This window comes from Arvicola amphibius, chromosome 2 (genome assembly GCF_903992535.2).
Source record: "Arvicola amphibius chromosome 2, mArvAmp1.2, whole genome shotgun sequence".
Classification (NCBI taxonomy): Eukaryota; Metazoa; Chordata; class Mammalia; order Rodentia; family Cricetidae; genus Arvicola; species Arvicola amphibius.
Genome location: NC_052048.2, coordinates 141,392,882 through 141,464,970, shown reverse-complemented (window position 1 = coordinate 141,464,970; position 72,089 = coordinate 141,392,882).

Below are 72,089 nucleotides of genomic sequence, written 5' to 3'. Positions count from 1 at the left end.
GGGAGGGGAGCAGGGGGTTAGAGTGGCTTAATCTTTTGGGTTCTCTGACTTCTTTCTTACATCGTACACAATCACTCAAAAGTCATTTTTATTCCATTAAAGACTTTGATTTGATAAAGTTTTTCACCCAGAAATCTATCATAACCTGAATCACTCTTTGCCACAGGATGAGGATGCCTAGGGATCACACCCTCCCACTGAGGACCACGGTGTCAGTCACTATGCTGAAATGTCACATGCCATCCACATACCTTGTCACCAAGCCACAGAGCTTGTCACACTTTTTGGGCATGCATGATCCTTAGGCATCTTCAGCCTGCGGTGGTTTTTACCTGCCTAGTCTGTTCTTTGGCAAGATATTCTCTGTAGCAGTTTAATGCACTGAGGGCCTGGGGAGCAGAAACAGTGAGGGAATAAGGGGTGAGAGCGACTGCCCAGTGGCCTGTGGGAATGGTTGAAATAGGATCCTTGGAAATAGGCTTTGTGATGGCCTGAGTAGAATGGGCCTGGAAACCATGGGAGCTATACTTTCTCAAATGTGAAGAGCCCTGGGGTGTTGAGACAGGAATCCCCGAGAAGGTGTATTCTGTCTGGATTCCTCACAGCTTAGCCCATGCTGTAAACACTAAAGATACCAAGACTGGATGCTGCATTTGCTCAGCATCTGCTGCCCCTATCGGCCCATCTACCCAAACGGAGACTTTTCTTTTTCTCTCTGCTGTTCTATTTCTTCAGGCAGGATGAAGCCCCTTATTTTGATTTCCAAGGCTCATGAATACTCAATAGCAGCAAGACAGGACCGGTATGGGGCACACCTCACCAGGTCACCCAGCTCACCCTCATGCTGTGCACTTCTTTCTGCTTGATGGCACCAATTCTTTGTCACTGGTTTGGCATCTAGGATGATAAGCTCATAATGACAGAGCATGAGGGTTATGACAGAAAGAACGAAAGAACTCTCTATCTCAAGACCTGTCAGCCTCATTTAAATTAGAAGGTGTGATAGCGACACAAGGAAAATGTGCAGTTTGTACCCAGATCCTTCTGCCATGGCTTAGGGCCAGGCATCAGAGGATTGCCTGTGAACCCTGGAGTCGGGCTAGAGATGGCAAGCTTGATGGAAGAGGAAGGAAACTTTTCCTGAGGGGGACTGTAGTGGTATTTCATTCGTATTTTAATAAATAAAGCTTGCCTGAAGTTCAGAGAGTAAAACAGGTGCACTGGCCAGCCTTACAGACCAGGCAGTGGTTGCACACACCTTTAATCCAGTAGCCACACTAGTTTGCCATGGAAACCGGCAGTAATGGTACACGCCTTTAATCCCAGCACTCAGGAGGAATATAAGATGGGAGGAGACAGCTCTCACACGTAGTCTCATTCTGAGGATTCCTGGAGGCAGGATCGTCATTGCAGACTGAGGCAGAGGTAAGAGCCAGTGGCTGGCTGTTTTGTTTTTCTGACCCTCAGGATGAACTCCAATTTCTGTCTCTGGGTTTTTATCAATTGTGCTATAGGTGGTTGCAGGGAGCCGATTTGCTGGCCGCCATTACAAGATGGCGCTGAGCCCCTGCACCACCGAGTAAACAACTCCATATATGGCAAGGCTGTAGACAGAACCTCTCGCATGCGCAGTAGTGCACAGTAATCTTGGCCAATCCCATGGCCGGGGGCATCGAAAGATGAGCGAGTAGCCAATCCAGGCACGACCCATGTCAGCTCTCCCTATATAAGCAGTTGCCGTTTAGTGCTCTGGGCCCTTCGCTTTCTGCTCTCCCTACAACCAAGAGGCTCCAATAAAGCGTGATTTGAGAAGAATCCTCCACTCGGTGGTCGTTCTTCCCTGCTGGCCAGGGTGGTTCGCCGCAACTGGTGCCGAAACCCGGGACACTGGGACACTCTTCAGTCACCGGGCGAGGGGCCAAGGAGGATTCAGAACTCGACACGCGGGGCGGCGACGTCAGTAAGCAAGTCTCCCAAAAATGATGATTGCTGGAGTTGGGCCTGGAGTGTACTGCCTTGTTTTTGTGGTGATGGTGATCTGTGTGCTCCTGTGTTGCTTTTGGTTGCGTTGCCATAAGCCTGGTCAAGAGTGCCTTTGCTGTTGCGACCACGCCTAGTCAGAATCGAAAGTAAGTCCGTCGTAGATAAAACGGCTTTTCTCTGAGGGGGAAGTAAGACCGCTGTAGCTTAAGCGGCTCTCAGGTAGGGTGCCCGTGCATAAGACCGCATTATGGGCAACACTCATGGCGCTGGTCCTGGTACCATCGACCTGGTTAGTCCCCTGCAGGTGCTGCTTAAACAGCGTGGCCTGAAGGTTTCTCGGAGCACGATTGATATGGTCGTGAAGGACATTGACCAGAACGCACCGTGGTTCGCAGTCTCTGGGGATTTTACCTTGCCCTCATGGGAAAAATTAGGACGGGACTTGGAAAAGGCTAAACATGAAGACCAAATAGGCCGTGGCACTATGCCGCTATGGCGACTAGTGAGGAACTGCTTACGAGGGGGTGATAATGCAGATCTTGTTAGGAAAGGTAAAAAGGCATTAATAGCACACCAGGACAGCTTATCAGAATCGGAATCAAAAGGGGGAGACTTGGATAGGCCTAAAAGAAAAAAGGAAAAGGAAAAAGAAAAGGATCCAAAAGTTAAGCCCAGGGAAAAGGGCCAAAGAGAGCCCTTGAGCACAAAAATGGAGGAGAGGAACTGGCTTTATCTGGTTCTTGAGGAGTTCGCCAACCTAGACTTGTCGGACGACGAGTTGAGTCCTCAGGAAGAGGAGGACTTAGAGGAGGAAGTTGCTAGATGTGAGGAGGAGCAGTGTGGGCAGAGACGCCTGCTGCAGGTTTCTGCAGTTGGAGGCGGGGCCAGAGGAGGGCCTGGGCAGCTGCTGGGTGAGTCTCCACCCACAGCGCCTCCGCCATCTTATGCGCAGGCAGCAAAGCCTGATGGAGGTTATCATTTCATCAGCAATAACACTTCGGCTCGTTTGGCCTCAGCCTTCCCAGTGTTTGAGGACGCTGGAACACATCATAGGTGGTATGAGCCGGTGCCCTATAAACAGCTGAAAGACATAGTGACTGCAGCTAGGGACTTTGGGCCCACCGCAGACTATACCATTGCATTGTTGCGCAGACTCTGTACCCAGGTTTTAACACCCACAGACTGGACAGAGGTTGCTAGGGCATGCCTGTCCCGAGGACAATTCCTGGAATTTAAATCCCTGGCTGCTGACAAGGCACAGGTTCAGTCTCGGCTTAATGCACAAAATGGCCACCCAGATTGGACTGCCGAGATGCTTTTGGGACAAGGGGAGTTTGCTGGAAACCAAGTTGATCATCCTCTTGAGGTCTACCAGCAAATTAGTGATATTTACTTCCGTACTTGGAAGGTCCTACCCAATAAAGGGGAAGTGGCAGGCAATTTGACTAAGATCGTCCAAGGACCCACAGAGCCATTCGCAGATTTTGTGGCCAGGATGACTGAGGTCTCTGAAAAAATCTTTGGAAATTCAGATGTGACCCTGCCATTTGTGCAACAGATAATTTTTGAACAAAGCACTAAAGAATGTCAGCGAGCCATAGGACCAGTCAGGCATAAAGGACTGGATGCTTGGTTGAAGGCTTGTAGGGAAATTGGAGGTCCTTTAACAAATGCAGGCTTAGCAGCGGCGGTGCTTTCGGCCACTAGATCAGCCCGGGATACAAAAAACAAAGGATGCTTTCGGTGCGGCCAGATGGGACACTTAAAAAGAAATTGTCCTAATGGCAGTGGACCATCCGAACCGCCTACAAGGCCTGGTCCACGTATGCCAGGCACTTGCCCTCACTGTAAGAAGGGAAAGCATTGGGCCGATGAATGCCGCTCAGTGAAGGACATTAATGGTCAGCCTATCCCACAAGTCTCTAGTTCTGAGACAAAAAACGAGATGAGGGGCCCCAGTCCCCGGGGCCCGAAAATATTCGGGGCGCTTCAGGCTTCAGCCCCACCTCTGAGTCACCAGAGGCAGACCCACCAGTACGGAGAGCCACCATCGGTTCCACAGGGTTGGACCTCTGTGCCACCTCCGGAATGGTATTAACACCAGACATGGGAGTTCAGATTATGGAGACTGACATGTCGGGCCCCTTGCAGGAGGGACATGTAGGGATTGTTTTGGGGTGCTCCTCATCTACTATGAAAGGGCTGATAGTTCACCCAGGTGTTATTGACCCTGATTATACGGGGCAGATTAAGATTCTTTGTCACGCTTTTCATGGCGTAATTTCTGTTGCTCCTGGTGACCGGGTTGCTCAATTGTTAGTTTTGCCCTCCAAGCATGAATCACTCCCCTCTGCAGACAGAGTAAGAGGGAATGAGGGCTTGGGGTCCACAGGAGTTGACCTTGCCTGATTGTCCATGGCCCTTAATGATAAACTGATCTATGGCAGATGGACGTCACTCACATCCCTGAATTTGGGAGGCTGAAATATTTACACGTGTCTGTTGATACCTGTTCAGGCATTATCCATGCCATGCCACCCCTTTGGCGGGGGAAAAGGTCACCCATGTAAAGACCCATTGCCTGGAAGCTTGGGCAGCTTGGGGCAAACTGCTGCGCTTAAAAACAGACAACGGCCCAGCATATTCCTCCCATGGCTTTCACTCCTTTTGCACACAGCTTCAAGTTGAACATACTTTTGGCCTACCATATAATCCCCAAGGCCAGGGGATCATTGAAAGGGCTAACAGAAGCCTCAAAGATATTCTAACAAAACAAAAAGGGGGAATAGCAGAAACAGCGTCCCCCAGGGATAGAATTGCCTTGGCACTTTTTACATTTAATTTCTTAATTTTTGATGGTCAAGGCCGAACAGCGGCTGATAGACATGCTAACATGACCCCCGAAGATAAGGGAGTGTCTGTTATGTGGAAAGATGTGTTGAATAACAAATGGTATGGACCGGATCCAGTCATTGCGAGATCCAGGGGAGCTGTTTGTGTTTTCCCACAGAGTCAAGAAGTCCCTCATTGGGTACCGACACGGCTGACAAGGAGCCTGAGACCAACAGCTGAAGATGAGGGCTGCAACAACATGGATGCTGATCCTGGCAATGGAGACAGCCCTGCTGAAGGAATGAGTCACGAAGAATTGGGGAGTATCTGGCCGGGAACTGGTCGCGGGAAGCGGAGCTGTTTCTCCAGAATCAATTGTTCCAGATCACTATCCTGAATAACACTCGTGTCCAGCCCGTCACCCTTGAACAGTTTTCTGACTGGCTATATTCTGCTTTCTCCTTTTTTAAGGAATGGGTGGGGGTTAGGATATTTCTGGCATGCTGTCTGGGAGGATGCATGGTCTGCTTGTGGCTGATTTGCCGTCTTCGAGCCCAAACAAATAGAGATAAGGTTGCTGTCCTACAGGCCCTAGCCGCTTTGGAGTGTGGTGACTCTCCCCAAATATGGTTATCGGTTCTGAAGAACCAGTAGGCATTTGTCCTGCATAGCCTTTGCACCCCTGTAGGGCTTGTTCCCATTGCACCAGGGAAGGTATGCTGAGACAACGCTTGAGGTACTGCCTTTGCACCTCCTAGGGGTTTGTCCCATTGCACAGGAGAAGGAGTACCACGAGCCTGGGCCTCCCTTGATCGGCCCCCACATCATGAGGTGGGAGCCAGAACGGGAATAAGACCCCTTGTTGTCTATGAAACAAAAAAGGGGGAACTGCAGGGAGCCTATTTGCTGGCCGCCATTACAAGATGGCGCCGAGCCCCTGCACCACCGAGTAAACAACTCCATATATGGCAAGGCTGTAGACGGAACCTCTCACATGCGCAGTAGTGCACAGTAATCTTGGCCAATCCCGTGGCCGGGGGGCATCGAAAGATGAGCGAGTAGCCAATCCAGGCACGACCCGTGTCTGCTCTCCCTATATAAGCGGCTGCCGTTTAGTGCTCTGGGCCCTTCGCTTTCTGCTCTCCCTACAACCAAGAGGCTCCAATAAAGCGTGATTTGAGAAGAATCCTCCACTCGGTGGTCGTTCTTCCCTGCTGACCAGGGGGTTCGCCGCAGGTGATGGGTAGGGACTGCTGCCGAGTGGGCCAGCCTCATGAATGAGAATCAAGTTTAATTTGCAAGCTTATATGATATGGGATCCAAGGAATGAAGAACATGGGCTCAATTTTCAAAACACTATGATAATGTTCAGAGCAGAAATTCTATCTTCCGGACATTGAATCCTTTTGAGATTTGATCTGGGAAATGTAGATCATTGACCTGCCTACCTCAGGAGCTGAGAAGGCATGTGGGCAGCACATGGCATTTTAGCATAGTGATTTGTACAAAGGTCCTCAGCCAATACTGTCTGTCAGTCTCATGTGTCAGTCATTGCCTGGCCTGGATGTCTTTTTCAGTGGAAAGAAGCCAATGAATAAAGCATGTGGCTTCTGGGATGACAGCTTTCAATGCTGGAGGAGGTCTGGAGGCATAGAAGAAGCCAAGATGTCTACAGGAGGCTAAGGAAGTTGCTCCATGGTTTACCTCACCAAGTAAAAGAGAAGCAAAAGTTCACAGAACTCCACAGCAGCCTGTGTGCTCACAGAAATCAAATTGCTTGTAAAGTTTTGGAAGTCAGTTAACACAGTACAAGAGCCCATTTGGAGAAGTTATTCACACCTACACACCTATAAGGAAAAATTATTTTTTGTTTTTCCTATTTAGTAATTTGTTAAGGGGTGCAATGGAAAAACAGACATGATATAAAACAACTGCTGGTTTCCCATGGTTCCACCCAAGGGTGAAGAGGAACAACTGTAAGCTGCCTCTCTGTCACCTGTTCCAGCTCTGACCACCTAAGAGAGAGTGTGTGACTCTTCTCCTCTGTTTAACCTGGTCACATCTCCAAAGAAAACCACATCCATGGCAAGACACCCCAAAAGTCATTACTAAAGAGATTGAGCTCCCATAACATTCCCCGCTTTTTTTCTATTTAAGAAGGTTCTAATCCTGGCATAACTATGTACAGTGAGAACTACCAAATGATGTCTAGAAGAAAGAAAAGGTAACAACATAGAAATAACACTACAAACAACAAGAACAACATCAAGTAAGAAACACATTCTAAATGTCCAGACCATAGGTAATACTCAATAGTCGTCTTCCTGTCCTGAAGAGTCCAAGTCTTGTAGCTAATATGCCCTTAGCTAAGATATGAGAGGATTTTAACTATAATTATGTAGTCTTCAACCCAATCAAAGATCTGAGAAGAAAAATAATATTACCTGAATAAATAGGAAGTGCAAGCAAGTGACTTTTGAAAGGTGCAAAACATGACAGAAGCAGTTGGCTGCCTGTTACCCAACGTTTCTCTGTAATGTTGGGACATCCAACTTGGCTATAGGTCTAGGATGTCAAACAGACAACTTCAGAAGCATAAAAATTTGAAAGACTATCTTACCTTGTCTTGACTAAGTTCAGCAGTCACTTTTCTTTGTACCCTAACTTGTCCATATTGGACAGCATGCTTACTGTCAGCATGGGCAAGGGCAGTTCTTTACCCAGTAGGACAGTTTTGCCAAGAAGATAAAAAGCTATATAAGTAATGATTATTTTTATAATTTGGAAATGGAGCACCCCCCCACAAAGGCTTGTATGTTAGTTTCTTGGTCCCCAATGCAGCAATGTTCATAGGTGAGGTTATAGGGTTGTATCATAGTTGTATTGCTGAGTTGATTAATCCACTGATGAGCTTGTAATTCGGAAGATCATGGAAACCTAAGCAGTGGGGTGTAGTTGAAAAAAGTGCATCTTGGGGGCAGTGTCCTTGAGGATTATGTCTTGTCCTTGGCCATTTGACCTTCATCCCCATCACCATGAGACAAGTAGCTGTGCTCCAGTGGACACTCCCAGCCAAAATCTTAGCCTCTCCAAAGCAAGATCAAGTGACCATGAATTGAAACATCTGAAACAAGGAACAAGAAAAAGCCTTCCCATCTTTAAATTGTTTCTCCTCTGGTATTTTGTCACAGTGTCAGAAAGCTCACACATTTATTTACGTAGGGCTTTAACTTCAATAAAAAAATAGATATTGAATTTATAATTTTTTAAGCTTTAACATAAGAATGTCCTAGAGCTAATGAAGAATTTGGTACATGGATGGCCTCTGAATGATGTTAAGTAGTCTCACACCATCTCTTTTGCTTTTTTGAATTGATGCAGATTAATTATATATACATATTTCCCTTTTCTTATTAAGTATAGAATAATCATGGAATGATATACCTTATACCACTAACAGTTTGTAGCTTTTGGAGAGAAGAATCAGGGGAGATGGGGCCAAAGTAAGTGGACTTTATTTCTTTTCTTTGTAGAAAATATATTCTTTGAATGTGTTTCTGTGTATGGAGTTCAGTTTTCCAATGAAAAAGAATTCATGAAAGAATTATAAGAGGGACCATATCACAGAGAAGACTGGTGCATCCATAAGGTCCAGATCTGGCTACTCTTTGTTGCCTGTGGCTTACAGATTTTCAAACTTTGGAACAAAACTAAGGTACGCTTTGCTGTCCGTGTTTCCAGCTCAGGTAGCACTGGGTCAGCGGATGTCAACTGCCTTTGGGAAAGTGAGCCAACAGCTATGTAGTTTCAACCTGGAAGCCTCTGCCCCAGTCTACTTGGCCAATTCCCTTAGCTCTCAGGATCTCCATGCTTCTGTTATTTGGCAGTTGAGCTGTCAGAAGCCCGAATGAGGGAGTAGTCACTGCCCATAATGTGTGATGAGATTTCAGGTTTCTACAAGGTTAGGAACCATCATGGCACATTTGCTTCGCCTCAGAGTGACCACTGGGGTGGGATTTTGAGTTGATTTCATAACTTGCAGGCTTCTTTTTTCTTCAACAGACGGCAGGAGTGCCATCAGGGTAGTGGGAGCAGTTTATAAAAAAAGAGCACCACACAAACGCAAGGGTTAGCTTGGGGGATGGAAGGAGAGATGCAGAGGTCTGGCCCCTCTAAAGGACCACCTCCCCCAACCCCATGAACATCAAAGGACGGACAAGGGAGGGCTGGGGCCGGAGGACAAAGGTAGAGCGTGGAATGTTGGCTGTTCCTCAAAGGCACTTCCTCTTTGTTGGGAATCAAATCCAGAGACTCCAGTGATACTGATTCTCATTTTATGACCGTTTTATTATTCGAGGTTGGCTGAGCTCTGCTCCCCTCAAAGGCACGTGAAAGGAGATAAAAAGTGCCAAGTTAATGTCTTGAAGGAGGCAATTTCTAGAACCAAGTTCTTCATGGATAGATGTGGCACCCGCTTGTTGGCCTATCTTGACCTCTGTCATGCCACTGTCACAAGAATCCAGTGCCCCTTGTGGGAACTGAGTGAGGGACCCTGGGAAAAGGGATCTTCTCATGTACATACTTTTAGTGAGTCCATCAGCCACCCCCTCGAGTAATTCCCAGGAAAGACACCAAAGTCAAATACTGTGCTCATAAGCATCATCGCAAAGCCACAGTTGACTTTGGCGGAGAGGGAAAACCAGATGCAACACAGTATTGCTTATTTATACCCAACATTCTCTCAGGAGCAAGACTATGACTTTAAATCCCAAGGGAGTACATCAGTCTGGCTTGTAACCATGTCAGCATTGAAGCTGCCTATGTGTAAAAGTGGGGTGTTCAAAAAGAGCTGAAGCAACTCTACAGTTTCCTATACTGAGTTCTATAAACTGAGAATGCTAAGCCTGTGAATCACTTTCTTTTTCTAGTCTCTCCAGTAGAGTTAGAACTGGCTGGATCACCTCACAACCCTTGTGTTTCTCTGTCCCTTAGAAACAATCCAGCGAGTAAACGCTATTTCATAAGACTGAGGACCTGAGTTCAGATAACCCTCACCTAGCGAAGAGCTGAGTGTGGCAGCACATACCTACAACACCAACACCGAGGTGAAGAGACAGGCAGGGCCTGGAGGGCTCGCTGGTCAGCCATATCTAGCCAAGACAGAAAGCTTTGGGTTCAACGAAGAAACGCTGTTTCAGAGAATATGACGGAGAGTGGTAGAGATACCTGAACTCAACGCCTGGCCTCCTCAGGAACAAAGGTGGGCACATGCACCTGCACACACGTGCCTAACACACATATGTATAACACACACACATACACACACACACACACACATCTGTATCAGGCCAAGAGTGAAGTCCAGCCCACTGTCTCTTTTTGTAGAGAGCACAGCCGGTCTCCCCTACTTATTGTCTGTTGCTCTTTTGTGCTACATGGACAGAGGAGGATGAGACGGAAAAGCCTTACGTCTGTACTGTTGAGCTTGCTGATCTCTGGTCTGTGGTAATAGAGGGAAACAGAAGAAAATCTCAAAACGAATGCTGGGACTTTACCTCTGCCAAGGCAATAAGCCCCATCCCTAGGGCTGGGCAGTCTCCATGGTGACCCATCGTCCTTCATACACACACGCGAGGGCTGTGGGGAGGACATGAAGGGCTGGAAGTCAAAGCGGCAGTTCTTTTCCTCACTGGCTCTGTGGCTAGCCATGAGTCCTCCCTAAACCTCCATTTCCTCAGCTGCCAAGAGTTCTACAAGCATATGGGACTCTCATGGCGGAGCAGAAGCATAGTGGCTGGAGCTGGAAGCTGAGCGTTTGTATCTTGAACAGCAAGCACAAAGCAGAGAGGGAAGACTTGAAAAGACAGGAGACTTTACATCTCAAAACCCACCTCCAGTGACACACTTCCTCCCACAGGGCCACACTTGTAGTGATATCTCATTTGTATTTTAATAAACAAAGCATGCCTGGAGATCAGAAAGTAAAACAGCCCCACTGGTCAGCCTTACAGACCGGGCAGTGGGGACACACACCTTTAATCCCATTAGCCACACTAGTTTGCCATAGAAACCAGGCGGTAATGGTGCATGTCTTTAATCCCAGCCCTAGAGAGGAATATAAAATGGGGGGAGACAGTTCTCAGACACAGTCTCATTCTGAGATTCCTGGAGACAGGATCGTCATTTCAGACTGAGGTAGAGGTAAGAGCCAGTGGCTGGCTGTTTTGCTCTTCTGATCTTCAGGTTGAACCCCAATATCTTACTGGGTTTTTATTAATCGAGCAGCTACACACACTTCTTAAGCCTCCCCGAACTCACTATCAACTGGGGACCTAGTATGCATATGCCAGAGCCTATGAGGGACATTGTTATTCAAATCACCAGAGGGGAGGAGGGAAATAGAAAGGAGGAAGGACATGGAGAAGACAAGAATGCGACTGAGGCTTTGAGTTTTAAGATAGAGAGAGACTTCTACCAATCAGTGGACAGGGTAGCACAATGTCACAACAGAACACTGGGAACAATGCTCAGATTCTGAGGGACTAAAAGCCTGTACTCTTACCCAGGTTTGTCTGCAATTAGCATCTGTTTTATAATTAATATCAAATGATCTGAAAAGGGAGAATGGGAAGAGAATCATCTTCATCATAAAGTGGTCAGAATCTTTACATGAAAACACACTCACAAGAGAAAAGGGGGAGGGAGGGAGAGGGAGAGAGGTGGAGGAGAGAGAGAGAGGCACACGATGTATGCCATTGTTTTGTGACATTCAGAACATAAAGTCTAATAAAAGCAGATGCACAAACAGCCCTTTGGCAAGCAACACATCCCAAGATTGGGGCTGCCTGTGGCTGATTACATTGCTGGCGTGTCAGAAGGAGGGTTTTAAGTTCAAAATGCTTGCTAACAGAAATCATTACAATACACAGGCTGGGTTGTAGGGAAATAGGCTAAAAATTGGATACATTTAAAAGAAAATGTTTCAATGTGTTTATGTTCAAGCTTAGCCTCAAAGGGTAACCTTTTAGTTGAAGAACCATTGTGGACAACTGCTCTTGAAACAGTCACGTGTGTACTACTCAATTGCTCGTGACTATGGAAAATACATTACCTTCCTTTTGGAACCAGAAGGCAGCAAATGAGGGCCCTCCAAGTGATTTGGCCCAAAACTTACCCTCTGAACGCTTTCCTGTAGGCACTTAGCTATTCTGTTTTCCTTTCATTCTTGATCACTGAAGCTTTTTTCAAAGACAATTGAAAGACTAAGCCCTCCTTTCTTCTAGAAGCAATTTGCTGTTTGGTTGCTCAGAGTATCAGAGGATGTGGGTCTGTAGGAAAGGACGGGCTGCCTTGTAGTGTAAAGAGTAGAAAGGGGCTTCTAAACAAGAAAGGCATGTCTTTGGGCTCAAGGAACAAAAAGGTCACTATGTCCAGGACAGTGAGGAAAGGAACCCTTTTCTGTGTTAGTGTTCAGGGGAGTGCCAAGTTTCCAAAAGGGAAAAAGAGCCATAATGTCCTAAGCATGGCCTTCACGAGAGAAAGTGTCCAAAAATGGTTGTGTTGTAAGTAAGCACTCTCTGGTCCTTAAGCTTTGACCCCGCCAAAGACTAGAACCTGGAATCAGCCCCAGGTTGTCCACCAAAGACTAGAATCTGGAATCAGCCCCAGGTAGGGAGGTTATTCCAGGAACAGCTGAAACTTCTTTATCAGAACATTCAGGTAGGACAGGATTTGGAGTTGAAACTGAGTACTATCACAGATGACGTATTTTGGGCTCACACCTGAATCTAAGGATTGGCCATCAAAAGTCAGAATACTGTTGAGTGGCAGGATGACACAATATTGTCTCTCTTTGCAATGCGTATACATTTGAGGAAGATGCAAAAGATCATACATGTGTGTGCCATGTCTGCTCAAATCGCTAGTTCTGGCTGAGGCTGCTCAGTTCTCTGGCCAAGATCTCCTGGCCTCAGGCTGCTATCAGGTCCTACACATGGCTCACCCAAGGAATTCGCCTTTGCAATAGTAAACAACGTTGCATTTGCCAGGTTCAGACACAGGCTTTTGCCTGCCTCAATGATGAGAACCCCGAAGAGCCCACTCAACACCAAGGCTCCTGCTGGAGAGGGCTGATGCCAATGCAGGTCTCACTGCTCCCTCTTGCTTCCTGAATGTGAGCAAGTTATTTCTACTGTTGAAGGCACCTAGTCTATGGTATTTAGTTATGGCAGAGTCACATGAGACGTTGGTGATGCGTTTCTGGAGTCTATTAACTCCTTAGGATGACCGTGGTGAGTCAGGATACACACCTCCAGCCCCCATCACACAGCATCTGCTGTGGTGTCACAGTAGTCCCATGTCACTTTCCTTATGGAAACGACAAATTCCATTCTCACTCCCTTTCTCTCTCTCTCCCGCCCCCTTCTACCTTCTTTCTTTTCAGCTTTTCCCACATCATTAGCTGTCTTTACTGGCAGATACAGGAAGTCGTGGAAGACAATTTCACCTACCAGTGTGAAGCAATATTGACCCGGTCATTAATTTACACCACGATGTGTTCTCTTCCCTACAAGGCCTATGTCCTGGGTTTCTTTCTACAGAAAGCTGTACATTCTCTACGCATTGGCTGCGTTCTCCAGGCCTTCGGGACTAGAACAGTTGGTTCTTGACTAGATGATCAATTATCTGGCCCCTGAATGAAAGGGAGCAGCCTGTGACTGGGATTTAAGTTGACTGATCCTAAGACCACTGCCAGGATTAGTGATTTCCAAGAAGGACTCACAGGACACATCCTATTATCACAGCAATGACGTAAGACAGCAGAGGAGAACCAAATTCTGTCATCAGGATGAAAGCACATGAACAGTCCAGGGGGAAAGCAGGTGGGAGCCTCCCATCAAGGTGGAGTCACAGGAACCCTCCCCTCTAAATTTGCTCAGCAGATGAGCTTTGACATCACGTGTGAGACCTCATCAGTGATGGAAGCGTATAGAGACGCTGCCCCCAGAGTTTTTATTAGGGGTGTGGTCACACAGACATGCCAAAAATCCAGATCTCAGGAAGAACACAAGTGTCCCGCTAAGCCGCATTGTTTATGTAAGCAGTTTAAACACAGAGAGTCACCGTTAGTTAGTAGTGATGGGAGCCCGACTGAAATCTAACTTCCCAGACGCCAGCTGTGTGCCAACCTCCTGGTTCTCACGGGGTCACAAAGTGCTGTGGCTTTCTTCCTAGTTCAGGCTTGTATACTACTCTGTGGTTTATAAAGATCACAGTTGAATAAAATAGTATTTTTCCATCTGAGTCATTTTTTTCCATTAACAAAGCAATGTCTTCATTCAAAAAAGCTTGGGAAGGAAAAGAAAATAGAAGGGGAGTGTTGTCTGTGTAGTGGTTTGCCGACAGAATTGTCTCTGGCTAATCACCTTTCCCCTACTTGGGACCTGATTAGTATAATACCTATTGAAATGCTATTTTGTGCTTTTTTTTATTTTATAGGAAATCTTCAAGTTATCTCAAAACACTGTGCAAGCATCATTTATAACACCATCCATGATGCACATAGCCAGCACCCCTTTGGCCATTTTCAACATAAGCAGCCCCATGATGAACATCTTCATGCACAAGTCTCTGTCTGTGTTTAGAAGCGTTTCTTCTGCAAAAGTCCCAGAAAAGAATTTACCAAGACAAAGGCTATGGACGAAGTTTTAAAAGTCTTTGTTATGTCTTGCCCAGGCTTTCTGAGGATATAATGTATATTTTATATATATTAGTAATATATATATTACATATATGATACCTACTCACCATGTACCTCTCTGAAATGAAATGCTACTTTTATTTGTTCTCCTTTCATTTTCTGCCTTCCATTAGCCTGGCCTCTGCATTGTTTAATTAGTGGAATTTATATTTTGTTTTGTTTTGTTTCTCTGTAGCTTTGGAGCCTGTCCTGGAACTAGCTCTTGTAGACCAGGCTGGCCTTGAACTCACAGAGATCTGCCTGTCTCTGCCTTCTGAGTGCTGGGATTAAAGTCCACCACCCAGTTCACATTTCTTTTTAAAGCAAGATTGTCACCTAAGAATCCTCATTATACTGTGGCTATGGGGCTAGATTTTGACCCATTTGCTAGTTTCCTAAGTGAATGGGACCTATGTCCTTCAGGTTTGAACTTGGGGGACAAGAGAGGGCTGCTTCAAGAGGATGGGGAGGTGGGATCTGGGGCTCTCTGTTGGTAGGTGGTACAGGACAGCTGGGCCCTGGGTAAGTGCAAGAGGAACAAAGGGATTCTAAGAGGCAGAGTCTGAAAAGAGTCAAGAGGTTCTATGCAATGTCGGTACTGGAGAGCAGTGTTGAGAGAGAGTAAGCGCCAGGAGGAAGAGCACACAGCGAGAAGTTGAGTTTAGAAGTAGCTTAACCCAGCCTGTGTTCTCCCACTTTCTCTGCCCATCACTCAACAGTCTGTGCTCCTCCCCTTCCTCACTAGTGAAGGGGGAATGGTAGCCGCTACCCACCTATCTCACAAGGCCTCTGAGAATCAGGTTCAAATGGGGCAAATGATGCTCAGGACATCAGTGTGCGTACTGTCTGGAGCATGAATGCAGGAGTCAGAGATTACAAGGAAATGAGAAGAGAGAGAACTTCATGGTCTCTCCTGGAGTCCTTGCTGGGGGCTTAAGCATCAAGCAATCGTAGACATGACTGCCAAGAGGTGGTTGTGAAATACCAGCAAATTCTATTGTATTTTCAAAGATCAAACCAAAGCACATTTCAAGGGCAAGAATCTTGTGTCACTGTGTGAACATTTTAATTAGGAGGAGTCCCACTGAGCCCAAGCATTTGCTCTGGTTTTGTTGTTCATTTGTTGTTGTTTGGTAGAAAAAAATACATTCCCATATATATGTATATGTATATGTATATATGTATATGTATATGTAGATATACATGCAAATGAACTACTGCAACAAAATCTCTTGCTGAATTAGCAATAATTAAGCTGAGCCAGACAGTAAGTTCTGTGTGAGTGTGTGTGTGTGTGTGTGTGTGTGTGTGTGTGTGTGACATGCATGGTGGGGACTGGCTAAACTTTTCTTATATTACGGATGTACAATTTAGAAAATACAAAAAGCACAAACACAGCAAAACTCTTCTCTTTAAGGCAGCCGATAGACACACACACACACACACACACCACCATTAATTCCTTCTAGTATTTTTTGGGCCAGATTTTTACTATCGTTTGTTCTTTAGGGAATATGATAAAAGAGAAATTTTGTTTGGGGTCACAAAGAGGCCATTACAGTCATGTCTCTGGGACTAGGGAGGTGCTTTGGTGGTTAAGAGCTTTTGCTGATCTAGCAGATTACCTGGGTTTGATTACCAGTGTCCACATGGTGGCTCACAAGTGTCCATAATTCTAGTGTCAGGAGGCCTAACGCCCTCTTCTCACGTCCTCGGACACCAGGCACACAGGCGGTACACACACATACCTGCAAATAAAACATTCATTCACATAACATTTTTTTAAAAATCTAAGAAGATTTAGATTTTGTGTCTTGTCTCTGTTACTTGCTGGCTATGACATGTGACGTTGTAGGAAAGTTGTTTACGTTTTCTGGGTCTTGTTTTCTTCATCCATGAAATGGAAACCATGATTCTTGCTTTCCAGATCAGCCGTCACCCCAAATGACGTGCACAAAGAACTAAGCTGGGCTGGGGACGTCCTCAGTGGCAAGGCCTTTGCCGGGGACCCACAGGTTCTGATTTCCTTCTGCAGCACTTCACCCCCAGAGCAGAGATCGGTTTTCAGAAACTACACAGTGAATAAAACTACAGGCTTGAGCTGGAAATAAGAGTCCAAATGATTCAGGAGCAGGTGTGCTAGTTAGTTTTCTGTTCACGTGACACAGCCAAGGGGCCTTTGGGAAGAGGGACTCGCTAATGAGAAACCACCTCCAGGAGACTGACCTGACAGCAAGCCTGTGGAATATTTTCTTGATCTATAATTAATGTGGGAGGGCCCAGCCCACAGTGGGTAGTGGCACCTCTAGTTAGGTGGTCCTGGGTGATATAAGAGGGAAGACTGAGCAAACCGTAAGGATCAAGCCAGTAAGTAGTACTCGGGGCACATTAGAAACAAAAAATTTTATTTAACATGTATCCCTGAGTTTCTTTTGGGAGGATTATGGGATCGGGAGGTATCAACACAATTTAAGATAAGTCACACAAGACAGGATTAGAACCCAACACTCATTTCTCTCATTAATCCTCATGGATTGAACTCCTGTGTTTTGGATCATTCCACTGAGCAAGAAAAAGGCATGGAAGATTGCCAATCCCTTGTTCGAGGATCCTCCTTATGCAGACTATCTGCATTCACCAGCATTCACCTCGTTTCCATTTGATGGTCACCTACACTGTTCCGCCAAGGCCCAAAATGGGAAGAGAGGTGGCAGCCAACTCTGACAATGGTGTAGGGGTGCATTCTGCAGAGACATGAAGTTTTTGAGCCGGGACCTTGGGAAACGCCAGATCCTAACTCAGTTGGTGATGGGAGCCTAGCCCTATCTCTCAGTCTTCTCTGTAATTATCTGTGCCATGCCTGCCTGTATGCATGTGGTGTCTTGTTACATGAGATGGTGTTTTCTGTGGAGATGTCGAACACATCACCTCCTTCACTGAAGGAGCCAGAAATGCCATGGCTGTTATCATCATCTGCCCCAAAAGCAAACACAGGCACATTCCTATCTATGCTCCACTTTCATCCTAATTCCACTCCAGAGGCACTTCCTGGGGGGGGGGGGGACTAAGGGTACCCCAAGCCTTGACAAAAATCCTGTCTCCGGAGCCCCACTATTCACTTATAGGACTGGATTACCTCGTGCCCCTCCCCCCCCCGCTGCTCCTCCCCCCCCCCCCTGCTCCCCCGCCACTTTTCAGTCTCAGCGCTAGCAGTAAAACACAGGACACCCCAGGGGACTTCAGAGTCAGAAACCTGTTACCAGTTTTGTCAGCTCCCGAAATGGCAGATGGCTGCAGCCTTCAGCCTCTTGCTGGAGCCAAGATGTCTTCATCTGTCCTCCCAGGACCCCAGAAAAATGCTTCTGGCAAGAGAAGGAGGAAGGGATAAGAAGTCGGTATACGGCCTTGCATTCAGAGGGCCCTTTATGGGTTTAGATGTGCAATGTGGGTTTAATGGTAGTCAGGGGGCAGGTGATTAGGAGGAGCAGGCCGCTCTGATCGCCCTTGTACGCAGCCCCTGATAGCTCCCAGCACTCCGAAGCCTTGTTTGCTTTCTTTGAGGCAGAAATCCCACAAGGTCTGCCCGCTGCCAGCTGTCGAGCTAACGAACTGTCTGCGTGTGGCTGAATGGGAGCCCGCAGCCTGGCGAGGCTCAGCATCCCCGGCTGTCTCCAGGCGTGATTGCCTTTATCTAGCCAGCGCAGGCGCCCTTCTAATCAGTCGGCTGCTGGCCTCCAAGGGTCAAACCGGGACCATCGCTACCTAAACAAACGAAGGCCGATGTCACCTTTGTGGGGAGACTGATAAGCAGTTGGCAGGCAGGCCACGGGCAAGAGAAGGCGCCAGCAGCCAGCAATCTGCGAAGGCCGTAAATATGCTGCTGTCTCAGCAGGGAGACGGGCAATATAGCCACCAAGAGGCCTTTGTTTAATGAGCTGTCAGAAAGCAGGCATGAAATTATGTTTGAAAACATGTGCAAGCTGCAGAGACAGAGTGGGGCCTATAAATGGTCCTCTTCCTTCACCAGGGATGTTTGCAGCATCTTATCAGTGTGCTGGCTGTCATCGGATGAAAGCTATCATTAGCAAACTAATGGGGTTTGAAAGCTACAAATTTTTCTCTCTCTTCTCTATTTCTGACTGAAATGGATTATAGAAAAAATTTAATTGTTTTATTTTTCTTTCCTTGGGATTTCGGTAAACATGCAAATTGGAAGAGAATCAAAAACAAAAACAAAAGGCCCCCCAAAAATGTGTCTGTGAAGAGTGAAGGAAGCAGTTAGGCTTGTGGGCTCGGCGCAGAGTACTCAAGAGTATTTTCTTTCCAGTTCTGTGGAGACCGCATTCGGAGAACTCTAATGCAACTCCAGCTACCATTTTACTTCAATCAGGCCCATAGCAAAGGTATGAGTATTAAATGAATTGCTCGCCGATAATCTGCATACTAAAATCAGTGGCGAGGTAGAAAACCACTTCTACCACGTCAGCCATCAGATAGAGAATAATTTTCAGAGGGCCCAGAACTACTCTTGTGGACCACATGGCTGCAGAGTTTATCTCTGACAAGGGTGAAACTTAAAGACTTTTCCAACATCTTCCGGGACTGAGAGGCACTGCTAATTCAGGACCTGCTTGGGCCGGCTTCTCAAACTCTGACACGCTATGTGAGGGTTTGATTGTCCCGACTTGAGCCCCAAACCTGACTCTCCAGTCCAGCCAGGCAGCCAGAAAATGACTTGACAAACCCGTCTCCTACCAGCTGGAGACACCCCGGTATAAAACTGCTGCAGGAGCGGCGGCAATCAGCAGGGGTGTTTTCTTGGGACCAGTGTGTGACAGACTGAACAGGGACTGCTGTTTTTTGGTTTTAAGGAAAAGGGAGAGAAAGGTCTGAGTGGAGGCAGAAGGAGTGAAAGCTAGAGGACCAGAAATTAAATGAATAAAATTAGAAAAACAAAAATTGCTTCCCACCAAGCAGCATTAACTGATACCCACACAGCCCCTGCTGAAAGATAAAGGAACTTGCTGGAAGTCACCCAACATCGTGTACTCGGAGCAGCTGTAGACCAGGTCTGCAGACCGGTTCCCTCACAAACTGAACAGTCTCTGAAAGCCGCCTTCTTCTCCTCTCTCTCTCTCTCTGGAGCGTTCAGGAAGATTCCCGACACAGAAATGGATGGTTTGTCTGTGTCATATGGAGAACATGTCAGCTGGAGAACTGTACTCCACACCGGAGACCAGAGAAGTACCACAAAACAAAAACCAAGAAAACGACTATGGCCAGACTATGCTCTGCCCAGAGCAAGCACAAGGGGTGACCTCGTCCTCGGTTGTCCGAATGGAGAGGAGGGAGTGTCAGAGCTGGCACCGCCCTGTGGGCATTTTTCAGAGGCTACTTTGTAGAAGTTCTAATTCTCGATCTCACTTCTAGATGGGAAAAAATTCATTTATTCTAGTTTAATAAATATGAAATGGGTTCTTGTTAGGTGCTTTTACTGTGCTAAGCATTGAGCGGAATAATATAAAACTGTGTGACTGGATGTGTGTGTGTGTGTGTGTGTGTGTGTGTGCATGCACTTGCATGTGTGTGCTCACCTGTGCCTTCCTTGTGTCTGCAAGAGTGTTGAGACCAGAGATCATAAGCCTTGGTGTGTTTTTCAAGAGTCACCCACCTTTGTTTTTGTCTTTCCATTGCTCCTTTTCTTTTGAGAAAGGGCCTCTTGCTAGGTCTCAGGGCTCACTAATTAGGTTATACTGTATGGCCAGCAGACTTCAGAGATCTTCACTGTTTTTCTGGTGCTAGGATTGCAAGCAAGTGCCACTGCACACAGCTTTTCCTGTGGGTTCCGGGATTTAGCTTGGGTCCGAATACCTAGGTAACAGGCATTTTTACAGACTGTGTAACCTCCCTAGACTGTTTATCTCCCCCCAACACTCTGTAGATGTGATTTTTCTTTTACTTTTTTACTTTTGAGGGGGACTTATTACTCAGCTCCCAAGTAAATACACTCAGAGGCTTATTATCACATATGAATGCCCAGCCTTAGCTTGGCTTATTTCTAGCCAGCTTCCTTAAATTATCACATCTACCTTTTGCCTCTAGGCTTTTATCTTTCTCTATTGCATATATACCTACCTTCCTTCCTTTCTTCCTTCCTTCCCTCTCTCCCTCCCTCCCTCCTCCCCACCCCCTTTCTTCATTTTTTCTCCATTGCTGATTCTGTAGCCAGGTGGCTAGTCCCTGATGTCCTCCTCTTCTCTTTTTTCTTGCTCCTCAATCTCTCTTCCAAGATTTCTCCTCCTATTTATTCTCTCTGCCTACCAGCTCCACCTATTCTTTCTCCTGCCTTGCTATTGGCCGTTCAGTTCTTTGTTGAACCAATTGGGTGTTTTAGGCAGGCAAAGCAGCACAGTTTCACAGTTAAACAAATGTGAAATAAATGAATCCAACACATCTTTGCATCATTAAACAAATATTCTACAGCATAAACAAATGTAACACGCCTTCAATTAATATTCTACAACTCTCTCTTTTTCTCTCTCACCATCTCACCTCATTTACTTTCTACTTGTCATTGGCTCCTCACGCCTCCTTTGGAAGCTCAGGCAAGAGAGAATGGAGGCTTGCCTCAAGAACTAAGAATCTGCTTGATTTCATATCACTAAAGACTTACATTTTATTGAATACCTACTATGTACAACAATCTCACATCTTGGGAATAGAGTGATAACTCCATGGTTAAGAGAACTTACTGTTCTTTCAGAAGACCTCACTTTGGTTTCCAACACCCTCATGGTGGCTCACAGCTTCTGAAACCCCATTTCTAGGAAATGCAACCCCCAATCTGGCCTCCATGAGTATTGCAGCTATGGTGCACTTATATACATGCATACACATAAAATAAAAATAAATCAAATAATTTTTAGAAACCCAACCCATCTTGATTATTTAAGCTTATGGTCCCTGACAGTTATTATTTATTTTTTAATTTGCTTGTGTTTAAATAATTTAGAACTCCTTCCTACCCAGGCCCTACATACCTTGTGCCCCTCCCCAGATAATGAGCATCACTGGTTCCTTGGGTATATAAGCATATGCCTAGGATTTTTAAGTATAATATTGTAAAGAATAAGATTTGTCGAAAATATCATACAAAGCATCTTATAATATGATAAGATTCACCCTCTATGCCCCCAAAATGTATCTAATCCATGACCCCCAGATGCCTACTTCCTGTTTTTTAATAAAAAAAATAAGCCACCCAGTCCAGTTTACTCATAGGCGAGGGGTTACCCACTGGAGTGTAGATGACCTGCCGGGGTCTCACATGTCAAGAAAGATGATTGTCCTTTCTGTAGAAGACATTAGGAATGGGGACTCGTGACCTCTCCAATCCATACACTGGAATGTTGACTGGCTTGATCCCACACATGCCTTACATGGCGATCCTGGCTTCTGTATGTTCATGAGTGCAGAGGTCCTGTCGTGTCCAGAAGATACTGCTTCAATGTTGTCCCCCTTAACCTCTGGCTTTTACCGTGTCTTTCCCTCACCTGCGATGGTCCCCAAGACCTGCGAGGATGGGGTATTCCTCAGATGTCCCACTTGTGACTGTCCACTCCACTGACACCTATTTTTTTTACACTGTGACCAGTGGTCACATTATCGTCCACTACAAGAGGAAACTTCTATGGTCAGGTCTGAAAACTACACTAATCAATAAGTAGCAAGATAGGCTTTTAGAGGGGCCGCTGAATATGACATTGATCTAGCACAGTGGTTCTCAACCTTTCTAATGCTGCGACACTTTAGCACAGTCCCCATGTTGTTGTGACTCCCAACCATAAGGTTATTTCATTGCTATTTCATAACTGCAGTTTTGCTACTGTTATGAGTCATAATGTGACTATCTGAGAGGTGACCCCACAGGGGTCACAGCTTACAGGTTAGAGCCACTGGTTTAGCAGAACACCAATAACAATAGATTTGCTCTATTATTTACTTGCAAGCATGGCTGGGAGCTCCTAACCATGGCTTCTTGGACAAATTTCCAGCATCAGGCACAGGTTTCCTTCTATGGAGCGGACCTTAAACCCAGCGAGAAGAGCTGGGTCCGTTAGCTTACAAGATCACAGCAACTATTGTACCCATGGGCGTATCTTGCCACGGTGGATGTTTTTGTAGCTTGTGGAGTTCTAGCTAGGCTGATGCCATCTTCCCCCAGCAGCCCGATAGCCTCTGGTACTCTGAAGCCAGCCAAGGGGTGGAAGCTCCTGGTCAGTGCCAACTTGGTTTCTCCACGTCCTGTGACCAAAGGATGTCATGTTTTCAGAAACGGAGTTTTACCACCCAATTATGGTGGACAACCAAGAGCAAAGGTAATAGCCTGCATCATTTGGGGGTCTCAGGGATACCCCTGACTAGGCATTTCACATCTGGAAATGGATGTTATTTTTTTTTTATTTTAATACAGGGTTTCTTTGTGTAGCCTTGGCTGTCCTGGAACTCTGTAGACCAGGCTGGCTTCAAACTCAGAGATCCGTCTGCCTCTGCCTCCTGATTAATTAATCTGCTGGGATTAAAAGCGTGTGCCACCACCATTCAACTTGGAAGTGGGATTTTTATTTGGAATTCTATGGATTCTGAAAGAAGTACTATTCCGTATAGGGCATTTCAAACTCTTTTATATGGACGTGTGTGCGTGCATGCATGCGTGTGTGCGTGCGTGCGTGCGTGCGTGCGCACAACTTATATAAAATAGTAGGTGTTCACATGTCTTTTTCAAATGTCCGTGGGGTTAGCTTTCCGTCATCCCACACCTCCTTCATCTCCCATTTGGCAGTGGAAGTTCTGATCCAGATGAGAACGCAGGTATAAAAGGAAAGCTGTGGGATTGCCTGGCCTCACAGATTAGTTTCCTCAAATATCACCCAGCTATCCAAACACCGTTGTATAATCAGTTCGCTTCTAATATTTTGAAATGATGCCTAATCACATCTGAAATTCTTTAGGTGCATATTCATCCTCTCTCTATGCATTTGAAAGATCTGCATGCATCTCAACGTCTGTGATGCTCCTTGTCTTGTTGTATTGACTTGCTGTTTACTTGTGGGTGGACACCACACTGCTTCAGTTCTTGTCATTGTTTCCAACAGGTTTTGAGTGGACACATGGAGGTTTTCCAAGTAAGAAATCCTACCATCCACAAATAATAATTTTACTTTCTTCTTTTCAGGATTTATATTTTTGATTTGTTTCTTAATTGTATTAGCTAGCTAGTAACTTCAGAAAAGAGTACACAGCAGTAGTAAGATTGCAGTATTTACATTAAATTTGTTAGGAATGAAGCTTGGGTAAATGATGAATTTTATTAGTTTTTTTTTTCAACATCTAGGAGACCAGGATGATTCTCTTCCTGCAATTGATTAGTATAGTAATGGAAGTCATGGGTAGCCTCATGCTGAAGCCTACGCATCTCTGGAATACACCCTACACAGTGTCTGGGGCAGGGACTTTACATGTAGTTTTTCATGTCTTTATCTTCTGAATATTTAGGGTTTTGACTTTTTCTCTTTTACCCCAAAGTTATTTAATACTGGATGTTTTTAGGAAAGTGAACTTTTTGTCTTAATGGTTTCATTGTGACCTGAGTCTGGTTTGTACCGTTTCTTCTTTGCCAGTCTTGCTGACACTATCTGCTCTTACAGAAGACTGCTTCACTGACTCATGGTGCACAGATCTCTAGCACCTGTTGTGTTGTGACTATTGGCCAATGATCTTGATTCCCACTTTACCGGAAAACACATTAGGAGCATTGCAAGACAACTCCCAAATTCTCACAGTCACTTCTTCCTGCCTGCCAGGATCTGGGATTCATGCCCTGCTCCCTCCACCCACCCTGTTATGGAATTGACCTTGTTCTGCTCCTAGACTAACCCATGCGTGTGCATGAGGTCTCACCCTACTTTGTGCGGCAGCAACAATTTCTCTTCTGTAACAGGCTCACTCCAGTACACACCCATGGCATTACACTTGTTACCCTAAAAGTAGAATGCAAAATTGAATTTGCTTCTCTTCACAGCACTGTATCTTCTTTTTCTTCCTTACCTATCACTTGAAAAAGTGAGAAAAAAAACCTCCTTGACAGATAGTCCAACCCCACACCTTCCCATTGTCACTTAAATCCTCTCCAGCTAGTCTGTGCACTCTGACACACACTAAACCTTTGCCTGCCAATATTGCCAACGACTTCCATGTTGCTGCCTATTCTGGGTACCCCTGAAACTTGACCTATGGGTGCTAGAATGCACATCAGATCTATTCCTTCCTGAAGAAATGATTTCTTTTCTTGTTCTGTATACTGTATACTGTATACTTAATTTTCCTTCAACTTCTTCCTTACTCTTTCCTTACTTTACCGGTTCCATTTGTGCCTCCTTCATCTCATAACACTGACATGCTACAGACCTGTCTCAGGTTCCCTTAACCCCTTCTCTTCCTCCTCCACTTCAGTTTCTTGACTTTAAATGGCATCTATATGAGACAGATGTGATCATCATGCCCTGTTCTGAGCTTATAGCTTACTCTGAGGTGACTATCTCTCAGTTTCATGGCTTTAGATGTATTTATCTTCAACAATTCTCAAGTGCATGCCTTCTGCCATAGACATTAGCACATATCAAATATTTGTTAATCATGTCACTAATGGATGCCTCAAAGGTGTTGAACCTAAACCAAAATCCTGACCTTATTAACTTACAGCTTCCCCAATCTCAGCAAAGGTGTCTGTGCTCTGATGCTGGAGAGCCTTCAGCATTAGGAAACATTGTGCTGTGCAAAATGAGTGTTGACCATAGCCATAGCAAAGGGCAATTTCCCAGAAAAGGGCGAGAAGAGCGTTTCTGGGTTATGAAATTCTTTAAGGCATGAGCTAACCTTCACCTCTACGGTCTGTGTGCTGCCTCTTTTCAAGTTCCAGGATAATGCTCTGACCTGCAGAAGACCTCATCTTTGTGTGTTCAGGGACTCTCCTCGGCCCTAATTGAAGTCAGATGGTTGGCTTGTGAGTTTCTCTCCCCCTTTCCCGAGCTGCCTCAGAACAGCTGGGGTCTATTGCCAATGAGTTATCAGTGGACAGACATGAGATTCCTTTATGATGTTAAATGACATATTACAGTGTTTCTTCTACAAACTACAAAAGCTGAACATCATGGACAATATTAAATCTTGTGCAGCAGTTATTCATTCCATAAAATACATGTTGATTTCTGAACTATAACTGCATGATGAGTTTTTGGCCATTTTCCTAACATATGCTCCATTTCATGAAAAAATATTTTCATAGAATTAGATGATCTTCATTAGTTTCACATTTTTAGGCAATAACAACAATAGCAAGAATTGGATCTGACCTTAGATGTTGGAAACGGATCAATCATTATTAAAACACAAATTAAACTTAAGACCCGTCAGTGTAATCATTGATTCAGGCAAGGGTCATAGGCAGATGCTTCAGCCACCGAATAATAATACATCATATGGTCTCATGACCTTACGGGATATTTATTAGTTGCATGGAGAGGATTGCAAGGTATTACCTAACCAACCAAGAGCAAACTGACAGGATCAGTCTCAGCCTCGCTGCCACTCTGTGCTTCTGCGTGGGATGGGGAAAGCCACAGTGACATCCGGATTCTTAACGAAGGTGATGACGTTGATACCAGTTAGAAGGAAACAGAAGCGTCTAGGAAAAACACTGCAGTTACATAGGGGAAACCCTTTACCTAGGGAGATCTACTCAGGGTTGAAATATCACAGCAAGTGGGACTCACTTTCAAACACCTGGGCAACAGAGCAGATCAGGGGACGGCTGTAAATGAGGGGGATGTACGTACTGTCACTACATTAGATACTTAAGAACTTTATAGTGCTTCTTTTGAAAATAGAAAAGCAAATAAATGGAGAAAGTGCCTTCACCAAAGGGCACCTTGCGGGCCAGCCCATCCTTCTTTCCCTTTGAAGTTTTCCAGGACTCTTAATTTTTCCTCCATGCTGGTGGCTTTCCCTTATAGTCTGATTTTAAATCATCACCTCTCATTATTATCATACCAGCTGTCAGGATGCCAATTTCCTTCTTTGAACATCACTGCTCTGTAATGATTTCCTTCAAATTGAAACCATCCCCCCCCTCCCGAAGCAGGGATCTCAAGATGGAGGAAGATTAGAAAACTTCCAAGGTTCAGAAAGGTGCTTAGTGACAGAACTCATGACCCCCTCCCCCAAAGAGACGGTTAATCTCGGTTGGTAACTTGACTACATTGGGAATCAGCTAGGCACCCCTGTGTGGGACCTTCTTGACCAGGTTATTGAAAGTGGGGCCCCCACCTTATATGATAGTGATACCCTCTGGTGGCTGCCACGTAAAAGGGAGTCCAAGAGAAAAGCATTATTTTTTGCTCGCTGCCTCTACATCTCACTACCCTAATGGGTGTGCAACGATCTCGGTGCCACCACAGCTGTTGCCACTTTCCTTGATATCAGGACTCTGCTTCTTTGAGATTCCAAAGAAGACAGTAAGTAACCCTCACCCCTGCCCCTGTAAGTAACCCTCACCCCTGCCCCTGTAAGTAACCCTCACCCCTGCCCCTGTAAGTAGCCCTCACCCCTGCCCCTGTAAGTAACCCTCACCCCTGCCCCTGTAAGTAGCCCTCACCCCTGCCCCTGTAAGTAGCCCTCACCCATGCTCTTGTAGGTAGCCCCTCTCACTCCTGTGATTCCAATAAACTCATTGGTTCACAAAGCTAGATGTGGGTGAAATTGATGTCCTATCTTGGATGACTAGAGATTTATTCACATTTCCTTGTGAAACATCACACCACATCACCTATATGATCACATTTGAACTCTAAGAGCTAGGGTAGATAGCACTGGTTGCGTTTTCTAGATGCAGAAGAAAAAAACAGATGTCACATGGTTTGCCCAGGTCTCTCTCAAACTTTTAGGAGTGTTGCCTGTGCTGGACAGAGCCTCATCACACTGAGTAGGCCCCACTTGGAGTTCGAAAGCAGTAGGTTGAAGGGACATAAAATGGTGACAATTGCCAACACCTTACGAGCACATACATCCTCAATTCTGTATGACCTGACACTCGTCACTGGGCAACGGCACACCCACCACAAGCTTCCCATTATGTTTCTGCATGCACTGCTGCATGGATGGCAATAAGCAACCCTGATGGAGAAATTTAGTTAACCAGAGGGGTTAAAAATGATTTGGATTTAATTTAATTTATTTTATTTAGGAATTAGCATTTAATTTATTAGGAGTCAGCGACTACTTTTGTCTAAATTCTACGGAATAGATGAAGGAGCAGAGCAGAACCATCTGTTTGGTTTCTCTTCCTGTTTGTCCCTCCTTCGGCAGTAGCAAAGAGTGGGGGGGGGAGTTTCGTATTGCCAGGAAGCTGAATATTTAATTTTCAGCGGAAGATCAAAAACTATGTAACATGCAGTTAGAAATGCGTCCATCAGCTGCGGAAGCCACCTGCCATGCAGGCCACGCCTGCATTTTCAAGGCTGTTTTCTCCACCATATTCACTAATCCTATCCTTTTCTGTGACACTGAGAAGGAGGAAAATAGCAGGATTTCTATTAGAGCGACAGCAGGGGGTAAGTGAATAATGCTTGGGCCTGAACGATACTGACCTGGTGTTCAAGGGTCCCCAACTCCAATCTCAACTCCATCTTTCATTTTGTGATGTGTACAATATGCCTCCGTTCCTGACTTGTAAAACACGGGAACGGAAAAGTGTTGTGGCAGACCTCCTCACGTCTAATTTCATAAATTCTTTCATTTCTACATGGTCTCAAGTTCTACAGAGGCTACCCCTGTGAATTACCGATTCTTTTTTCTCATTTACTGAATATATATGTGTGTGTGTGTGTGTGTGTGTGTGTGTGTGTGTGTGTGTGTGTGTGAGTATATGAATATATATTTGGTATGTACTTACTGGATTTATATACACATACTGGAAAGAATTTGAGGGCAAAGAGACAGTATATGTGGGTGATATATAATATATATCAGGAAAATTTAACTGACCTAATAATGTTATATATCTATGAAGTATGGTGTGATATAAATGCATACAAGTAATGATCGTGTTAATATAATTAGCACATCCATCATTTCAAACATTGTTTCTTTATGAAAAAATTTTAAATCCTTATATATCTTTTTAAATATTCATTGCTGTTAACTTAAGTCGCTATTGTGATTTGAATGTGAAAGGTCCTTCCATATATTGAAGGTTTGGTGTAACGTGCTGATGGAGGATTCTCATTGGCTAATAAACAAACTGCCTGGCTCATTTAATGGGCCAGCCCTTAGGTGGGTGGAGTAGACAGAACAGGAAGAAGGAAGTGAGGTAGATGGCTCAGTCAGATGCCACGCCTCTCCTAAGTTAGGCAGACCACCGTGCCTCTCCTCAGTGAGATGCGATGAAGCCAGCCACCAGGTCAGACGTGCTGAATCTTTCCTGGTAAGACACCATTCGTGGTGTTACACAGATTATTTGATATGGGTTAGTCAAGATATGAGTAAGAGGCTGAAACTAATGGGTCAGGCAGTGTTTAAAAGAATACAGTTTCCGTGTAATTATTTCGGGTAAAGCTAGCCGGGTGGCCGGGAGCCGGGTGGCAGGAATGCAGCCCAGCCCGCAACTCCTCACTACAACTTGCTTTTTCATTGGCCACCAGCTCACAAATAATGACACTGAGACTTCTTACTAATTATGAAAGCTTGGCTATTTGCTTAGGCTTGTCCCACTAGCTCTTATAACTTAAATTTACCCATTTATATTAATCTGCCTTCTGCCACGTGGCATTACCTCTCTTCCATCTTGCATCTCCTGGTTCTTCTCCATCTCTGGCTGGTGACTCTTCCTTTCTTCTTCCCAGAGTCCTCTTCTGTCACAGGAAGTCCCAGGTAACCTCTTCCTGCCTAGCTATTCGCCATTCAGCTCTTTATTAAACCAATCAGAAGGTGCTTTGGCAAAGACACATCTTCACAGCGTAAACAAATATTCAGCAACAGCTAGCGCCATAGTTCAGGTGGCATTCCCAGGTGGGCATGGAGAGGCGAACAGATCCTGAGTACTCCTCCTGCATCCATGGAATAATCCGCTGATAAATTTATATTTCAGATGGGGTTAGAACTGTGGGCCTGATGGATGAAAGCAGCTTACTGGAGCATGGCCTTTCTCTTTCCCTCTCTACCCCCACAAGGCGAGTGACTTAGCTCTTCCTGATGTAATGTTTGGCCCCACTACAGGCACATAGTAAAGGAGCAAGCTGGCCATAGAGCAACACCTCAATACCATGAGTTGGGACCAATGCCTTCTCTGTCAATTGTTCTCTCGGGTAATTGTTACAGTGGCAAAAGAAGAAAAGAAGCATCTGGTTAATACTCTTACACTGTTGCACTGTGAATACCACAGCTTTCCTTCCTGTCCTGCTGTACCTGTCACCCATTCTCTCTGTGCCCCCTCTCCCTGTCTTTTCTGACTAAAGAGCCAGTATTTACCTCCTGCTCCTATGATGTCATCTTATGCTTCTTGCAGCCCTCCCATTTAGTTGAGCCAAGTGTTAGAAACAAAGCAAGCTCCCTGTCCACATGACATATACTAGATCTTTAATTTTTCCTTTTATAAGGTTCGGGGGGAGGGGAATGTGAAAATGTTAATTTAGAATCATTTTTCCCAACTTTTTAAAGGCATAGCAATTCGGACTGTCTTTTACAATTTGGGGAGACACTCTAGGGTTCCACGTGCAGTATTGCGTGTATGCATGTGCGCAGTGTGCAACGTGAGGTCCGATTACGCTCCTTGTGAGATGAAGACATAGAGTCTCTTATGATTATGACTTCAGTGGATGGCACAGCTCTTCCCAGTCCAAGTCCGCAGAATTTGGAGCTCTCACTAGCAATGACTGGATCCTTGGGGGTGGGGGCTGCTTCGTGCAAATGCACTGTAAAGCTAGTTAACGTAGAGGCTGTAGATCAATGAATGTGAGCAAGACATCCACTCAAGCAACCCACTCACCGAGCACGGACTTCCGTCATACTTCCATGGCCGTCTGATCGCCCAGTTATTTCACAGTGATAACAGAGGGAGCTAAAATAATGGGCTGTGTGCGTCGGGTAGGAAAGGGAGGTGATGGTTGGGTCCATTTGGAGTCAATTCGGCTGCAGCTGATCTTTTATAGAAATGAGGTTATAATGGAAACGAATGCACACTTGTACTAGAGGGAAGCATATATAGCCTTTAAAGTTATTCGATTTATGTTGCTACTCAGCTGTTTAAAGTGTTGGTGAGGCAGTGTGTATATAAATATGACACCAGTGGCAGCTATAAAGATAAAGCTTGCTCGTTGTAACTTCTCAATTTAAGCACGTAAGACTAAATTTTGGGAATACATCTTGATAATAGGCAGGCACTACATTTATATGAAAATGAATAAATGTCTTATAGTATCCATTTATTAACCTGTAATGAGTAGACACTTCATCATTGCCCTGTAGATTTCTTTTTGGAATACCCTAATACATTGGGCTACAGACAGCGCAGCCTCATCGGCTTGCAAAAAATTAATTTTATTACATGAGAAGTGGATTTCCTCAGCACCCAATAGTAAACTTGACTGGAAGAATATGTGAGAGACCCCAAAACATTAGACATCCGCGTGACAAACACAGTGGGGAAAATCTTCAGTCATGCCCTTTCTTTATCACGTGGAGAGAACTTATAAAAATTACATATAGACGGCAGGACTCCTCAGGGCAGAGTGGCCAGGAGCTTTTGGATGATTCCTAGGGCTCAGTCATATAATAAACACTATGGGAGAGCTGCATGGCAGCAAAGGCATAGCAGGGGTACATACAGGCCCCCACTGTGCTTTGTGATGCCTGCCGCTTCTGCAACATGGCATTATATGCATCGTAAGATCCTTTTGATCCTCACCTCGTTCTATGCCCTTGTTCCTTGGTGCCTCCTTAAAGGTTTGTTCTCCAATAAAGGCTTTGATCTCAGGACACGCTGGTTCTGTAGTGCGAAGTGCAGAGCGGAGGAGGGCAACAGTCCACAGAACAGCCTCAGAACTTCTCTGGGTGGCACGGCCACCAGCCAGTGGCCAGCCACCTTTCTCCAGCTGCACAGCCAATCAAGTATCTAAGAAACTGGGAATCAAGACCCCCGAGCGCTGTTAAGTGCCCAACTGAAAGTCGGTACCTCAACATAAACTGACAAGGGAGCCTAAAATTCCCTGACCACACAATACCACACTCAGCCCATTAAAAGGAATCAAAGAGGGGACACCTCTGAGTGCACAGCATTTTCAGCCCACCCCTCACTACCCCCTCAATAGCCTAGAAAGCGAGAGCCACATCTATGGCTCTTCTGTCTCCAAATTCCCAGCAGTATCAGGTGACATCAGTACAACTTGTCTGCACTCTTCACATAGCATTTCAAGAATGTCAGAGCTGTAAGAAAGTGTAGACCAAACCCAAGAAGGACGCATGAGAAGCTCAAAGTCACTGCAGAATCGGTGTGAGACTCCAGACCTCTGCTTCCCATGAAGCAAGCACAAGTCGGCGCTGCCAGCCTTCTACAACCTAACAGTCAATTCCTGGCTCTTCAGTGGAAAGGACTGAGACTCAGGACATAAACAGAAATGTGTGCACACATGGTCATAGCGTCATGGCCACAATGGCAAAGGGCAGAAACAACTAAAATACCAACCAGTGAACGAACATCTAAATACTCTTCTGCACTCAACAAGGGAATATCATTTGGCCTTAAAAAGGGAGGATTTTTATTTGTCAGACCTGCTACGAAACAGATGAATCTTGAAATGATGCTCAGTGACAGAAGCCAGACCAACAAAGATACTGTGTGGTGACACAGACTGGAGGGACAAAGAGCAGTTGAATTCACAGGAAGATAATAAAGTAGGAAAATAATACCAAGGGCTAGATGGGGAGAGAAAAGGTCAATAGTGATACGATACTTGGTTTCTCTTTTAGGTGATGGTGAGCTCTGGAGAAGGAGACAATGGTGGTTTTGTGACATTGTAAACGTTTTAAGTGCCATGGAACGCCAAGCCTAGAACTTTACAGATACAATAAGAAGAAAAAGGTAGTCAATAAAAGAGAGCAGTTTCCGGTTTTCCGATGGTAGCATTCTTCATAGTTACTCCCGAATCTCAGAGCCACCCCTTAACTCCTAATTCTCTTTGCCCTACCTGGTCTTGTTCTCTCTTTAGCACTTTTGTGTGTGGAAGGAAAGCAGGCTCGTTGTCTATCCCCAGGTGTGTTACTTATTTATCCTAAGGGCGTGTTTGTGTACAGATGCCACTAAAGCCAGAGAAGACTGTGCCTGGGAACTGTCCCATTGCTGTCTGACTGAGGCCTGAGTGTGGCTCTGAGAACAGAGGGTGACATCAGAAGGAAATGTATCCAGAAAAGAGAGGCTAGAAAATAACAGGACTGAATCCAAGAATGGTGTTGATCTGGAGCAAAGGCACCAATCGAGTCCCAGTGTCGGCCCTCGGGCACTGCTGCATGAGGAACTGTGTGAGGAACCACAGACAAGCTGCACCTTTAGGACTTGAATTTCCTTTGTACAAAGTGAGAACGTTGGCTTCCTTCATCTGGAACACCTCTCCTCCTCCCTCACATCTGAGGGGACACATGACCAACGGATGGTTCCTCTCAGTGCTCTCAACACACGACATGGTTCTTTCTGCACCTTCTCCCCCAGATGAGGAACGGCTGCCAAGGCGAGGTAGGTCAGCAGATAAAGCACATGTATACAAGCCTGGTGACCAGAGATCATTACGTCATTATACAATATCCCTGAAACCCACATAGAGGTGGAAGGAGAGGATCATCTCCACAGGGTTGTCCCTTGCCCTCCACGTGTATGCCGAGACATGTACGTGCCCACACTCACACGTAACAGTAATAAAGTATTTTAATTTAAAATTATTGTCATTCAGATCACTCTCCTCCTCCAGGTGATGTGCCAATCTCTTTGTTTCCATTTTCTTGAATAATTCAGGCCCACAATCATCTTCCTCTACTGGGAGCTCTGTCAATACTAATATTTGATTTTTGTGTTTGTGATTGTCTCGCAGGTCCCCGAGGCTTGCTCTTTTTTAATCATTTATTCCGCTGTTGACATTATGTAAATTCTGTTACTCTGCCCTCCAGTTCTCCAGCTGCCTTTCTTTGTCAACTCCATCTAGAAACATTTTAGGTTTGGGCTTTTGTGGGTTCTATTGTCAGGTTGGCTGGGGTCGGTTACTTCATTTTCAGTCTTACAATTTCTATTCTGATCTTCCTGTAGCTTTTATTTCCTATTCATTTTTATCTTTCATTGATTCAAGCGTGTTTGCTACAATGTGTTGTAGCAACTTAATGGCAGCCACTCTGAAGTCTCTCTCCATGAATTTCATTCATACCCGTGTTGGGGCCAGTTCATTGTCTTTTCTCAACCAGGTTGTGAGTTCCTGATTCATGGTTTGACAAGTGATTTCCAGTCATGCCCTGGAGAGTCTGGTTGCTTATTTAAGAGATTCTGGGTCCCGTTAAACCTTACTTTGTATCAGAAAGTCCCCTAATTTAAGCCCATGTAGGTTCTACCGTCACTTCCCTGTGCTGTTCCTGGCCCCTGGGCCTGGCAATGCAATTCTGGTCTCTTTTGCTCTTCTAGATCCATGTGGGCTCCTGCTAAAGCCCCGTTTTGTGGAGAGTGAAGGACACTGGAGGTGTGGGCCTGCTGTTATTAGGAGGAGACTGAGAGGTTTGGGGACCCACAAAATGGGGTCACTTAGCCATTCTTTAGATCACAGCTGGTAGTAAGCATCCTGCTTGACTTGTTGACTCTGCTGGCGGGAAGCATCTTCAGTTTCTGGGAAGAAGGCAGGAATCCATGACATCTGAGTGGTTCTCTGTCACTGCCGGAGGCCCAGAACACCCTCCGTCTAAGGTGCCTTTTACTGCAGTATGGAAAACATAAGAGCCCAGGCTTGGCTCACTTTCTGCCCATAGGTAAAGGGCGTTACCAGCCATGGGTCTTCTGCTGCTGCTGGGTCTAGGCTGGGGAATGTGGCCTTTCTAGGACTGCTGGCAAGAAGACAGAAGCCCCCCTCTGATCCTGTGTGGAGGAAAGAGAGGAGTCTGACTTCTGGGGTAGCTTCTGCTGCAGATCTGTGGGCCTGTTGCTGTTCCCGGGCCACCTGTCCTCTTGTCTTGACTCTGTTGCAAACAGATGGAGCCCAGTAGGCTTCTGCTTAGCTACTTTCTCAGGGCTTTGGCTGGAAGGAACAAGCTTTTCATATATATATATATATATATATATATATATATATATATATATATAGTGTTTCTGCTGCTTCAGGATTGCTGTGGGACAATGGCCTTTTATCCTGTCACTTGTATTATTTTTAATAAAACGCTGATTGGCCAGTAGCTAAGGAAGAAGTATAGGTGGGGCAACAGCAACCAGGTGGGAATTAGAGGCGTGGCAACGAGGATTATGGGAAGAGGAAATCTTCATTCTGTAGTTGTGACACAGAGGACACAAGATGTGACTGCGGCCGGAAAAGGTACCGAGCCACGTGGCTAACACAGACAAGAATTATGGGCTAATATAAGTTATAAGAGTTAATAAGAAGCCTGAGATACTAGGCCAACCAGTTTTTTTTTTAAAAAAAAAAAATTAATGTAGACCTCTGTGTGATTTCTTTGGGACTTAACGACTGCAGGAACTGGGCAGGACAGAAAACTCAGTCAGTGCAGGATCCAGTCTGCAGCACCTCTACATCTGGTCTAGACAAATAAGAGACAAACTGAGGGCCCAGGGAAGACACATGCTCTCTCCCCTCATCTTTCTGAGCCCTTTACAGTCCTTGAATTCCATTGTACTCAGAGGGAAAAAGCGGGAAACTGTGAAGCACTGATTACTCCTGACTCAAAAGGTCCTGCCTTTCAAGCTTGAGCCCAGGTGGTGACGGCCCCTGGGACTGCTGGGCTCACCTGAGGGCAGCTCTCCCTTCCTGAATCAGCTTTGACTGTCTCCTTTAGCTTTTGATCTATGGTGATTTGAAAAATCGAATATAGGAAATGTAGCAATTCCTGGGTTAGCATTCTCTTTGAGCAAGCTATTGTAGGGGAGAAAAGAATTCAGCGACAAGCCTAGAAACCTTCATCTGTTCTTAAAATTCAAAGAGAATGCAGGTGATTCTCTCTCTCTCTCTCTCTCTCTCTCTCTCTCTCTCTCTCTCTCTCTCTCTCTCTCTCTCTCTCTCTCGGCTTTTAGCTATAGGGTTTCCCTGTGAAACAGTCCTGGCTGTACTGGAACTTACTCTGTCTCTTTTTCCTGCCCATCAAAGTAAGGTCTCCCCACTCAGGAATTAACTGTATCTTCAAAGCAACCTCTTTTAACAAGAGTGTGGCTGCAACAACTGTTGGGATTTTTCTTCTTTACACTAGGAATTAAAGATGCTCTGAGGCAGATTGTGGTCCTCAAGCAAATACGTATGATTTCATGATGCATATTTTGTATATTGCTTCTTCTTCCTTGAATTTTTCCTTTTGTCTTTTCTGTTTTTATCTTATGACCTTTTTATAATAGCCATTTTGGGAAATTATGGCATAGAAAGGATCAAAATATATGTTTGACTTTTGTAGGTATTTAAGAAAAAAGAGTTCCCATCACAGTTCTTGATGAAGCAGAAGCTCCCTCCCTACTCCAGCTTCCAGCAACATTAAGATCAAGTGGATTCAGTCAGGGGGCAGTGGTCGAGCTCAGGACAGGGAAGAAAGAAGAACAGCTATTCCAGAATGGAGACCAGCGGCCCTGAAGTCACAAGAGGGAAACCTGCCATAACCACACTTGCAGCCCTGTGCTTAGAGTGAGTGCCCAGGAAGCGTCTACTGAGCTCAACTAACACCTTAGGGAGGAGGAAGCATGGTGTGCAAAGAAGCCTGGCTCCCTCTCAAATTCTCCTGTCTCCTTTTCACACCAATACATTCTCCTTTGCAGACTAAACAGTCTAGTGGCAGTCTAGTAAACAGCAGCCATGTAGGACCTTACCGGCAAAACAAAACAAAACAGCGAGTTTTGAAAGCACAGACTTCATTCATAATCCATCAGCTGAAAGGATGGTCCATAACTCCTTCAGTCATCTGTAGACCTGTGCTCAATTCACACTCAACCAACCAACCAACCAACCAACCAACCAACCAACCAACCGTGTCTGAGTGTTTTTCACGTCAAATTTGGAGGCAGCCCCTACCTCTTGCCATTGAAGACTAAAGCAGAAGGCCTCTTTCAGACTGCTCCCTGTCTGACTTTCCAGGCTGATGAAGGACGGCTTAGCAAACAAGCCCCGCCTCTGTAATATCAAGTATGCTCCCTCTCTGCCCACTGCAGCCGGCAGAATTCAGCTGTGTAAGCACAGTCAGAGGCCAGTGCCAATCAAGCGTCTCTGTGCTGACGCCTTCCAGGCTAGCTGCTCCTGGCAGATGTCCACGGCTATCCAAATGGATCTACAGACATGAATGACGCCTCCTGCTGCCCTCTAAAATGCTCTGGTGCCAGAGCTCTCAGCATCCCCACTGAAGCCACTCAGGTACCTAAGTGTCAGTCAGCAGTTCAATTAGGGGATGGGAAAAAATGGGTAATCCTTTTCCCCGATGGCCCTGGTGTGAGGAGTGGCACAGTGCTCATTAATAGATTTTGCCAATCTCTGGACAAGAAGTCAGACAGGCACGGAGCACCCATTAAGGGCAAGCTGGCCTTATGGCTGACAGTCTCTCTTCAAGACAATTTGCCCACACATCAGCTCTGTAGTCAGCTTGTTTACTGAGTTTCCATCCTTTATTTTATCTCTGACAAACAAGGCCCAGGGCAAGCCAGTGAAATTATCTGCCACCGGTGATCAGAATCCTGCTGTTTCCCCCAAGTCTTCCACTTTGCAAAGATTTGTCTGCGAGGTGATGCCCAGGGAAGATTTGAGCAGCCGTGCCAATTAGCAATGACCTTCAAGCCTTGGGAATACAGAGGAATCACACCCTGGGTAAGAGGAAAATGGCTTACCGCAATGGAAAACACATCTCATAGATCAAATGGAGTCACTTTGGGCAAGTTAATATTCTGTAAATAGTGAACATACAGACTCAGATGAACAAGGAAAGCGGCCCCATCACAGCCATGCAAGTCTCTCCCTAATTCATTCACCAGGGTCAAGCTGTCTTAACCTTTCATGAAGCAGGAAGGACAAGGTGGGCAGGGAGAGAAAGAACTTTGCTACATATGATTGCCAGCTACTCTGTCATACACTTTGTGACCTTAACCAGCACTGGTTGATGGTGTTTCCCCAGTTTTGGCATTGTGTTAGTGGTTCTGCTGGGCTCTGTGGCTTCATGGATCTCAGTGGGATTGGCTCAAGCTTCTGTGACCAACTACTGTGGTGGCTGGTAGGATCCCTGAACTAAGGCCACTGCTGCTGGACAGATTCTGCCCCTTGGCCTCTCATCTTCCCTCAGACCAGTCATTAGGGTAGCACCCAAGAGGGGTGAGCCTAACCAAAGACTGGACTTGACTCCACAGGCCAGCACTCCTTCAATGTCCTGCTGAGCAAGTGAGCCACGTGGCCAAGTCAGGCCAGGCCAGGAGATGGATTAACAGGGCCAGGCCAGGAGACAGATGAACAGACTCCACTCTTGGTGTCGCAAAGTGCCACAGTCAAGGATGCAGATGCAAGATGGATGGAGAGTTGGGGATGCTGATGAAGCCTATGAGCTGCGGAGTGATAAAACAATGGGGGAAATAACCTGGGCGGAAGACAAACAGGCTTTAGGAACATTTGGCCGTGGTTGGGTACCCAGGGGTCTTTTCGTCATTGGCAAACAGTTCAGATCTTGAACACCTTGGCATGAGAACAAAATGAGCAATTTCCTTATGAGCAATTAAAAATCCCAACTGGCTATGTAGTCAGAGAGAGGATGCCCCAAGGTCTTAGTTCTAGGGGCGAGAGTGTTTCTAATGTACATCTTCCTCTTTGTCTTATAATACTATGATGATATTATGAAACTAAGTATTAAAATCTCCCATGTCTTTATGTCCAACATGTTCAGCCTGGACATGTAGAAAGACCACACCTTGAAGCTCTCACCACGATCAGATGAAACGCTTGAGTCTAGGGTTTAACTTGACCCAAGGGATACAATGAGATGGCACAGCCAATCATTATGTCATTATGATGGTAGAGAAAGAGACAGTGACCACATGATAATGCCACACAGAGACTAGGCAGGGACCAGGGGTTTGTCATCGCTGATAATGGGATGAGGGGTTCTCTGTCTTTCTACTGTATTCTCTTGACAATCTTTACCACAAAGCATTTTCCCCCCTGCTTAATAGTAAATGATAAAAGCAGAAAGTATCCATGCAAGGGAGCTTCATTCTCTGTTCTGGGTACTCAACACTAATAATAACTCATCACCTGAAGCCTGTGGTTCCTTTATATTATCATGGTTCATGGTCATGGAGAGGGGCAATACATCAGGTTGAATAAGGCATGTCAGAGGCACTTACAGCACGGTGGCCAGGAAGCAGAGAGAGAGAGAATGCCAGCACTCTGCAGGATTTACCTTCTCTCCTCCTTTGATTCAGTCTAGGCTTCTGGCCCATGGAATGGCACTGCCCACATTAAGATCTTTCCTCTCATCAATTACTGGATGTGCCCCCCACCATGGACATGCGCAGAAGTGTCCTCACTGGTCTTCATGATTCCAGTCCATCTGATAGTCAAACTGATGATGCGGGTAACTACGGCAGAGACCTGATCCCACATAGACCCCATGGGAAGTTGTGCTGGGAACATCCAATGGCCAGATGTGGTGGGGGTTGGTGGGATGAGAGTCTCACAAACCTTGGGATGTTGAATTAAGCCCTAATGTTTGGATGATATATCAGTTCATAGCTATTGTGTTAGGAATTAAGAGTCAGCATATGAATTTGGTGATGGTGGGATCATGAACATCCAGACCGTAGCCTCGGGACAGTGGGGTTCTCTGGAAGTCATGCTGTTCAGGTTTTGGCCAGTTTGACACAGGTCGGATTCATCTGGGAATATGAAACTCAGTCAGACTGTGGAATATTCTCTTGATTAATGATTGATGTGGGAGGACCCAGCTCACTGTAGGTGGTGTCACCCCAGGACAGGTGGTCCTAGGAGATATAAGAAAGCAGCATGAGGAAGCCATGAAGAGCAATCCAGTAAGCCCCATTCTTCCGTGGTTTTGCTTTAGTTCCTGCTGCCGCGTCCTTGCTTTGGCTTCCCTCAATCGTGAACTATATGCTTTAAGACAAACTAAACCTTTCCTTCCCCAAGTTTCTTTCAAGCATTGTGTTTATCACAGCAACAGGAAGCAAACGAAGACAGAAGTGCATGCTCAGTGTCAAAACAGAAGACAGACTAGCTCTGTTGGGACTTAATGGCTGAGAATGGAGGAGGAGATGGTTCATGGGAGAAGAAGAAATATACAGCCCAACAAAAGCGGGGACATATGAAGGACAGGTAAAAACAGCAGATCTTCACTGCAAACTGATGCCGTCCACAGCCTCCTTCTCTGAGTGGGGATGTTGAACTCAGCAAGAGGAAATGAGAAACTCAGCTCACACAGCTGTAGGCTGGAAATGTAAATGCAGGTCTGACTACAAATGACTCTAGATAGTGGCCATTCTCAATTGTCCGCTGGACATCCTTACTGCTAGCATAATAATTTGAATGTATGACGAAAGTATACCCGAGCCTTTGATGCATACAGCAAACCAATGAAATCAACAGTAGCTCTGGGAATTGGGTTTAAAAAGGGATGAGGCCATTTCACACCATCTGAGTCTTTTGGTCAAGTTTTTAAAACCACAGTGAATTTTTAAAATTTATAACCTCATTTAGAAAAATTTAAAGATGGAAATGAATTAATTGATAAGTACAAATTCTTTTTTTTAAAAAAAGACACAGAATTAATGCAAAATAATTGTCTCTGTATGACTGATTCACCTTGAGCCTGACTGCTTTAAATTATCCTTGCCATTATTCTGATCTCATCTAGGGAAATAAATGAAACTTTCTTTCTGGAAGGAGAGAGAGTGGAGAATATCCCGTGAGAAGACAGAGGAGAAAGAGTCTGAGTTCTTAAAAGATGGATGGAAATCCCTTTCCTCCTAGCTGGTAGGAGGATGTACATATCCAACTGCAATCAGTCTTGAGTCCTTTAAGACTATCCCTTCTGATGCCATTCTCCAGGCCCATGAATTCACAAAGCTATGCTAACTACAGTCATCTCCCTGAGAGCCCACAGAGAATGATGTGCTTTGTAGTCTATAAAGACAGACAAAATCATCCCAGAACACTCTCTAGAACTTGAATAGGGATACCACAAACTCTGAGACAGTCATTCACATCCTTCAAGAAAAAGCAATAGATAAGGATATAGTTTTGTGGCAGAGCACTTGCCTAACCTGTGCAAGGCCCCAGGTAATGGTCCAGATTTGCTGAACAATTGCCCATGCATTTACTTGTATAGCTCAGTCACCTCATGAAGTTAAGTCATACCAGAACGCGCTCCATGTGCAGTGGAATCAAATCTGGGGAGCAATCAGGGAATTTTTTTCCCCTTCTCTTGGGAAGCCCGAGTGTATTGCTGTTCAGAAGAGTCTCATTGGAGCCATGGTTAAGCAAACCTGAGGCTGGGAGATCATCGTTGAAACCCCCATGGTATTCACTGGTATCTTGACTGGATCTACTCCCACAGAGTAGTGTGGGTGGATCCCTGGTCAAAGTGAATTCAGAAGAGGAGGGGGAGAGCCAAAGGGGAGAAACCAGGGAAGTCAGTTTCAGGGGGCGTTGCCATAATCGTCCCATGAGTAGAGAATGGTGTGAGGTCAAGAAAAGGTTCTTCCAGGCTTCCTGTGGGGATAAAGTAGGTTTGCATGTGAATGGGGTGTAGCTAACTGGGGGAAAGCTAGTGCTTGAGAAGAGAGAGGCAGTCACTGAAGTGTTTTTGAGTGGAAGAGAAAGGCTAAGACCCATCACCCAACCACTGAAGGGTTAACCTCAGACTGCTCACTCACGCCAACAAGGGATGTGTGGTACCCCAAACCGGTGCATCAAGTGGTAAGTCACAGTCCCCATGGCCTGTGAAAGTTCCCTTTAGGCCACTCAATTTTGGTAATGAAATAAGCATGCCACTGAGGTGAGGACTGAGGAGTGTGCGGAGGGAAGAAAGATGAGAACTAACCATCGAGTTGAGTGACTAGAAGGGCAGTCAAAGAGCACAACTCAAAAACGCCACTCTGGACTGTGACGTGATATATTTAAACTTGACCCCACAGACTCTAGCTGCCAGTTCAAGCTTTGAATTCTGACTGGAATTGTCAGGTGGTGACAAGGTGGTGCTTGCTTTCTACGCACTGGCAAAGTCTGTCATCAGTGAGCGTAAGTTCATAGCCTTTCAAATATCGGTCTACAGAACAAAATATTTTCAATTAAATGAAATAAAATCATTCTCCTGAGATGAGGGCAGACCTGATGCTAGAACCCTTCAAAATGCTTTGCAAATGTTTCAGTGACTTGAGGAAAAACTACCCAAGTCAAGAAGCTGAAAGATGATGTTGCCTTCAAAGCAAGCAATGTAACCTAAGTCAGACGCTGTTAAAAGACTGGAAACACAGCCCTTCAAGGACAGTTTTTGCAATGTAATTTTAGAAGCATAAAAGGCATTCTTATCTACATCAGGATCCAAGAGGCAACAGTTAGATGGAGTGACCTGACTTTTGTGCTCCCCAGGAGGCCCACAGTTCCCTGAAGCTGCACACCAGGGGGGGGGGGGGTGTTTGTATGTGAATAAGAAGAGAGTACCAACTTTCACTGAATTCTCAAAATAGCCCACAATTTCAAAGCCATTAAGGATGAATTCATAAAAAAGATACTCCCCACAGCAGACACAGCGAAGTGTCTCACACACGGCAGTTTCTGAAACAAAGGGCCAGCCTTGGAACAGCATTACCAGACGCAGAATTTGGATTCTGCATTGTGGCTTCAAAGCACACAATTCTTTTCTTGCTCAGGTTTTGGGCTCATCCTGAAAGGACTCTGCTTCTGTGCTGAGGAAATGCTGCTTTCAGTGTGTTTCTCGAACAGTCTGAGCTGTTTCTGAAAGGAATGTGTGGGATGGGTCAACATCCAAGTCCTGTGTGTCCTGGAGCAACATGGATAAAGGTCGGTAGCTGGTTATCCTACTCTGTGGGGAGAGATGGGAATGCACAGCAAAACAGACAAACAAACAGAAACAAAACAAAACCCTGTCAAATAGGTTCTTCAGGGATTCCCAACTAGATTTTCAGTCGGAACAACTCCCAAGGTGTCAAGACAGACAAAATGAGGCTCTCTGCTTCAAGGCTCTCTCTTATTGGCCCACTCTTATGTCCGTGATGTCCCGTTGTTCTGCCTCCTATGGTTCCCCTCCACCCACCCCCACCTTCCCAGGGAGAACTGACCTAAGAGACAGTCTATGAAAAGGCAACAGCCTTGGGTCAGATCAGACAGGACACTGTCCTAGTTCATCACCTCAACCGAGGAAGTGGCTCAAATGCAACTACGACAAATGTGCTGTGTCTTCATAGCAACCCCTGGGCCCTTTGCAGCCACCTCCCACACCAAGCTGAACTCTGATGCTCTCTTGCTGGATGATTCTGGGCAGGCGGCCTCTTCATTATCTTGACTTAGGCGTCCTGGCTCTTAAAACAGTGATGGTAGCAGAGACACATAGAGGATTGCTTTTCTTTTGATGTGCTTGTTTTGTTTTTTATTGAGTTTTTTTGGGGGGGTTGTTTTGTTTTTTATATAAGCACAGGGAAAGGGGTGGAACAGGTAAGACTCTCTAACCACTATGGAGCCATCACAGCCCAAGGCTCCACCTCCTGGTGTTTTCTTGTAGAAAGGTTGTGCCTCAAGAGGGCCACTGTTCTTTTCACCCACAGTTCAACTGGTTTACAAACTGCTAAGAGAACAGCCCTGGAGTGGTATGGTAGCTCTCAACAGATCATTAAGGGCTTATGTTGATGTTGATTTGGTCCGATCTAGAAAAGCTGGACCCCAGGAGCTGTCTGTCCTAATGATCTCTTCGACTGAAAGGGCCAACACATTGACGAGGGACTGAGTAACTCAGCAGGTGGTCTTGTCTTGCAGGATCCTTCTACACCCAGAAAGCTAGCAGCTAGGGGGCCAACCAAGCCCGGGTGTTCACCATAGCCCAATGCAAGCAAGCTCACATATTGTGTTCCAGTCTTCTAAAGAATAAAGGCAAACAAAAGCTGACTGAGGAGGAACTAGGCAAAATATTTTATCATTTATAACTAAACAGAACCACGTAGAAAGAAAATTTTGTGACAGCAATGGCTGGATTTAGTAGTATACGGTCTACTTGAACTTTTTGGGGGGTGGGTGCAGTTCCCCCATGGGTAGTTTTACTTTGCTGAAAAGGCACAGAAGGGGGTTAGAAAAATTAGTATTAATTGACTTTATTTCTCTTGGCCAATGGCCACAAAGTTCAAATAAAGTACAGCCTCTGACCAAGTTCTGTCACAAGCGAAATGCAAAATACTCAGATTGATTCATTTGCCTTTTTTTTTCTGACAAGGAAAGGGAGCCAGAGGGAAAAGAGGACTAAGAAGTACAGCATTTTGTCTTTAATTTTATTTTTGAGGAACAAGTGGGAAGTGGAAGGAAAAGGCAAGATACAGCGACATGTATCAAGTAGGTAAACTGAGTGGGTACTTAGTGTAGCTGACATAGTACATGCCTATGAACTAAAGCTCCATTCTTTCAGTTCAAAACAGAAGACTTGGCTCTGACCTCTGCATCCTGTATTCCTCCAGTCCCTGCTTTCTTTCTTTTAAAAAAAAGCTTAGATGTGGGTGAGCATGCGCACGCGCGCGCACACACACACACACATACACACACACATACACACCATGGCAGGCCTGTGGAAGTCAGTGGACAGCTTATAGGAGTTGGTTCTTTCCTTCCATTGTATGGATCTCCTGGATGGATCCAGCTCAGGCTGTGCTCGCTAGCAAGCACCATAACCCCCAGAGTCCTTGCCCTGGCCTCCAGGCCTGCTTTCAAGTCACAGAGGGATCAATTGCTTCCCAGCCCCTCTACTGCAGCCCTACCAGGACAGGCCACTGTAACCTCTGTGCTGAACATACAAACAGCCCTCGAGATGCCTGCATGCTTCTTTCCCTGAGAAGCTCACTGCTCAGTTAGTTTCCTAGCAGCTCCAATGTCTCCTTGCTTGAGCTTTCTTTTTTTTTCTAGCCACAAAAGGCCATAAACACATGAAGCATTCCCTCAACCAGGCATGAATAAACTCACATCCTGACCAGCTTTACTTGGATAAGCAGGATAGCCTGGTCCTTTTCCTTTTGAGCCAGTACTGAATGCTTCAGATTTAGAGAGGACCTTCTCTCAACACACAAATCTTCAACCAGCACACTATAGTGCCCTTGGCCATTTTAATTTTTCTCCATAGTGTGAACCAAAGTCCTACACACATTTCTTTGCTTGCTGTGGGCAACTTCACAGCAGAATTTTTGCCACCTCTCATGTTCATTTGCTTATGTTGCAAGCATCCCTAAGTTCAAATGCACACTCATTGAGGTATGGTTTTGTTGGTTTGTTTATGAATCCCCAGCCACTGACATAGAGTTGTTGTCAAATAGATGTCAACAGAACAAATGGACACGTGGATCTAACTCAGTAAACACATTTGAAAAAAGGGGAGGAAAGATGAAAGAGCATGGAGGAAGGAAGAAAGGGAAGAAGGAAGCAGAAAGTTCATTATTTATGGAGTTCTAAAGCCATGGGTTGGTGGATAAGTGCGTCAAATACATTGGGGAGTGAAAGTATAAAATTCAACATGAAGCTCCATGGCTTCTGTTCAGAACGCCTACTCTAGCCATATAGAAGTTCACCGAGTTGTATAGGCTTTGGGTCTGGTTAATTTCAGGGTGTGTTTCTTTTTAATCTGATTTTTTTGTAATAAACTTTAATGTAAAAGAAATAACCATCAAATATATCAAATGTACCTTGAGTAATATTATGGTTAATATTTAGTAGTTTTCTTGGCTTCCTAAATGTCTGATAAAAGATGTGCTATTTCTACCATTAAGAGAAACTAGGACACTTGCATGATTTTGGTCACATTTGAGATCTAGCCAGAACGTGATAACTTATACTTTTTTTGATCAGGTCTTGATGTGAAAGTCCAAATTGTCTTAATGGTATTGTCACCTAGAGTCACGAGGCCCACCGCACAGGCTCCTGGCCACCTTCTCCGTGTGCTCTAGTCTGTCCCTAACAGCCAGCTCTCTGTCCTCCCCAGCACGATCCTCCCTTTCCACCCCAGGGCTCTGTCACCATCATCAGACCCTAGCAGCCAGCTCTCCTCCTCACTTAGGCCCCACAGTCCGTCTGAGACTGTTCTTCATGTATCTTCCCATCCTCCCACATTTCACGGCTCTCATCATTCCCACTTCAGAATTCGATTCTCTGTTTCTAACTTCCCCACTTCAGACCACTTCCCCATCTGGAACTTTTCTGGAGTCAAGACTTAACCTTTACTGGTCTAGAATTTCTCATCAGTACTCATCAATAACCCTTCTGGACCCTGCTAGACCTTCCAGTACCTTCTTCATGAGCCCCTTGCCCACTTATCCCAGCCCATCTGAGCTCCAGGGCTTGTGTATCCAGCTCCTCAGCTACCTCTTGCCTCTTCAAAAGTCAACTCTCTGGCCACTTCCTCTAGAAGGCTTTCCCCCATTCCCATTACACTGGGTGTTGCTCCGTAGGATTCTCAGAGGAAGCTGTACCATGCTTCAGTCACCAATGTACTCATTGCAGTCTTGGACTGCACTGTTAGCTTCCTGGGGCTGGGGCCTGTGCTTACACTGTATTTCAACATGACATTGAACTCAACATTTGACATCCATTAGAAACGTCCTAAATGCTTATAAAAGGAAAGAAAACAAAAGAAGAGGAGAGCCAGCTCGATAATTAGATAGAGCGGGACTATAAATATGTTTGGGGGGAAGTACGTAAGGTCTGGGGCTATGCACACTTGATCTCTGGATGTTTGCAGGCCTTGGGGCTGAGCTATTGGAAGAGCACAGAATGCAGTGATGCAGTGATTAATGAGAGACCACATGCACTTGAATCCCAGCTTAGCCGCTTTGAAGCTGGTTGTCCCAAGTGCGTGACTGAGTCAATCTGATCCTCAGTTTCCTCATCAGTAAGCGGCAAGTGAGAGACTGTCAGGCCGCCGGGGCTGATGTGAGGTCAAATAGGACAATTCACGTGAAGAGTTCAGCACAGGGCCTGGCAGCGGCAAATGCTCAGTAAACGTCACTAATGATAATGTTGATGATAATCACCAGGAAACAAGACACCGAAGTGTTTTTAACCACACAGCAAAGGGAGGTTCAGTAATACAGTTCTTCATCATCTCATACGGATCGCTCCCATTCCATACAATTTCAAAGGCCAGCCCCCCCCCACCCCCCCGCCCTGGCACCGTCCTTGGGGGACACCAACTAGCTGCTCTTTACAACACACCAGCCACACCGCAGGGACTAGGAGAGGGGTGTTCACCTTTCTCGTGATTTAGCTGCAGCTTTCAAATGGTGCTCAGCACCATTCTGCAAGATGGTAATGTGCATTATGTGGAAGCAAGTGTTCCGTGACTCAATAGGGCCGTAAGATGCCGTAAACCAACTCCAAGGGTGTTGTACATTGGCTGTAAGATTTCTCTGGGAGTCCCTGGGAAGCAGATGGCAGGATTCACGCCGTGTTTCCCATTAGAACTTTCCATGGTTTTTAGATCATCTCCTAGGATTTCTGCAAGCATCCCGACTCAAGTGCAGCTCCAAGGTCAGCATGTACATTCCAGGTAACTGGAGAAGTGGGAGGGGAGTGGAGAAGAAAGAACAACCCCCCCCACCAGAAACAGATTTCTACGGTGATAGTACACATGAGTACTGTGCATTTGGCAATTCTTCTGAATGCACTAAAAAGCATTCTATAATAAAAATAGATACAATTTTTCTGAAAATAATTGTCTTATTTGAAACTTGAGAACATGGAAGTTATCACTTGAAACATCTTTTTAGTAAAAAAGAAATTCTCTCTTAGGCAGACACAGGTGAAATAAAACAGAATTCCTAAAGCTCCAGACAGGAGGAACTTCATTCCCCTGCCTCAACACCCCATCATGGAGTGGGTCACCTGAGGTCTCCCTGGACAGTCGTCAAGAGTTGTATTTTTGTACTGAGCATCTCTAGCCTTCTTGAATCTGTCTCTCCTTCTTCAGGGCACCTGAGGCCTGGAGCAGCCCTGAGCTCAGCTGGGCCAGAAAATGTCAAATCAGCCTCACTTGCACGGAGCCCAGGCCTCCTGAGATTTTTATTCTTTGGTAGCCATTAGGGCTTTGCTGTATTTGTGATTTTCTGCACAGGTTTCAAAACTGTTTTCCAAATTGTGTTTCTGTCAGTTTTATAAAAAGGAATTTATTGATATTGTGTGTGGGTGGGTGTGTTTGTGTGTGTGTGTGGCCTACATCTCTCCCTAACCACCTGGGGTCTTTGCTTGTTTGGTTTTGTTTGTTTCTTCTTTCTGAAGTCTGTGGTTGGACCCAATTCCAAGGCTCTTAGATGGGGACAGGCTGGAGTCGGGTGGAGGCAAGCAGCTAAGGGAGCAGCAGTCTTTGTGAACTGTCACCTCAGGCCTTTGCTGAGACTCTTGCCCTCAGAAGCGCATCCCACGGCCCTCTGTGAATAACACAGGTTCATGCACAGAGCCATCATCTACACAAAATGCCACAAGCCACCCTATAACTTCAGAGACAGCAGATGCAATCCATAACTTCATCAGGGCTAGAAGGAAATGCCAGCTCAATATGTAGCCAAGTAGGCAGGGAGGCTATACAGTCATACTCTTGGGAGTAGAGACTCTGTGATGGGCCAAGAGCCCATTGAAATCCAGGTACGCCACTCTCAGTGCTAGGACAGAAGCCTCCAGTGCACTAAATCAGGGTATAGAGCCTTGAGGTGAAGGCAAGATGTCAGAGATGTGATGAAGGCCTAGGAATTGGGTACCATTTGGTAAGCAATGCCAAGTCTGATCTGTCTCACTCAGGAATGTATTAGTCAGGGTTCTCTAGAGAAACAGAATTTATAGTATTTATATGTATGTATATATGTGTATGCATGTATGTATAACACCTATATATTATGTATCTATATACCTACATATAGTATTTATATATCTACAGGTTTCTATATAGTAATATCTATATCTGTGTTTATATAGTATCTGTATATAGATGCAGGTATAAATATAGATACTATATGTAGGTATATAGATAAATATAAAGGGGTTTTATTACTGTGGATTTCAGGTTGTGGTCCAGCTAGTCCAACAATGGCTGTCTACCAACAACAGAAAGTCCAAGAATCCAGTAGCTGTTTAACCCACGAGGCTGGATGCCTCGTGGTCTTCAGTATACACAAGTATATGCCAGCTGATATCCAGTATACACCAGAATCCCCCAAAAATAGCTCTAATGCCAGTGGCAGGATGAACTTTCTAACAAGCAGGCAAAGAGAGCAAGCTTTCTCGTTTCATGTCCTTTAGATAGACTGTCAGCAGACGGTGTGGCCCGATTGTAGGTGGAGCTTCCCTCTTCATGAGATCTGGCTTAGAGGTATATCTTCTCAACAGATGCAACTTCAAATGGGTCTTCCCATTTCAAATGGCTTCACTGAGACAAAGTCCCTCATGGGTGTGCCCAGATGCTTGGGTTTTAGTTAAATCCAATTTAGGTGGCAACCAAAAACAGCCACCACAAGGAGGAGCTGTCATAATTACAGGAGACTGTCGGAGTGGAGGCTCGCTCTAGCTTGTGCTTGGACCACACATATATCACGCACTCTTGTAGGAGACCCTTGCAAAAAAAAAAAAAAAACAGGCTTGATATTCATTTGACAACCAAAGGAAATGCCTTCAGAAGGTCAAGGGGAAGAGAGGACAGTGCACCGCTCTGACACCATGTTTTGGATTATGTTTTTTAAACAATTGCCATAAAACACTGCAGCTGTGGGCATGGATAAAGTAGGACATCTTTCCTCTAAATGAGCTTCTTGGGCGTTTTCCTTTTATGAACTCTTGCATTTCCTATTTTTTCTTCAATCAATAGTGTTACTTTTAACAACGGGAACAGTCACTACTCATGTGTTCAACATCTGAGTTTAAATATCTCTTTAGATTCTCAATTGTGACGATAACAGCATGTTTGTGCTTGTTTATGTGTGAGTAGACACCATTTTGTGTGAGCAGACACACACAAATAGGTGTGAGTAAACATGTGTGCCTATAACTGCTTTAATATACATATAGTCTTACCACGATTAACTTGGAAGAGCAATATAGAGAACTGGTCTGCTGTAAACCCGCAGAGGTATATCATACCCGAAGGCCAACAGCAAATAAGACAGAGAGATGCCCACTATGCTAAGGGATGTTATAATAACACATTTACTCTTTAAAGGCCAGCTGACACCATGGTGACTGTGATTGTCACTGTCCTTTATGCCCAGGGGAAGTTTTTCTCAACTTTTCCCAGTTGGGGAACTGCACACAGATGGAGCAGAGGAGGGAGGAGGTTCTCTTCAGTACAGGACAAACCCAGGGCCATGTCTGGGATGCTGAAGTCAAGAGACTTCTTTTGGGGTGCACTGCTACTCTACCTGCTCCATCAGGTTCCCTGCCCATCATCACCTGGGGCTCCTTCTCGGCTCAGGACTTGCCCTAAAGGGAAGTCTCTAGACAGGCGGGAGAGGCTTAGTCTCTATAACCCCACAGCTCCACAGCCTCCACAGCTGCAGGTCCTCAGGACTGGTTCTTCACACCCCTTCCAGCCCTCTCCGTGCTTCCCACAGGGTATGACTCCATCTTTAAGAAGCACAGTGCTCCCTTATGTATAACTTAGTCCTCAAAGGTAAGAAGGAAGACCCTATGGGAAACGCTGTATGGGCAGCAGTGGTTCCTTCAGAGGCCTGAATTCCTTCTTTAAAATAAATACATTTATAAAATTACAATATTGTGGATGACCTGTGGGCTTTGCACATGCTCAGTGCATCTCTTACATTGAGTCACACCCTAGCCTCTGGTATTTTACTATGGTGCTGTCATTTATTATAATTTACTCCCCCCAATGGCACAAACTGGCTGGGGTGGGAGCTGGGTACTCCACCATATGCTGCATGATGAGATCATTTGGGTTCCTCACACAGGGTGAAACAGAATAGTGTATGCACGTGTGGTTAACAGAAAGGATTATTCAAATAAGTTATTTCTGTAACTGAAGTTTTCAGTGGGACTAGAAGATACTTAGAAGACTTTCAGTCCATGTGTCTGTTCCGTTATTTTTATCTAAGCATAGGACATGACAGCTCGTGTCAATGGGATGACTGAGGGATCTGGGAATGTAGTTCATGATCAGATGTGTTTCCTCTCTTGCACAGAACAGCCAGTATTACATCCCTCTATGAATGGCAAAGGCATTTCTGCAAATGTTTCAATTTCACAAGTCAACATTGCACCCTCTGACCAAAATTGAAAAGAAATCAAAGAAGACTCAGTGAAATCTCTTAGTCAGGACTTCTTGGATTTTAAGGATTGCCACAGAAACCCAAGAGGTGTAGTTTGAATAAGAATTGCCCCATAGGCTCATAGATGTGAATGCTTAGTCACAAGGGAATGACACTATTTGAAAGGATTAGAAGGATTAGGAGGTGTGGCCTTGTTGGAGGAAGAGTGTCACTGAGTATGGACTCTGAGGTTTTAGAAATCGATGCCAGACCCAACCTTACTCTCTTTCTCGTTCTCTCCCATTGCCCATCTTAAGAAAAAGTGCATATAACTTAAAACCACATCCCTACAGCCATTGTTTCAAGTTAAAAGGACCAATGTCACTCATCTTTCATAAAGCAAATTCCAGCAAAGGCAACTGTTCTCTTTGTAAGAGTCACAACTACTTCAAGGCTAATCTCTCTGGCTTTGGGATGCAGGGCTTGGACTGACCTGCCAGGATCATATTCCCCATCTGAATTCTGGATCAGGAAGGCCTGGTGCAAGGTGCTACTTAGAGACCCAGGGCATGAGAGAAGCCCAGGGTGTGACAGAATTACAGGACCCTGTGGTGGATGGACATGAACGAGGAACGGCAATGTCAGCCTCAACAACAGCTGGACAAAACATCCCTGCTGATTATACCTGAAAGCAAAAGGGAACTGGTCCTACTGCAAAGAATCCAGAAACTAAACAGAAACCAGACAGAAAGCCAAGCTACGTCTTACCGCAGGATCCATGTTATCAAGAAGCCATGGTGGCGCAGAAGAATTTGCTCCCCAAAATACTTTCACAGAGAAAATCCAGGAGTGTGCCTCCAATCGTGATCAGATGCTTGTTTTCATAAAACAGAACCTAAATAGCTTTGGGGTCAAACAAGTTTTCCAGGAACTGAGGTATTTTAGTTCCCCCAAAGAAGTCCAGATTTAATTAAGATGGGATTAAGCACATCTGGACATCCCAGCTTGCACTTCAGCATTATTTAGCCTTACAGGCAGGAGGTTCTGCTCAGGAGACACGCTTTCTTTCTCCTGATGGATTCTGTCCTTAAGTGGCAGGGTATGCGGAGCTGGGATTCATTACACACCCAGCCTGCATGGCAGAAGTATTCAACGGTTCTTTAAAGTCATAGGAGCTCTGGATGGGAATGTCTGTCACCAAGGACTTTTAGTTTTGTGGCTTCTAATCTATCTCCACCTGTGATCTTATGTGAAGGCTACAAAGATAAGATTAATGGCTCACTTGCTCGCTCACTCACTCACTCTTTCTCTGTCCCTCTCCTCCCTCTTTCTTTCTCACTGTCCTTCCCTCTCTCACTTGCTCATGCAGTTAGAGTGTTCCTTGTGTCTGTGAAGCAAAGCACTCCACCTACAACACAAGCCCTCTCTGATCTCGTGTGGCCACACCGAGTAGAACCACGGTGACTCTGAAGGCCAGAGCCTGCCAGTTTCACCCAAGACTCAACACAACTCTTTCTCTCAGATGTAGCCTTTCTTCTTTGACAAGGCCTGTTGGCTTTGAGCTCATGGGGCAGTTTCCCCTAGTGTCAAACGCCTGTAGCCCAGTGACTTCATGTCTCTGAGTTCATCTGCAAAGTGAGCGGTTTACTTGATTGCTGCAACCCCCAGGGTTTGACATCATACAGTGTTAGAGTCCCCAGATGCAGCAGGCCCTTCTAAGGTAGTTCCTCTGACTGACATGACTCTGGTGCTTTTTATTTGAAGGCCGGGTCCCAACCCCACCCAGGAGAGGATGCCTAAAAGGAAAAAGCCAGGCTAGATGGAGGGGACAGGCACCAGATATCCCGATTCAAACTGCTAAGGTTAAATCAGTAGCTTTGGCAACCGTAAGGCCTTCCTTTCTCCTTCTCCCCTCTGGGACCAAAGCCGGTGTGCTGACTGTTGAAAATCAGTCATTAACAGCCAGGAAATGACTTTCCCATCCATCAGGACCCTGCTCAGCCATGTTCCAGCCTTTCCCCCTCTCCCCGTGTAATTATTCTCATCCACCCCTGATTACGGTTTATAATAGCTGTAATTCTTTTCAAATCAATCACGGCTTTACCATAGGATTACCAGGAGAAACGTGGGGGACACAGACGCCCCCGGCTGGCCTTCACATTTGGAAATTGCCAGTTTTCATCTGGGTCTCATTGAATCATCTGGACGTTCAAAGAAAAGCTAAGGTTTTTTTTTTTTTTTTTTCATGCAAAGGCTTTTTTTAAAACTCACTCTTAACTTTTCCCTTCGGATTTTTTAAGAAAGGAAATAATGGTTCGTTGAAGCTGATACCGTGCAAAAGCCCAGGAAAGCTGTGCGATTGTTATCAAGAGTTGGTGTTTCTTTGGCTCTTTACCCACCCGAGTACTGTGTAAATTGCTCATTTTCTGTGATTTCTGTTCAATGGTTGCCTTTTCTCTGGACTGGTAAACATTGCTCTTAGTAAAATCTCATGAAAAGTGTGACCACTGACCACTTACTGAGAAGTTTATGTGATTTAATTTTATTTACCATTTGTTGAACTTACCGTGTGCCATAGTTTATGATGGTGGTTTGATACTATTTTTTTCTAAAAAATAGATATAATTCCTTCATCCAAGGGTTCAATAGCTGGGTGTAAAAAGAGATACATAAATTCTGGAATTCATTACGGGTTCCTTGGGCTGTGGCACCATGGAGAACAGTACGAGTGTAGCGAGGAAAACTGTTCACATCTGATCCTAGGGTCCTCAGAAGAAAAGAGGTTGGAAATGAACACTGCCAGAGGTCTCGAGCAGGAGTCATCCTGGGGTAGAAGAGGTGAATTCCAAAGCCTTCCGCAAGAAGAGATGCTGAAGGGGACCAAGGCCAGGATGAAGCAAGTGGGCGGGGGCCTGGTCCTGAGCCAAAGGAGGACAGACGACTCTGCACTGTCAGGGTGCCCCCAGGAAGCTGTAGACAACCACAGAAGTCACTCCGGGAAAGTTCTAGAAACCATGAGGTCGCCACAGCAAACCTCCCAACGAGACACAATATGTTACTGGAGCTGTCGTCTCCCAGGCAGGGCCAGCAATGGAAAGGGGTAGCTTTCCAATACCGGATCCCTCGCGGTGACAAATGTAATCTTGAAGCTGGTGCTTTTTGAGAGACTCTGCACAGACAGCTGACTTCGAGTTTGCGAGTACACCCACCCAGGCTGACACGGGCTAGCTTATCGGAGAACTTTTAACCTTCCTAAGGCCTTCGCAGCCCCATTTGCCAGGGTCATCACCTACAAGACATGACGTCACTCAAGGGGTCGGCAGTCTGCGGAAACACCCTGGGTAATTTCTAATCTGGAAATTATTTTCTTTCTCAAGCAACCAGGGTGGTCCACAGCCGTGGTTTCCAGGCCCCTCCCCCTCAAAATTTCATGAGGCCGTAAAGAAATGTTTTTAAAGTTGTGTGGTGGTGGAGAGAAAAACGTGAGTTCTTAGTTTTCCTACCTTTTATTTTGCTATGTATTAAAATGAACAATTAAGCTACAATTGTTTTTAATATAAAAGAAATGAAGCGAAGATCATCACAGCATAAAGCAATCAGAACATTTGCTGAAGACGCCCACTCCATTGTGCTAGCTTGCTTTTTATTTTTCAAAGACTTATGTAATTTTTATTATTATTCATGTGTATATATCTCTGTCTGCGTTTGTCTCTGTGGCCTGCAGAAGCCAGAAGAGGGCATCAGGTCCCCAGAACTGGAGGTCCAGGTGGTGATGAATCACTCCATGGGTTCTGAGAACTGAACTCAGGCCCTCTGCAAGTGCAGCAAAGCCCTCTAACCTCTTTCTGAGGGGAGGGTCTCTCCATCAATCTCCCAGGGTAGCTCTGTGCTCCCATTCATCCTGCCTCAGCCTCGCCGGCTCTACAGATAACGTTATGTACTGCCAGTTATGCGCTGACTCAGACTTGTGTTCTTGAAGGCCGTGGTCCCTTGAGAGGCTCTGGTCCAGGTGGTCCTGCTTCTTTACCTATGACAGACATCCCAGAGAGGCATGGCACCATGGTCCCTTCTCCAAACACGCCAGAATAAACAAAAAGGATAAATGGAAAAAAACCCTGTCTTCCCTTCCAACATTGCCCAAATCACCAAGAAGCAACTTAGACTAGAGGATTCAAAGTGGCCGTTTGAACAGCCTGGGGTGGAGGCCAATATATCTGTCTTTTAGATAAGCAGTTTATCCATGCTGTGGGGAGACACCAAGCCTGTTAGGGCTTGATGTGTATAAGGACCCTAAGTGACAAAGTCGGGTCAATAACACAGACTCGAGACAGAAGAGGGTTGATGGTTTAGAGTAGGCCATGCCCAGAAATACCTTTTTGTGTGACATTGTCACTAACCCCGAAAGTGGCGCAGGGGGGTAAAAGCCTACGGAGCAGGAAAATGACCTGAAGTACCCGCTATGTGCTGGACCCCTTTCCTCACAGCGTCTCATTTAGAGAGACTGGAGGAGTCAGGCCTGTGGAATGAAATTAAGCCACTGGAACTCCCATCCCTTCTCCCCTCCCCCTTGCCTGCAGCCGTGAGCAGAGTTGCTTTGCTCTACTGCGTGATTCCCCAATGATGGTCTACCTGACCGCTGACCTGAGGTCACCTGAGCTGCCCAGCCTGAAGCTGTGATCCCGAACCAGCGTGTCCTCCTCATGGTTCACGTAACCCAAGTGTTTCCTTCCAGTAACTGGACACTGACTAACACAGCATTCCATGTGAATTCTTGAGGTTGCCACAAGCAAGTTTTGAAAAGATGATTCGTTGGAGGGGCTGAATGGGAGGAAAGGGAAGGGGGAAATGATTTAGTTATATTATAATTTTTAAAAAACTAGTATAAAAAAGAAAAGCTAACCTTTAGTGATTGTATCTGTATGTTTTACAGTAAGTGCAGGCCACATGTGGTTGTTAGACTTCTTAATTATATGAATTTAAAAATAAACTAAAGACTCCTTTCAGGAATTAAAAAAAAAAATAAATGAATGAATTAAAGTGAAGGTCTTTGTCAGGAATGACATGGAGGTGGGTACAGGACCGAATCCCGGTAGGATCTGAACTCTGCCCACGTGGCCATCCTCCAACATGTGTGGTCTACAGCTATCGATGAGCAAACCGTGCCCATCTCAGTGGGTTTTCTAACCCCCAGCGCAGCCTTTGTCACCTCCGTGAAGTTCAGGGTTGAAAGAACCACATGTGTCGAAGGCAAGTGGAAAGAGAACAAGGTTCTGGTAGAACAAGTAAGTAGGGCCAAGAAAGCAGACAGCAGCCCTTGGGGAAAGCCGCCGTGGGCCCCCTGTGAGAACAAAGCCGCTGCGGGCCCCCGGTGAAAACAGTGCCCCAGCGTTGCGTTGAGTCTGTCTGGAGGGCTGGCAGTTGTCAGGTCTTAGTTTCCCGCAGTCCTGCGGGTGCTGGCCGCTGTCTGTTGCAGCCTGCTGGTTAGACACATGTTCTCAGCAACAAGACAGCCACGTCTTTCCCCTGGACCTTTGCTCCGTCTTCTGTCACAAAGACTTCCCACTAGCCATTGCCAAAAGGAAAGCCAGGAAGAGGAGAAAGTGGTTAGGTAAAGAGAATTCCATTCATTTCTCCTTGCTTCCCTGGGGTCCCCCTGCTCACTAGCTTTCGCCTGCCATCCTGCTACTGAGTCCCAAGAGGACAGGGAGTGCTCCCTCTGTTCGTATTCAGTGGTACCTAGCCATGGTTCGTACCTCCCTGGAGTTGACCCAGCAATGGAGGGCACCCGTTCCTCTACCCACAGATGCTCATTTGCACACACTCTGGACATTACCCTTCCTGGAGAGGATGCTGCCCTTGTATGAACTGTGTTGGGGGTCTTTCTAGAAGTGGGTAGACTGAGGGTCCCCTAGCTACTAGCAGCCCTGAAGAGTTACAGAAGCTGTCCAACAGGAATCATGAACCTACTAACAATATTATGGGGGTGTAGGGAGATTCTCATTCTCTAAAGTGCTTTCTTTATAAGCATGAGGACCTGTGTGCACCCCCCAAAACCCGTGTAAAAGTTCTGAGTGCTATGGCACATCCTTGTAACCCCTTGAGCTGGAGAGGTAGAAGTAGGTCTACCTCTGGGTCTCTCTAGTCATATAGCCTAAGCTAATCCAAAAACCCGGGGCCCCAGTGAGAGATCCTATCTCAGAAGTGGGGTAACTGAGATGAGGGATGACACCTACCATTGTCCTTTAACCTCCATGTCACTCAAACACATGTGCAGCTGGCTACACATACACTCACATGTTATAACACTTTGGTAATCAAAATTATATTATAGACAACAGCATCAGACTCCAGTGTCGAAACCTTGGCTACATGTGCAGCTGTGAGCACCCCCCCCTTGTCTGTGTGTATGCACAGACACTAGTTCTTGTCACCCCACGCACAACACGCACACCCGATTATCTCAGAGAGGGTCCTGACCTGGCTGTGATGGAAACATGAAATCACCGGAGTCAGTGGCCCCAGGTGAGGATTCAGAAGATGAGCCATGGGGCAGCAATGGGGGGGAGACCGAGGTTTGGAAAGAAAGCACATCTTACACCTGACCCAGGTTATGGTTCTGGACTTGGAAGCAAACATGCATTCACATTAGAAACACAGAACCACATTGCTGTTGGCTGTCTCTAGCATACCTGTCCAGATATGTCTGTGTGTGCATTGACAGGGTCTATGAGCTAAGGTCTGCAGAGCACATGAGGCACCTGCAGAGATGTTCTGTTACCCTCATGTGATTACAGGGCAGAGCATATGGTTCAGGCTGTGGAGGGAGCAGGGCTAACGTCACATCAGAGCCTACACTTAGAAGAGCACTGAACTTGCATCAAAGTACTGCAAAGGACCGTGGCTAAAGATCCCAGATGCAAATCCCAAGATGCATGATCTTGGGTCTGTCTCTTTACCCTTCTGATCCCCAGCTGCTTTGCCAATCTAGGTGCTGGACCTCACTTGGAAAAGGAGCCAGAAACCCAGAATTACTGTCTTTTGAAACTTTGTTCTGAACCTTGTAGCTGATTCTGAGCACAATCATATGTGAAGTCCATGCATGGCTGATCACGAAGATCTGTGCACAGTCTTTTCTGAAGTATATTTATTTCCTTCGGAATTTGTTAAAATCCATGCGGCTGCTGTTATCTGGTCCATGATACAGTCATGCATGTTTTAATTTGGAACTAACATTTTAAATTTGTTATTGTCTAGTAAAATTGATGATTCAGGGATATATGTCATATTCAATTTGTCCAGAACTCACGGCTTTGTGCTGCTGATGGATACACTGGCTTACCCTGAGACTCTCAGGACTGACTTGGTAATGGTCTAACTCTTCAATGTTGCTGGCACGTAACAACAGTTCTCCAGGCATCTTCCTCTGAGAGCCCTGATCCTGTGAGAAATGAGTTCCTTGCTCACTGTGTGAGTTAGGGGACCACTAAGACTGTGGGACCACTCACATCAGCCTCTGCTCTGGGTTACTCTGGAAAAGACACAGCGGTGGAAACTCTGTCCTGTTTCTCCCATATGCTCTGGAGGACCCCCTTGAAAGCCCAACAAGTGCAAGCTATCATCTGTGTTTCCTTATGCCAGGCCCACCATCCAGAAACTTAGTCCTTGTATATTCGCGATCCCTTCCAGGGCCTGGGGAGACGGCTCGGTTGGTAAAGGATGCTTGCTGCACAGTCAGGAGGGTTCTGAGTTTAATTTTCCAGAGGAATGTAGTGGCCTTCTCATATTCCCAGCACCCAAGAGGGATAGGTAGGGACTCCCAAAGGCAAGCTGGCTATCTCTGCTAGCTGAACCAGTGAGCTTTGGAGTAAATAACGCAGACAGCCATTGAGGAAGACAGGCAGTATCAATCTGTGGACTCAACATGTACACACATGCCCACAGTACACACACACACACACACACACACACACGAGAGCAAAACAAAGAGCCTCTTCCTTCTCTCACATGGTTGACCTTAGAATAGGATTTGAATTAAACCATTCTCACTAGAATGTCGATGACAGATACAGGGTGCTCAGATGCATGTACATGTGTTACATCGCAAGAGGATGGCACTAACTGATCCCGTCCCCACAAAAATGACTTAAAGGTAGAATTTCAGACATGAGCATTCTTCAGAGGTGAGAGGATCATTTACAACTGAAGTGGGATTTCTGGGCTCCCTCTAATGACAAGCTTCCTCTTGTAGCTGGCGACATGTTTATCATTTCTCAGCAACAGAGAGTCTTTGAGAATTGGAAAGCAGATAGTTAAAAAAAAATCAGCCAACCAAATAAAAAAGCAAAAACTCCCAAGTGTCACTAGAATTCCTACTTGTGTTGCTCAAAGACGTAGAGATGAATTGAGGAGGCTTCCATCGAGCTTGGCAGATAAACCAAGAGGATGGTGGTCTAGAATGTCAAGCTAGATTCTAGCAAGAACAAAATAAAGACAGGAGTGAATTGCAGCCAAGAGGAACCTGAGTCCACAGGACAAGCCTGGAGTGTTCCAGAAATACATTGGATCCAAAAAACGGGGAGAGAGAGAAAGAGAGGGAGGATGAGAAAAGTGACCAGAGTTTCTGCTGGAGGAGGAGTGAGTGCTAAAAGCACCTTGCAGCTCCTGCTGGACCCTGAATCCTCTAAGGGGGACACCTGTCAGAAAGGCATGCTTCCATTTTCCCAGATTCTGATGAACCAGTGGGCATCCCATAGTTTCATAGAAAAACATTTCAAAGGCATGGGCAGCCAGAGGAAGCAGAATCTCAGTAATTTAGGCTTAGATTCAACAGGAAGGGAGCCTACCCCACCCACCCATCCTATGGGATCAGGTCAGCTCTTGTCTGGACAGACCAACAAGCAAAAGAAACAAACAGATATAACTGCTTTCTCTTCCCTGAAAGAATCAGTTTGTACCGCAGGAAGCAGGTAAAGCAGACCCCGGAAGCTTGCTGTCATGAAGCCGCCTTCCTCACCTTGTTCACATAGAAACCGAATGGGTCCCCAACTGCTAAGCTTGTTGGGAAGGTGATGCTTGCAGGACAAGAAAGGCAGCCAGTGGTCCAGCCCATTAGTGTCTAGAGACAGTAGAATGAGATGGGTGGAGCATTACGAAACAGGGATACTGTCTTTCTTTCTCTGGATGGGTAGGATGGGCAGCAGGGTGCAGCAGAGCAGGTTTAAAAAGCCATGGTTCCTGCTTTGTCTTCTGTAGAAAATCGTGTAGGGCCTTTCCATGGGATGCCCTGCCCAAGATGCCCTGCCCAAGGGGCTCACGTACCTGCAGATGTAATGCAGGGGCTCAGTGGCGGGCTTGAGCTTTGTGCCCAGTGTGAGGGGCAGTATGGGAGAGAATGGAGGGCTGAGCTGTGTGGAAGCCAGAGGGCCCCGGTGCTGTGCCCAAGGGGAGCGGAGTAGTGGAAATGGGAAGTAGTGGGTCGGTGACAAATGTGTTGTTCACAACTTCATTTCTCTAGGTAAATACTTATCTGTCACTCCAACAGTTTCTGACAGTAATTAACATGTGCTGTTACAAAAGGCAGGAGTGAAAACCCAGGTTAAGAAGCAGGCCCAACCCTTGTGTGGACTGCCATGCTATGAGAAGCTTCTGGCTTCTGCCTGAGGGCAGGCAGCCAGTCTTTGCCTCCTTAGTTTTTGAAGCTTATGGAAATAGGCTCTTCTGAGTGTTGACATGTTAACATGACAGATGAGAACTTTTTTGGGATGGTGGACTGAGACTTGTAGAATAGCCCCTAAACTGATCTCCGGGATGGCACGCAGTGCCATATTGAAAGATTTCTGTTGTCTCTAATGTCCTCTGTGATGAGTCTGGTCCAGGATAGTTTGGATGACTGCCCTAATTATGAAAAGATAATTGTGCCAAGACAGGTTATCCTGTTTTAAACCATCAACCACACCCACCCAAGTCAGATAAGAGCCCCATGCCAAGTCTAGATTGTTCACCAGCTATGAATAAATGGAACTGGAAAATACAATTGGGAGTTTGATGGGGACAATTATGATATCAAGTCATTTATAACTAAATGTAAGCAAAGATTTATGCAAAAAATACAGCAGGGCCTGGAAAAGGGGCACAGATCTGGTGGAAGCTGGAATCAGTTAGCCGCGATCTACCCTCATCTCTGCCTTTCAAAAGATGTAGGAGCCAAGGCAGAAAAAGGGCTTGACCAAATGGATACACGCAGTAAGTCCTATGCATGTGTCTACTCATAATATGTGAATTACTATGTATCCATGAAAGGTAACAAAGCACCTGTCTATGATCCAACAGGGTGGATCTCAGTAAAAGTCATTAAGTGAAAGAAGCCAAGCGAAACAGGCCATGTATTATTGCATTCCACCCATTAGTGATGTCTGTTGTTGATAGTTCCATGGAGACAGAAAGTAGATCCCAGTTGTCCAGCCCGGGACAGGAGAGATGGTTGTGTCTGTGAACAGGGAGAGTTCCTTTTGCAGTACTAAAATCTTCAACCGTAGTGATAATTACAGAACCTTATCACGCTAAAACCTGCACACTGTTCAGTTCAGTGAATAGATTTTTACCTTATATGAGCTTTGTTTCAACTTTAAAAATACAATGTAGATTCCCCCCCCCCCCCCTTGCCAGCAGGTACCAGTTGCAGGTAGTTTCTTGGTTGGGGGGGGGGGGGAGGAAGCAACTTCAAAATAGATTATATGAAAAAAAGACCATTTAAATGAAGAAATAGAAAAAGACCAAAAATGTATGTTTCTAGAGAGGCGACCTGAGAAGGGTTGCCGGCTCTGGGACAAGGGCTTCTCACCTGGGGATGCTCCCCCACTCAGAGGCGTCCTGTCAGAATCACATGTAATATAGCAGCCCTGGAATTACAAAGGGGATTAATTACAGTAAAATGCAGCTACCAAATTATTTTTAAACCAAATTTATCATATGGTAATACATTTACTTCTGGAATAGCATGCTAAGTAGCAAGAACTAGCCGCCAAGTGTGAATTAGACCACACCTGTGCTGCGGCCGGGCAGGTGAGTGGCAGCCGAGACCAGCTCCACCCCACTGTGGCTCCTTACTGGGATCCACAGCTGAAAGAAAGGGTGCATGCATTTATTTCAGTTAAGTTCGTGAAGACAGAAAACATACCACAAACCCTCAGATTCCATATGTACAGCATTTTGAGAGTTCAGGTTAGGAACCCTCCATTCAGTCCTGAGGAGATGGCTGAATCAATGGTCACACAAGGCTCAGGCACCAAATTCGGTGCCCAGAACCCAGGTGAAAAGCCAGGTGTGTACGCATACACCTGTAACGCCAGCACCAGGGAAGCAAGAGTGAGAAGCCTGGTTTCTAAGAACAAGGTGGATGGCCCCTGAAGAGAAGAATCCAAGGTTAACCTCCAGCCTCCACCCCAACCTCCACAAACACAAAGAATTCTTAAGTTGAACCTTTTGGGAAGGCCTATGGTGAAAACACAAAGGATTTAACATCTTTTTTATTGTTTTTTATTTTCTCTCCCTTCCTCCCCTCTTCCAGCCTACTCTCTCCTGTGACCCCCATGCTCCCAATTCACTCAGGAGATCTCGTCTTTTTCACCTTCCTATGTAGATCCATGTATGTCTCTTTTAGGGTCCTCTTTGTTGTCTAGGTTCTCTGGGTTGTAGACTGTGGGCTGATTTTTCTTTGCTTTATGTCTGAAAGCCACTTATGAGTGAGTACATATGATATTTGTCTTCCTGGGTCTGGGTTCCATCTTACACCTGTCAGAATGACCAAGATCAAAAACACTGATGACAGCTTATGCTGGAGAGCATGTGGCATGAGAACACTTTTCTGCTGCTAGTGGAAGTGCAAACTTGTGCAACCGCTTTGGATATCAGTATGGTGATTTCTCAGAAAATTAGGAAACAATCTACCTCAAGACACAGCAATACTGTTGTTGGGTATATACCCAAAAGATGCTCAATCATACCACAAGGACATGTGCTCAACTATGTTCATAGCAGCATTATTTATAATAGCCAGAACGTGGAAACAACCTAGATGCCTCTCAACTGAAGAATGGATTAAAATATTTGGTACATTTATACCATGGAGTACTACACAGCTGTAAAAAAATAACGACATCTTGAAATTTGCAGGCAAATGGACGGAGCTAGAAAAAGCCATTTTGAGTGAATATTTAATATCCCAAATGCTTTGTTATTGCTCCAGAAACAATACTCTCCAAACCCAACAGCTAATGAGTAGGAAAGTAAGGTCAAGTTCAGTTCTTGTCATTCAGTGGAGCCCAGACAACAGCCCCGTTCTTGGTAACCAGACAAGTCTCTTAGCTACGATCAGACAAAAGGGAAAGTCTGGGCTCTGTCTTGAGGAGAACCTTGCTGGGGGAGGGGTCGTGCGTGAGCTTGATTATGTACCTCCAGCCTGCAGTGGGACAAGTGTGACACCTGAGCCCCCCAATCCTCCACACAGTCGGTTGCCAGTCACTTCATGCTATCTGTGGTCACCAGGGGCTGCCCCTTAGCCAAGACAGTCCAGGTAGGTAAGTAGCGACCGCAGGATGTGGACACAGAAAGGTCACTCAAGGAGGACTTTCGGTGCAGCTTTTCCTAGAAAACCCTGCATTATCTATTGGGGTTATAGCATGCTACCAATGCAATACAGACTCCTCCTACTTGTTGGTCTGCAAGCCCCTTGCTCTTTGACACCACCGGCAATTGCTCTCCTCACTGGGTGCAGTAGGACCCTGACTTCATTCTCGCACCAGCCTGACTGAATTCAAACGGCCTCGAATCCACATGTGCCTCTGCCTCTTGGGGGCTGGGGTTTCTGATGTGTCATACCGGGCTTTGTTAAGTGTCCCCTTCCCTTTGCTTTCTGCCCGTCTCTTGACAACATCCCTGCTCTCATGGCCAAATACTAGAAGGGGTGTTCTTGTTGAGAGGGTGTGCCCATGAACCTGGGTCTAGCCTCAGAGCCCTTTCAAAGCAGGGAGCCAACTCACCTCGAGTGACAGAACGTGTGAGGCAGAGCCTTTTGCATTAAATCTTTGGCAAAGAGCATCGAAAGCAGTTAAACAAATACTGATGGAGGCGTAGGTCTCTGGTCAGTAAAGGCTGTCCCTCCGCCCCCAGCTTGTGCTGTAAGGCCAATACACCTCTTAACTAACCATGCCAGACAATTCACGTCAACCTGTGAGTCAGGTGGGGATGTCCGGTGCTGGGACCCCCCAGTGGAAGAGATGCCAGGCAGTGCACGTCAGCTTGCCCACGGAGAGATTCACCATTCTCCTGGCAAGCCATTCAGGCCTGGCCCAGTGGCCAGAGGCTAGGTTGCCCAGGGCTTCTTACTAACTGCCAAGCCTCCTAGCCTCTGCAGTTCATAGAGCATCCAGGCCCCATCAGTCCGTGGAGCCAACTTTCCCGTTGTCCTTTAGGCTTCCCTGCCTCTGCTTCAGCCCATCCTCTGTCCACTTCACGTGACCCTCACTCCCTCCCACCCCACCCCATCTCTGGACACCTTAGTTCCCAAGAGCATTCAGTGTCATTTTAGCTTTCGGGAATTTGTTTTTATCTTAGTTTTCCGTCACGCTTTTTGAGATATAGCTTCTCCACATAGTTCAGGATGGCCTTGAGCTCCTAATTCACCTGCCTCTGCCACTTGAGCACGGATCACTGGTTTATGCCACCACGTTCTGCGTGATCCATGTCCCGTTGCATTGTCCCCACCACAACAGAAGCCCACCCCACCCCGCGTCCCCTTCGCTCCTCTCAGTGACAACATTTCTCAGCCCACAGCAGCTGGAAGGTGCGTTCCTGCTGAGTCGAGCTGTCCACTCATGTCTTCTTCTCCTTTGTCGAGAGCCACCTCCTGCGGTCACTCTTCCCTCCAGTCTAAACCTCAGCCCAGTACCTGGTGTAGACATAAAATCCCGGCCAGCAGGTACTGCAGCTGAGAGCAGGTCTCACGGTGGGGTTAGCCTTTTCTACCGAGCTTGGCAGCTACGGCAACACCTTCTGCTCACCTTCTGCTCGTGAGTCTCCTCCCCAGGCAAACGTATCAGCATAGGGAAGAGCACAGGGGGCCCACATGTCTCTCTCCTCACACAGGAGCCCTCACTCAGGTGATGAGGGAATCTGAGAGGGGAATTTCTGCCCTCTGGGGAACCCTCCAGTGTCGGTTAGCAGGGAGCCTTCTGAGGCTCCCAGAGAGTGAACTTGACTAGGAAATCCCAGGCATCTGCCTATTGGGTAGACAAGCATAGAGGAGACAGTGTGAGCTGCCACCTGCCACTGTCCTGACTCCGCCCGATCACAATGATCAACTGAGGGGATTGGATCCCCCACACACACACCCTCAGCACAGCTTCTAGAAGGCAGCCCTAGAAGAAGAGGTATAGGCAGTTATAATGAGTGAGGATGGTCCCCAGTGTCAATCTCCATAACTTGATGAACACAGCCGAGGGCCTGCTGGGCCATGGAATTTCCCCGGCTTTGAAATGGGAAGAGTGGAGCCCTGGCTCCTGCCAGCCCCTGGGTAGACAAACACTGCAACTGAGACAGGAAATGAAGCCAACTCCATTTCCACAGGAAGTCTCTCTTCCCTCAGAGCAACAGCTCAGCCCCTCCTAGAGAGTGCCCCTGCTCCCAATGTCCCTGCCTCACTGTCCTCAGCATTTGCGAGGTCACCTACAATCTGAGAGTGGGGAGCACGGCACTGTGGGTAGTGGGGTGGGTTCTCCGGGCCTCTAGCTCGCCTGCGCAGATGGATCCGCAGCTGATTGATGACATTCTGAGGCACCGCAGTGCTCATCTGCCTAACAATCCGATTTCTAGGACGTTTTAGAAGTTGTTAGCTGACTGCCAAAAATGAGAATCATTAAAAATAGATTCACAGCTGTTGAGGAAGCCAGAGATATAATTTTACCTTCATTATGCCTTATTGCAGATGTTATTGATTTAATCTCATCGCATTTTACTGTGTAATATCAATTGGCACTGTCTTTGCCATAGACACTGGGAACTGGGTTTTTTCCTCCTGTCCTCGCAACAGAAGGTGTACTTAATTGGACAGTCAAAGTAGATCCGAATCACCCCCATCCCCGTGTATGAACCCTGTAGGTAAGACCCATGTGTATGGCCTTCAGAGATGACTTAACATAGCTGACAGAATGAAAATCTAAAAATGGGGCTTCTACATCCTTTAAGATCATGTTCAAGATTGTGAACCATCCACAACAAATAAATAAGGCAGAGGGGAACGTCCTTCCAGCTCCGTCCGGCTTGGCCTGTGTGCCACCAAGGGTGCTGCACCCTTCACATTTGTGCTGGTTCTGTTTTGTAAGAGGTCTCTTGTTTGTTCCTGGCTGCTCAGCCCCAAAATAATCACACAGAAACCATATTATTTGCAACACTGTTTGGCCAATAGCTTAAGCATATTTTTGGCTAACTCATATCTTAAATTAACCCATCTCCATTCATCTGTGTATTGCCATGAGGCTGTGACTTATTAGGTAAAGTTCTGTCCCTGGCATCTGTCTCTGGCGGGGCTACATGGCTTCTCACTGACTCCGCCCTCTTTCTCCCAGAATTCCGTATAGTTTTCCCCATCAAGTTCTGCTCTGCCCTATCAACAGGCCAAGGCAGTTTCTTTATTCATTAAGCAATGGTATTCACAGCACACAGAGGGGAATCTCACATCATCTCCCCTTTTCTGTTTAAATAAAAAAGGAAGGTTTTAACTTTAACAAAGCAAGATTACATACAACAAAACAGGTATTAAGCAAGAATTACAGTTACAATGTTTATATCTACTTTATCTTTTATCATAACCAAGGAAAGCTATAACTATCTATTTTTCAACTCCATCAAAGACTCCAGAAGGATATACTATTATCTAAGTAAACAGGAAGTACATTGTAAACAACTTTCAAAACTCTAGAATTGACAGAGACATTTCACTACCTGGACAGTCACCCAAAGTTTTTTCTATAATGTTGGGACATCCATCTTCAGCCTATAGGCACTTGGTCTCTGGCAGACTTTCCCATGAAGCAGGAAATTTCAAAGACAGTTTCACCTATATTGGCAGTTTGTCAGTCACTTTCTTTTGTGTCCTGAAGAATGTCTAGAAGACACTTGTAAGAAGCAGGAACCCCAAAGGACTGTCTCACCTTCTTTAGGCAGCTTTAGCAGTCATCTCTCCATGAATCCCGCATGTCCAGCTTTAAAACAAATGGTTCTGAACCCCTAAGTTTGAGAATGCTGCATTAAAGAAGGTTGAGAAGTACTAATAATGGTTTCTCTTCTAAATCATTAAATTTGCAGCTTATTAAAGGTTCCTGGGCACCAAAGAAATTTAATTGACAAATTAATTAATGAAATGTTTTCTAAGAAAATTAATCAATAAAGCGTATTATTAATCTAATATATAATAATATATAATTAATATATAAATAATAATTAAAGCAATTAATCTAAGCTAATTTGATGCGAAGACCATGTGCTACCCATGTGGTGACACTCCTCAGTGGTCAGCAGTAGCAAATAGCCTATGGGAGGCCTTGGTTTGAGCTAGCAGGTCCAGCAGCATCTCTTGGGGATCCCTGCACCTTCATGTGGTGCTGCTGCGGGCTTCATCTTGCATCTCCAGGGACCTGCAAAGATTCAGTTTGTGAACTTTGGCACCTTGGTGGCCCTGGCAGCATCCCTCACCCTGTCCCTGTCTCACCACCTCCAAATTCTGAGTAGCCTACCGTCCAGTTTCTATCTCCTGCCTTCCCACAGCCTGCCCATCTCACGTCCCGAGAGAGCTGGGCTGTGCTACCCACATTATCAGTGGGTACAGCAGGGCTTAGGGTGGGGCGCCATGGTTCTACCAAGCCCAGCTCGAGTGACATTCACTACAGAATTATTCAAGCTTGTGCCTTTTTTGTAGCAGTGATTTTCAGTGGGTCACCCAACTCTCTATCTTATTGCCCCTTGGTCAGCATGACACACTTAAAGCATGCACCTCTTTTTCTCTATGTTTGTAAGAGATTAGTAAAGAACCTTCGTTCCCATCACTAGCATTTGGAAGGGCTCCGTAGGTACCATTTGGAGTGGTGAATACCCATGGGAAGATTCCTCAACTCTAGAGGACATTATCAAGAATGGTTTCTTATTCCTTCTTTGTGCCCACTGCAGATGGTTAAATATTGTTTAGACTAGTGAACAGCTGTATGGTGTGTGTGTGTGCGTGTGTGTGTGTGCGTGTGTGTGTGTGTGTGACTCTCTGTTGCTTCATAGAAAGCATAGCACCTTTTATCATGGAGTCTCACATCTGCCATCAGCTAGCAAAGAATGTGAACTATCTCTCCTTACTTAGGTCTCAGCTCGTCTGTGCATCAGCTTGGAAGATTCTGCAGAAAAACACATTCCCCCAGCCCCAGCATGACTTAACCGTGGGTAAAATTCAGTCAGATACCAGATCTAGGCTACCATCCCACTTTTTTTTTTCTTTTTCTGCAGCTCTTCCTCCCTTTTCTTAACTCTCTGACAGCAGACCACTTGCTGCCCCTCTGCAGCTCTGGAGAGCCTGTGCCTGGCTGTGCATCTCTCGCCACAGCCATTGCTTGTTTAACATTAAGCACAGATCCCACTGGCTAATTAGCAAATTAGCATTTCTCAGGCAGGAAAGGATGGAGCAAATCTCTCCCCTTGTTCAAACTATTCTCAGAAGGACTTCAGCCTCAGAAGATGGCTTGAAAAACTAGCAGCCCTTGTCCCTTGTGTGTGCTACGCTCTCTGAGAACCATCCAGACATTTTAGAGGGCATCAGTTAGTGATACCCTCAAGAATTGTGTTTAGGAAAGGCACGGGGCATGGCTAGGCTTATCCATGATCTCATGGACTTTCAAGGTGGGAAGACATCTTTAAGGGTTCTCAGAGGTACCAGACGCCGGGCAGTGGATAACTCAGAGATGAAGCCCTAATCCACTAAGGAGTGATGCTGAGCCAACTCAACCCAGGAGCCAATCCTCAGCTCCTCTAGAGATGCCTGTTCTCTTCTGCTTCCAATGTATGTTGTAGCTCTGGTCAAATTTAGAATTCTGACTCTTAAAGATTATACTAAAATGAAAATTCCAGAAATCTCTAAAGAATATGAGCCTCTGAAAGACCAAGAAAGAAAACTTCATCTGGAATATGTTTGAATGCCCTTAAGAAAACACGCATGCTCAGTTATCTGCATGCTGTGGGAAGGTAGGTTAAGACAATAATGATTTTATTTTTCGCCTTCATCATACTTTCAGAAAAGGAAGGCACAGGAGCCAGACATATTAGTCAGAGGCTAGAAACATAGAAACGTGATTTACACAGCTAAAACTAACCCATTAACTTCGCTGCTAAACAAAGGAATGAAAAAATGGAATTAAAACCGGACTGAAGGAAAATGGCTGAGTGGTGCCACCTAGTGTCTGTTTTCTTTTACAACAGCTGGTGTTTTGTGCGCCCTCTGGTGGTGCAAAGTAAACAGGGACCCCCCCTTCTGCATTTGCACAGGCTGAACAGGTAAAAAGTAGTCCCCGAGTGTCTCTGCTACGCAAGACATACGTGCAGAATAATAGATAACACACCATTTCCCTTTTATTTCAGAACAAAGTCTTACTTCTGATGTATTTCGAGTAAACCTTGCCTTTTAGAATCTAAATAATGGCATGTTTTTAAAGCTGTCTCCATCAAATCTATTGAGGGGGCATCTGATTTTTAGTTCAGTATCTGTGCTAACATTTTGTTAACTTTAAAAAAATCAAAATAAACTTCGATCTGAGTCAGAGATGAGTTTCATTCCCGTACGTATCAGTTTACCCAAATAATGAGAATCATTTCAGTCTTCCTTCCTTCTGTGGGGGCAAACGAAGCTGCTGTGGTCAAGAATAACTGAGATGATTGTTCATGGAAGCCACCGAGAAATGGACGTACATTATTTGCACAAAACAGAGGTTCTATTGTATGTGTGTTTTTAATTGAGTTGAGTTCCGGGCCAAATGTTTATGGCTCCAGAATGTTTAATTGATTAATTGCGGAAAAGTCAATGAATGATGGAATTAAAAGACCCAGTGTAGTGCCAAGATTTCGCCTGAAACACATCATTTAGGTCTGCATGTCATTTCTTCTGCAAAATGGGGACATTTGGAGGATGCAACCATAATGCCTGTTCTGCTTCTAAAATCCTATGCTCATTCTTGCCACTGTCCCCGCAAGTCTCTGGAATATTGCAGATCTTTCTAACAGAGCTCTTCCGACTCAAGCCCATCCTGAAGATTAGCCAGGGAAAGCTGGTATTTCCAAAATGCCTCTTGGTAAGTGGAGTCTATGCACCCCCTTCCTCTGAAGAAGGCCTGAACTACCGACTTCCCGGCCACGGCTTCTCAGGGTAGCTAGCATTTACCACAGCTGCTTTGAACCGAGCAGCTTATCCCACACTTTCTGTGCTCGGGGTCATTCCACTCATGGGGTGGCCTGTCAGAGAGGCAGGATAGGCCCTGATTCCGTGGAACAACAAACTGCGACTCAGAGAACTCCGAGCCTGTCCCCTCCTCGCTCCTGTGAGTGAGTTCAGAGAGTGGAAGATGAGCCCAGGGTTATCTGGTTGCAAAATATGTAGTCTTTGTGATCTCGAAGAGCGAGAGACACTGGGTCTGGAATCCAGGTTTTCCCGCACGCTATCTGTTTCCTCGTCTGTGAAATGGGTATCTTATTAGTTTCTATCACAAACGGAGGTCACGTCCAGTAAACACTGGGGACCTCTGCCCTGGATACTGAGTGTTTGTTACTGTCCCTGCAGCTTCTCTGGAAGAGTGACAATAGACTTCCAGACACAAGAGTCAGGGCACTTGAACTTGACACTACTGTGCCATCTGGCCGTTTCCTCTTCCATTTTCCTAGGAGTCCAACGAGCTTGTATTCCAATCCCCACCCCAAATAGAGATTTCTTCAGCATACAGAGGTTCGACTTTGCAAAGGTCAGAAGTAAAGTCCTCAGCCCACAGGCCTGTGTTTAGTGGTGATACAGTACCCGGTACAGCCTATGAACTGTGTATGTAGCCTTTGTCATGACATAGGCTCCATGTTGGAGGATCTCACCTCACTACTGATATTTCAAAGCTTCCTTTGTTAGATGTAGTTTTGACTCATGGTATTTTCAATCTACAGTTGTTTTGTTGGAGTCGTAGTTCCACCATAAACTGAGGAGCGTCTGCTCTTGCAAAACCTCCTTCAGGCCTTTGCGGCTGCTGTTTCTGTTCAAAAAAAAAAAAAGTTCGCCTTCGCCTTTCTACTGACCCCTGGTGGTCAACATGGAAATGACCATGACAAATCTTGTTAGCGGTGAACACTGTTCTCCATAATATTTTGCAAGGTCGGGCTCTGAAGCCACATCATTCATGAGGTTTTGACACATATGTCTTAGACAATGCCCACCTCGGATCTCCCTCACACTGCTTCCTCACCTAAGGCCCCTTCTCATTCTCTGAAGATATTTGCTGCCCGTTCAATAGCCACTGGCTACATGCAGCTTCTGAACACTTAAGAAGTGACTGGTTCAAATGGTACTGTCTTGAGAAATGAATGCAGATTATAAATATGTCAATAGAGAGAGGTATAAAATATGAGATTTATGTTTTAGTATTTTTAACTTGTACCAATTACATATTGAAAGGATACTTGGGATGTACTAAATAAAACAAA